The sequence below is a fragment of the Numida meleagris genome, chromosome 3, assembly GCF_002078875.1.
Source record: "Numida meleagris isolate 19003 breed g44 Domestic line chromosome 3, NumMel1.0, whole genome shotgun sequence".
Classification (NCBI taxonomy): Eukaryota; Metazoa; Chordata; class Aves; order Galliformes; family Numididae; genus Numida; species Numida meleagris.
This window is the reverse complement of record NC_034411.1, coordinates 32,604,750-32,676,838: the sequence shown is the minus strand read 5'-3', so window position 1 is coordinate 32,676,838 and position 72,089 is coordinate 32,604,750. Positions and strand designations below refer to the sequence as shown.

Here is a 72,089-nt window from a genome sequence, read left to right as displayed (position 1 = left end):
CAGTTTGTGTAGTTGGGAAACAGGCAAACATCTACTGTGCAGTGTAGCAGTTATTTCAGGATAGCTTCTTCTCCAAATGAATGTCATGGGAAGGTTTTCCATGGTCAGTAACAGCTATTTTAAACAAAAGGTTTTGATCAAGCAAGGAATAAATAGAAAAACATTTGAGTCTTTCTACTGGGCAAAGCTCCCCTTCTTACTCTTTTTATTTTTTTTTTCAGTTCATCATGAAGCAAGGCATAAAATCCTATGCAAACACACCTTATACAAAGAGACAACTGAAGACAAGCATACAGAACATCCTGATAGCATTGTTTGCTGGTCGTTTGCATTCATTCTGTTTTTTTATGTTTTATTCTTTTTTTAAGCCAACATAACGTAGCTAACTCTCATCATTGTTCTATCATAAAGCCCTCCCACATCTGGAAAACCCTTGTATTCAGCACATCCTCTGCCAATGATGCAAAAGCAAGCATCTGCTATGTGCCTTTTTAACAGTAACATGTAAAGGTTATGAAGTATCAGAGAATGATATGCAGTTATTGTTCTTTTGATTTTCATAGAATCATAAAATTATTTTAGCTGCAAGGGACCATTAAAGGTCATTTAGTCCAACTCCCCTGCCATGAACAGAGACTTCTACAGCTAGATCAAATTGCTCCTGTTTTGTTATGGTACACAGGCAGATGGAGAGTTTTTTTCTGAAAAGTCTTAAAAGAACTCTAAGCAAATTTATAAGAGAAACTTGACAGAGAAGAGCTGTTTGTCCAGTACCGTGGAGGAGAATCCAACAATGCCAAGTTCAAGAGCCCCAGTTCTGGAGCAGAAAAGGACAGAATTCCCAAGCACATTTTTGACAATAGTTTCATATTTTAGGACCATGTTAAGAGTATTAAAATAGTGAAAATCTACAAGAGTTTGTTTCCAGTGGGCCTGAACAGGGAGCCTGCCCGCTCGCTCCTTCCTGGGGGAGAGATGATGCACCTTTTCCAGGGCAGAGATGAGCCCTTGTGCTCCAGGGCTAGCTTCACCCTGGCAAAAATCAGCAAATTAGCTCTTTGCAGGATGCAGCAAACAGCACTGACTTTTTGGTTCTCACTAATGATCAGCAGCTTCATTAGCAACTGGATCCTTCCTCAGGTGGAATACTCTTTTTGCATGTGCGCACACATTTGCTTGCAATCAAAAATTGCATCCTTTGTAAAGACAGACATTTGCTGGGGAAAATGTTTGTTTTCCTTGTTCAAATTCTCCTACAGTTTCTTAATTATGGAAAAACATCAAAAGTGTGCTCAAGGGGATCATCTTTCTACATGAGGCTTTTTTGCTTTTTTCTAATTTGATTATATTTTTCCCTTTTTGTAACATTTGGCACTGAGAAAACAGAGTTATTCATGTATTAGCACAAATAAGGCCTATCGAGGGTTCTTTTCACCAGCTATTAATAGTGAGCAACAATGACAACGTGCAAAGCATATGAGCAATGCTGAAGAGGTTCACCCTACTAAGTATCTACCTACGCTTGACAGCATGCTTCAGAAACAAGAATTTTCTCTGGGGAATCAAGCCCCCAGAAAAAAAGGCTGTGAAGGCTGGAGGAAGGGCTGAATCACCAGAGTGAATAACTCAAGCCATGCAGTCATAAACAATATGAGGAATGGACACAGTGGACAGTACTGCCCCCTGTCACAGACAATACCATGTCCCCAGGACCATGTGCCATTTGCACTGCATGACTATGGATCCAGGATTGGTTTGAGTTGGACAGAAGTATAGCAGAACTGAATGTACATCTAATGTCCTCTACTTTTGACATGAGAAACTCTAACTGATGGGTGATCCTTCACAAATAAAACTACTGAATAAAATATGCAAAGGTAAGTGTTCCTTTTCTTCCCGTTTTTCTTACTTTCTCCCCACTGGGTAGTATGTCAATAGGACCGAGGTTTTCTTGAAGATTTTCAATCCCTTACAGTTACATTTTGAGGACCTATTAACAGAGACCAGGTTAAAGCATCTTACATATTCCCTCTTCAGCCACAGCTAAGAGACTGGGACAAAATGTGAAACTGGAGCTATAAAGATTATATACAGAAATCAGGCAGGCAAGGAGCACCACCTATATAACCAGCCAGGCAGTGTATGTTATATGTTCTCTTATCCTGGTTGCTTTTTTTGAGACAATATTCAGAGAAAATAGCTTTGTTGCAAATGATGTGTGGATCCATTATGTACTGTGTCTAATTTCAATATTCTCAGATAAAAAAATCTCTCATCTTTTCCACTCATTTACGGTCCAAATTCTCCTGAGTCAGCCTGTGAGATATGTTGACATTTCTAGTGGCAAGCTGACACTAGAATACCGAGTACTCTATAAAATGGTAAACAACATATTGTGTTTTGTTTTGTTTTAAAAAAAAAATATGTACTTCAGTCCACTGTCAGTCTATCACCTTTCATAACTTCGATCTATTTTGTGTATCAGTCAAGTTGGTGGATATGTGCACTGAATAATTTAACTCTGCAAGAACACGTTGAAATTTTGCTCATAGGAGTAGGCATTTTTAACACATTGTTTCCTTGCCTTCTATCTAACTTCACAAAATATCATAATTTCCCTCAGGTATAAGAATCCTTGTTTTGGAACAGGCATTGTTATTGTTTACTGTTGAACAACAGTTCCTAAAGCATGACTCTTTACAGTCAATGCCCCAAATCAAAACAGCACATCAAATTTTAGTCCTGATTTGCACCTGTGGAAGTCTGTATACTACTTTAAAGAAGAGTGACAAGAAAATATTGCTGCATCAGAGGGAAAAAAACTGACTTCCTATGAAATAATGATTGTTATACAATATCAAAAGCCTTATGTGCAGAGCTTATCTGGAAAAAAAATGAATATTAAAAGCATTTTTAAACTTAATCAAACAAACAAGAGAGTAAGGCCGGTACTGCTCTCCCTTTTGTCTTATACTCTTATACTGGTTCATCCCTGTACTTCTCTCTCTGATGTTGGTCACCAGCAAGGAGATCAGAATACAGCATATACATGCTGGCACATAGTTTCTGAGAACTGGTGGAAGCCATATCTCCCAAAGGACATGTGAAATGTGCACATCTTTGCCTTCACTGTGTCCAGATGACTTTGCCAAAATGCAGCAGAACCATCCAGTTTGCTGAAATACGGTGTATTTCTGCCACATCTCATGTCTTGAAGGTAAATTATAATGTTCCCTCACAAACCTGTTTGTTCCATTGTTTGGGAATCCAGCCAAGGCGAAGTAACTATCTTTTTCTTCTTTCTGTTCAGAGTCTAAAAATTTGATTCACACATTGGCTCATCCATTTTCTGGGTCATTTCCATTTTTACTAGTCTATTTCCATTTATTTTTCTGGCAATGGGCACTACTGGTTGTCGATTAAGTTCTGGCTAATTGTATTGATTAAACATTCCAGGTCCTTAAAGGACCTTATCCACCTTCTTTTTGGTAATGTGTTACGAGTTGATAAGCATCAGAAGTCAACATTTATCAAGTGGGAATACCAGTTAGTGAACGTTTCACAATACTTTTCTACTCTTGAATTTGTAAAAATAAAAAAAAGTCTGAATCCTTTCAATCATCAGTGTATCAATCATGAAAGCCCTTTTTTGGCACTAAAATCCCATCTTCCTTGAGCAGCAATAGAAGGAGATTAATAATGAAAGTAATTGTGATAATCACATGATTCTCCCCAGCCTCGTATTTCAAAGAGCTCAGCTTCATGTAAGTAACACCCTACTGTGTTCTCCATGGATTGACCCTACAATAACACTCATATTGCTCCATTATTGCCAGCTCCAGTCTAGTCAAAAATTCTGTCTCAGATGATGTTAATATGCCAGACCATGAAGCAGCATGTCCTGGGAAGAAATACATGTCTTGTTCAGCTATTCTAGCTTTGAGGAAACAGCAAAATTCTGCCAGAAGAACAGGTAGATAACTGAGAGCAGTTTACATTACACGTGGTTAAAACAGCCTGCAGTACTTTTCAAATAGAAATGTATAAGCTCAGATAAGAAGTACTTTGATAAAAGGCATTTTTTTTTCCCAGATCTTAAGCAACTAGTATCACGAGCACACAACCATTAACAATCCTTTCTGTTTATAAGTCCTAAATGTAGTAGCTGAAACAGATTTCTCCCGAGGTAACAAAAGAAGGTGTGATGTACATGAAAAACAGTATGGCACAGCAGGTCTGGACCTTGTGGCAAAGTTCTGTATAACATAGCAGGGTGATCTTCAATTTTTTTAAAGTTGTATTTCAAATCGGTTGTGCTGAGTATGACACCACTATATATATTTACTGGGAAGGGAGGGTGGTAATTTCATAATATAATATAATTCTATGTAATTCTATACGGGAGGTATATTTGGTCAGTTTATTCTGAGGATGCTACTAACCATAAGAAAAACTGCAATTTTAAAAGTGATTTAATAAGTACTTATGATGGGAGAGCTATTAACAGAGGAAAAATTAGGAGAGAATACCGGGAAAAAACTTTCAGATTATGAGTTGTATTAGTCTGTGGAATAGGGATGCAGTGGAAATTGCATTGTCTGAAATTTTTAAAACTAGTCTCCACAAAATACAAGTGAACCTGTAATTGGCAATGATCTTCTAATGATCAGAAGACAAACTTCTCCTTCTATAATATTTATACTCATTTACTATTTTGTGTATTATTCTCACCACCTTGTTCAGAGTCTGTCCTGTCCATGTGTACTCAAGCAGCTGCAAAGTTCAAGAATGGTATCTCTCAGCTGCAGCTTCATATTAAGCACTTCCACTGTTAAATTCACAACAGGCAATGGCTTAAATGGCAAAATCCTATAGCTGGACTCAAAACATCATATCTACTACACTTGAGAAAAGAAAGGTGTCTAGAATACGTACTCCCTCACTAAATTTAATTCACATGGAAAAAAAAAAATGCCTTGTACACATTTTTTGGTAGTAAGGGTGAAATAAGCACATAATGTGTAGCAAGAACACATGCAGTATATACTGCTATACCCATAATGAATAAGGTAGTACAAAAATGTGGGACAACATATTTGCTTGTTTGTTTTCCAGTAGTACAAAAACTAAAAGTGGTACAAAACTGGTTCTTAAATTCAGACAAAAAAAAAAAAAAACAAAAAGGAAAACAAAAAAGGAGTAACAGTATTAAACATCAAGGCGGTCCTGGAAAATAGAACAAAAATCAGGTGGCAGAGGTAGTTAGTTTTCACTGTTTGACTTGTAACTAACCTAAAATGCAGTACATTAGACAATGATTTATGATAGTGATTTATTCAGTGCTTTCAAGAATATGGGCGATGCAAAAATTAACTGCACCTTTTAGATTTACAACGTACTTTAAGGAAAAAGTAAGGTCATGTACTTATGGACAGACTCCTGTTAAGACAGAAGAACTTTCTATAGTTTTGCTGCTGTAAGACTTATGAATGAATATAATATCAAGGTATTTTAACATTACCTAAATTAACCTTCAAAAACAACACAGAAATCTAATAGCTTGACTATCACATACTCTGGTAACTAACCCAAAGAGCTTGCGGTGGTACAGATGCTTTCATATAGTGATGCCATCAGTTGGATCTCTTGAATGGATTTTGCTGTCAGTCTGAACAAAATTATGGAATAACTACTTTGTAATGAGCTGGCTATTCACCCATTTAGTGAATTGTAATTCTTCCTGTATGAATTGGCAGTAGAAAACCAAGCATGATGTTCACTTACTGCAATGGGAGAAAATTGGCCATCTCACAACCTGTTTGGCTTCCAAACTAGACTGCCTAAACTTTCCCAGAGCGCCTAGGCAGTGCACTTGAATAAAATTAAGCTACTGCTAAACATACAGCAGTTGAAAAAAGTCAAAACAAAAATCTCTCTCTATGAATTATATAAAATTTAAAAATGGAAAACAGGCATATGTCCTCTGCTTTTTAATGCCAATTTCTGTAAGTCCTACACTCATACATTAGTTGAGGTAATTGAGCTCAATCCTCTCCTGCACCTGAGAGAGAAAGGGGATGCTGGGTAATTGGCTGCATTTTTGAGCCAGACATACCCTAGCCAGAGTTAGAATTATGTCCAAGCAGCTTCACCTTCCTCTGATGGCTTGCAAGCTGTAATGGACCTTGCACCAATGCAGGGCGCTCAGATTCCTCTTTGCAGAATGGAATGAGGACATGGAACCTGTGAGCTTGCCCTTTAGCAGAAATGACTCTCTAAAGGAGATCCCTCCTCTTAATTTTGGCCTCTCTGTTCCTGCAAGTGGCTATCTCAGCCTGTGTTACTGCAACTGCTGTACTCCTGCATGCTGTTCACTGCACTTGAGCATGGCTGAAAAAAATCACTTTGTTCTGCCTCTGTGCTCCACCCACCAGCTATCTCCTGGGGTAGGTATGTTCATAGCAGCATGCTTTGGTTAATACATTGCATTTAATCCACAGAATTACTTTGGGGACAAGATGGGGGTACTCACAATACCTCCTCCCTTCCTGTAGCCTGCAATACACACAGGCTTTGAAGGAGGGGTTACGACACTAGGTGACTGAGTCCTTGCTGAAAGACCATTCTCTGAAGGAAAATAGCCTGTTCCTTGCTCCTGCAAAAACCAAATATGCTGGCCTGCAAGGCATGCAATAAAGCCTACCACCTTGCTCAGGGTGTTCCTGTAGTGTTTCTTGGATGAGATAAGATAGAGGAGTTAATTTCTCATTCCAGAGCACTGGTATGGTCTGTGTATGGGAATTAGTCTGGTGATATTAATTTTTGTGTTATTAATCCAAACTGTTTGTGTTAGGACAATTTTGATTAACATTTTTGTTGATACCTGCTGAGGAGCTATGACAATACCCTATTTAGCGGGGTGACATTCTGTTTGTATCCCACATCGGAATGAGCAGCTAAAACTTAGCATTAAACATTATAACTTCTGTGGAAACCTCAAGGAATTGAAAAAAATCAATATGCCTCAGTTCTCACCAGAAAAATTATCATGCAAAGGGAGCACCTGGTGTGTTTGCTTGAATGACACTGAACACATACCAAACATTGCTTGGGTGAGGAACTGTGATCTATCAGAAATCTCTGTACACAGAGGGGAGTGAATTATACCCCATTCCCTAGTCTTTCTGACCTCTTCATTACTTTACGTACCAAATAAGAAATTGTTACTCCAGTGATTTGTATGTGAATTTGCAGGCTCACGTTGCAGCAGCTGAAGCACAGAGCAGTTTCATAGGGATTCAAACTGTTAATAGCTAAAATCCTGGCAAACATTAAAGCTGCCTTAGGACTAAGCCTTGTTCTTGCTGAAGTTAATGCAGCCAGTTCTCACCCTTACTGCCAGGGTATGCAGGAAGGGCAGCTGGGATGAGTATCATATAGAAGTTTGCTTGAGAGCTGAGACACCTGTGGAGCCCATTTGGCTCTGGTCCTGTGTATGTAAGGAAAGGAAAGCAGGAGTGGGCTGTGTTGTTCTGATCTTCCTATTCCTTCCTCCCACAACCATGAGATGAGCAGTTTTTTTTCCCCACATTTGAGGCAAAAAAGTTGAACTTTTTGAAGGTCCTTCTCTTCCAGAAGGAAAATTCCGCACCTCACCTACTCTAAAATATGGTCTGAGCCTGCTTTTCCACCACAATCAAGCTTGGCTATACCTGCCATTCTCACCACGTTTCCATCTGGGGGACTTGGTTTGATTTAAATGCCCTCAGAGAAACTTCTTTAATAGAAAGCAATGCTTTATTAATCAAAGAGCATAGATATTAGAACTTCAGTTAAAACTTTACAAAATCATTTAAAAGGCTTCACATGCACATCACCTTTCCTACATTTGTTCTTTCACTTCCAGCTTAGGTTGGTTCACTTTATCTATCCCTTAACGAATGCCAGAATAAACAAGGGTTATTTCATTCCTACAAATAGTGTCTACTCCGTCTTTCTGCTTTCTCCTTTGAATCTCATGCACTCTTCACCATCCCTAGTAGGCCGTTTCTTTTATGTTCCTATCTAAAGTCCCTGGAGGCTGTAAACCTCCACATGAACATCAACAAACTGGTTTTTACAGCTCTTTCCAGAGAGGAGGTGAAGACAGTCTTCAAGTAGTGTTCCTTGGATTTACCTCCAAGCTAATTTCTGCTTTGGGAAAGAATACTTACAAGCTTGTGGAGCTCTCTGTAGTTATGTATGCAGCATTCATGGATGTAACGGGCAAGTACCCTAAGATAGAAGACTGCCAGGAGCAGGAAATATCTGTGTTGCTTACACCAGATGCCAATGGCATGATGGCAGAAAGCCAGAACAGCTGCAGCTGCTTTCCAAGGAGGAACTGGATGCTCAACACAGCAGCCTCTGTCCCCTTCAGAAGTTGCTGTCTTCATCACATTCACATCTCTGGAAATAAATTCAGCAGTTCTGCCTTCAGCTCCTTCCCCACTCCAGCACAAGAGCAGTCCAGCCACAGCCAGCCCCCATCTACTCATCACAAGGGTAGAAATATTTAATTCTATCTCCCTTGGATAATCCACACACAGAAGTCCACATTGGTCAGGGCTGCATCAAGAAGTTTGTAACTGACTCTCCCACATAAGCATGGATGATTGTCTCCTCACCTGTTAGCCCTCAAGACCCACCATAGCATCAAGCCTGAACACACAAGTTATTTTTCATGCACTAATCTCCTAGGAGGAATCCTTAACAAGCAGTGCGACTTCTTTGTTTTTAAAGTAACAAATGCAAAACTCACTTTTGCCAGACTTGTAGCCAAATGCCTAGATAGGAGCATGCATTTAAAAAAAGATAAAGAAAAAAATGAACCAAAAAACCTTACACATCAGGGAATCACTGCTTCTGTTTGCTTGAGTGTGTGTATTTGAAGAGAATTTATACACTCAAATTACTTAAAAATTTTCTACAGAAGCCTTGTCAAGGGCATGTGAAATAGAAACACTGGTCTGACGGTGCCCAAGAATGACTGGCATCAGGCCTAACTCATTATTTTATCAAGGATCTGGCAGTCAATCAATAGGAAGTTATCTGTGCTGTATTGACATAAATCATAATTGGTTTCCCATGAATGCCATGCCAAATCCTCAGCAGAATGAGTTACTGTATGCTTTATGCCAGTTTTCTTTCTTATCAGTGCAGCTCAAATCCTTCTTTGAATGCAGTTAAACAGTAGTATCCCCAGCACAGCAATCTCTTGGGAACGCAAGAATTGCCATACCTAAACCAGCATTCTGCTTCTAACCACAGATAACAGCTGATGTCTCCAACATCAGGATGAAAATGCATCTGTTCAGTTATGCATTGTGATTATAAGAAAGCAGATTTAAAGATGCTATTCTTCTGTAAGTAGGAAATGTGGCTACACCTCTTTTTCACACTCTGCAGTTTGTATTAAAAATCTGCATACATATACAACCTACCTATTGATATAGCATCGCATTCTTGTACTAAATACATTGGCAAGGAAGTGATTTCTTATTGTTTTCTCTTCAAACCTAATGAAGCACTGCAAAGCAGCCTTTTTATTTGTTCTTTGCATCTCAGCTGGCAGATTCATCCACAGGTTCAAGAGTTGCTGAAGGTCATGATATCAACCTGGCCTTTCAAATGTTGCTACTCACACTCTCTTCCTCACAGATGATCAAGTATCTGAGGAGACACGGCACAAAAAGTAAGTCAGCTTTGCTTTGAAGGCCAGTCACCTTGCTCACAATCAGCTGAGAGATGGGGATTGCTCCAAAGCCTTGCTAATGCAAGGAGTGCCAGCAGAATTTTAAAAATTTCACTGCTTCTGTGATGCTCAGTGCTGATGGGGATTACACCAGCCTTTCATTCCCCAGAGCGTTGCTTCTCCCATTGGAAAGACTGAAAAAGCTGCACAGCCCTGCTGATTCTCTGTATTGGAATAGAGAGAAATAGGAAATAGGAAAGGAGAGAAAAAGAAAGAAAAATTCATAAGAAAGGAAAATGATGGATATGGGAGGCTTTCATATTCACAACTTCTCCATGCACAGGAAATGGTTGTACATCATGCTACAGTCAGCAACCCAAACTCAGTAATGCAAACTGGTTTCTGACTTTCTGCACCTGCAGCAGACCTTGCCTGACAGAGCCACTGCTGAATGCCTAAACTGAGCTGCTGATGCCAGATTAAAAGAAAAGCGGCTCCACTGAGTTCACTGAAATTAAGGTAAACTCAGACTAATGCAATAGTAACACTGCAGTAAATCTCTCCTCCTGTTTTCTTCTTTCCTGGCTTTTGTTTTTATATTTAGTACATTTTCTCATGCTTCAAGCACTATCCTGCTCTGAAACTCTTCATGGATTAATAACTCCTGAACTAGACAAACTGACATTTAGGAACTTCATGTCTTTTTCTCTTTTTTTTTTTGTCTTTTCTCAACAAGCTGTTCTAAGTGGAATAACACATTCCAGGATGTACTACCATCAGCCAAAATAAGCATACTTTGTATCTCTTCAGGCATGAGGCATACATTTTAGATGCACTTACATTAATTCACTAACCAGCCCAGACCCAAGACTTGAGATGTCCTGCAATTTCTTGGCACTTGAGCGATGGACTTAAAGCAACATCATAAGCTAACATTTTGTTGATTAAAAATAAGCCAAGTAAAGCACATACAGATGTTAGTGCCTGATTTAAATGATTATTCACACAGTCTCATAGGTTAAATGAAAATATATACATTTCTGCAGCATAGTAATTGACTAGATACACTGAGATAACAGGACCTTTTTCCCATTTAGTAATGTTGCATTTAATAAAGGCCTGTATAGTACACCTAGAGCAAACTATTGGATGGCTTTTTAAATACCTTTCCCAGATAGTACATTCTGACTATTCTTAGCTTTAGAAAAAGTTTTTTTAAAAAGAAAAACAACTTTTTTTTTTTAGATTTCAATCATTAAAATCAGATTTGAGCCATATAATTCCATGCTGTTGTCATAATAACACAGAGTGGTCTCAAAGAAGCAAGTGTTTCAATCCAACTTCATGCACTTCATGCAATACACCTAGAGAACTGAGAATATTTATAGCTTCGAAGTATGATAAGAATCACTTATGCTAAAATGAGAGAACAGGATCAAGAAAGAGAACAGAAAAAAGGAAAAGAAATACAAGAAAGAAATGGACGTCATACTGCAAAATGTAGGACACTCTCGTCCAGGACTACATGAACCCAAATCCCCAAAGAGAAAGCATTAAACTGCCTTACATTGGTATGAAATGAATCCAACCTAGCAGATAGCAAAGTTGTCAAGAAAAAAAACACTAAGAACAAGGTGGGAGTTTGAAGCACTGCGAAGAAAAGTGATAAAAGGAATAAAATGATTATACATTATAGAAAAATAAGCCTAGAGAAAACAGCTCAGTGAGCAGGTGAATGAGTGATCTGTTGTGATGATATGAACTCAAAAAAACAGTTATTAATAGCTATATCTCTCTTACAGATATGATATTAGAGAGGTCTTCATTCCAAGATATTGAAATATTCCCAGCAAATACCTGAAATAATAATAATACAAGATGAACTGTAAGCAGCAGTGGAAAATGATGAAATACAAAAACATACTTTCAGCATCAATGACAAAGCCTTCATTTTATACAGAAAGATTAGTATAATTTTCTTTTGTTTTTAATAGCTACATAGACAGACACATCCTAAGAATAATTTCATGCACAGCTGAATTGTCAGAAGGGTCTCAGAAGAATTTCTGAGAGGAAAAGGGATCTGCCTCACAGAAAGAAAAACGGCATCTTGAGACACAAGCTTGATAGCTGGGAACAAGTGAGAAAAGTAAGTGTAAGCAATGCTAACTTGGATGAGGGACAAGAGTAACAGAACAGAGGAGAACATCATCATTGGAAGAACAAAAAGGAAGAGAACAGACCATATTTCTGAACATTTTAGTTGCCTGTGTACTAATGTAAAAAGCATGAGGAGCTATCTGGAAGAGCTGGAAGTCCTTAAACAAGATGAAAATTATGACTCAACTCTCTCATGAGAGATCTGGTGGGAATATTCACATGGTTGGAATATTTAAGAGCTTATTCAACCAGGGGAAAAGGGAAGAGGTGTTGGTGAGTGGCAGAATGTACAAAGATACAGACTTATATAAAAGCATCTAGATAATAATGAGGAAAAAAGAGCAAAGGTGTTATTCTGGTAAATGTCAGCCATCAAACAGGAGGATCAATTGCAAGACACTTCAGGAAGAAATTAGCAAAAGGCCCCTGAGGTACAGGGCTTCACAATAATAGGGAACTTGAATGCATCTCTTGGGAAGGGAACAGAGCAGAAGCCTCTCCATAAACTTCCAAAAGACAAAGTTTGACTATCTTTTGATGCAGAAAATTGTGAAAACAACCAGAAAGGAAGTAGGTCTGATTTTAGCCTAGCCCATAGGGAAGAACTATTTGAAAACATCAGTGTGGAAAGTAAAAATAGGAGAGAGATGAGGAAATACAAGTTTAAGATACTCCAGAAGGTAAAGTGTGAAAAAGCAAAGTAAAGACAATGGACTGCAAAAAAGGAATTCAAAGAACTGATAAATACGATCCCATGGGACACAGGTAAAATTATTTCAGAAGTGCCCACCACTAATGAGATAATAAAAGAAAACCTGCAGAATATTCCAATCTCTAGAGATTAAACAGGTGTACCAAAAGTTGAAGTTTAACTACTCAGCATTACTAAAATCAGAAAGATCATGGTATGAAATGAGATATGATTTCAAATAAGTACAAAGGGGAAACAAGAACATTCCTACAGTACATTAACAAGAAAAAATAAAAGGCAGAGGAGGCTACAAGGCTGGAGTGCTTCACATCTTCCTGTGCTTCAGTATTCAATATGAAGCCACATGGAATGAAAAGTGATCAGACTTCAGGAATAAGGCTATTAGCTGCTTAAGGAAAGTACAAACTAGAGAGAACTTTCATTATTTTCGCAACTGCTAGGCCTAGTGGAATTCACCTGCGATATTTACATTTTGTGAAACATATAATAGAATCATAGAATGGCTTAGGTAGGAAAGTACCTTAATGGCCAGCCTGTTCCACCTCCCTGCCACGCAACAGATCAGGCTGTCTAGGGCCATTCACCCAGAAATGGAGTATCCACAGTGTCTCTGGGCAGCCTGTGCCAGTGCCTCACTGCCCTCTGAGAATTTCTTCCTAACATCTGGCCTAAATCTCCCCTCCTTTGGTTTATAGCCAATCCCCCTCAACCTACCACTATCAGCCCGTGTAAAAAATTCACTATCCCTCCAGCTTATATGCTCCCTTCAAGTACTGGAAGGCCACAATGAGGTGATTGCCATAAGAAAACTTTCATGGACGATGGGTCTGGAAAATTGGAGGTCAAACATGAAGTTCCCTGTAGATGCCGGAAGGCCAACCTATTTGTAAAAATCAAGACTGCAAAGAATCAAGTAAGAGGTCAGGTGGATTTGTCAAGAACAAGTAAAATCAAACTCATCTAATTTTCCTCTTTCACAGGAAACAGTTTTTGTGGATGGAAAAAGACAAACATTTTCATTTTCAAAAGGCTCTTATTGTTGTTTCACAGGCCATAACAAGGAAGCTAGAGAAACTTGATCGAGGTGAAACTACCAAAACTTGGGAAGAAAAGCCAGTAAAAGAGCAGAGTTCATGGTCAAAGACGACAGTGCAGGACATATGCTTTTTATATTTTTTATGTTATAAAGCAAATTAGAAAACAGCGTTAGAATTCAAAATGACCTTGACAAACTGTAGAAATATACTGTAGGACAACTACAAAAATTTTAAAACTTAGATACAAATAATCAGCTGCCTAAATAGACAAAACTACTGACTTGGTAGCAAGTTTGCGGGAAAGGATCTGTCAATACGATAAATGATGAAAAGCTGAGCATTAGTCACAAATCCCATGTTGTTGCAAAAAAAGGTAAACATTGAATTGGGTTGTGTAGAGAAGCCCTGTTCATGTGACACATGAAATATTTCTTCCATTTCATTTCCTTGAATTATTTTTCTTTAGAATATATTCTTTAAGTAATACTAGCTTAGTACAATAAGAATGTATCCAAATCCTCTTTATAGAGAATAATGATATATCAATTGAATTATTTCTCTACTGAGTCTGAATTCATATTGGTAAAAATATAAAGATGTTATCAGAATCTGTGACATGGATATACATATTTTGGCATGCACAGATTTGGTATTTGAAAGAATTAACAAAACGCAGCATCAACCAATGGTAGGAAGTAGGCAACAAGATTAAAATCAGTTAAAAGTAAAGTGAAAGCAAGCATTCTCTATTGTCTTATTACATCCTATCATGTTGTTAACAAGCATATTAGTGCCTTTTACAAAGCAAATGATGACAAATTAATTGCAGCTTTCAGCTATATATATATAGTTGCATTTGACCATCATGCACTGCCACATTTTAAACCATAGTGGAATCTCATTTCCTGGCTTCCTTTCTTGAAGATGAAAGTAAAAAATAATTTGTAGAAATATAGAGAAAATTATTTGTCTCAGTACTATTAACTGTAAGCCACTTTTTTTTTTTAAACCTTCAGCCAACCTGAGATAGCCTCCAGTTCATCCAGCTACCAACTTGTAAAAATGATAAATAAATCACCCAGCTGCTTAGATGTGGTTTTCCCAGCCATGTTAGAATCTGTTCTGTTGGGTTTCAAGAACAGAAACAACCATAAAATTCTCCCTAGAAAACACAAGCCTGAATGGATTTTTCTGAAGGTTTCACATTTCCTGTTGGCAAGAAACCTTCAGAAGGAAGGACCTTATTCAAACATTCAACTCTGGAAGAGACCATTAGGGTCACAGAAGGATGATATTAGCACCATGTCTAGTGGTTTCTGGATATTTCTATATCACTTGGAGATCAGTTCCTCAATGCAAAGGTTAAAGCAATGAAGACAATAAAACAAGTGCTCAAAAACTTTTTTTGTTGGTTGGTTGCTTGTTTTAAAGACACTGATCAAAGGAAGAGAGAATGGAAGTCTCTTTGAAATGATACCTATATACAGGTACCAGAAATTAAGCAAGATCATGGGACAAAGTAACATGGACAGTTGGCCAACGTCACTATTTGCATGCAGTTGGCGTGGTAACACTTTGCTATCTTCTTTCCTATAGTTCCAAATACTATGCAGAATGGTGGTTCTGGGTTACTCCTGAGAACATTGAAATTACTACAATATCTGAAAATATTTGCAGATTTGTGTTAAATAAACTTACCCACAGTTCTTTATATAATGCGGAAAGAAAAAATGCATTATTTTTAAAGACTGCCAACTGTACAATATTATGTACACTATAGAGTTCCCTGAAGTTTTTAAACATTTAATGAAAAAAATTGGCAGGGAATATGCTGTAAACAATGTCCATTCAGACACTCAATGAATAATTCATAAGAAATTTGTCATAGAAAGGTAATTTTAAGGGGACTTCTTGAGGACCATATTATTCTCATACAAGTAATGAATTACTTGTTTGCAATACTTTAAATAAATGTGTGGATGAATGACAAGTTGAAATCAAATCATTGGAGTCAGTTTCCTTCAAAGTCATTTTTATGTTGAAATAATATATTCTGAAACTGATTAACATAACTTTTAACCTCCATATCAGTAGTCACTCAAGGTTTCTTTTTTTTTTTAATGTTGTTTTTAGGCTTGACCAAACTCCATTTTTAATATGCCTATTATCTAACTATTCAGTGACAGCAAGAAACCTTCATTTTCATTCAGCACCATGAAGAAAAGAAGGACAGTAGAGAAGCTGAGGCAATTAGAATAAAAAAATGCATCTTGGACATGTCACAAATGCAAGTAGGCTTTTACTGAGACTATTTCAACTTATTCAGATCTATCAAACAAAACTGAGTTTAGATATTTAAGTTGGAATGGGTTCTACATTTTCCTCCCTCCCTTCCAATTTCTTTAGCTCATCTGTTTCCTTGATATTCACTCTTCAGCAACATGTGCCATACCCCAGCAAACAAAGGAACAAAAGTGCTGCAGTGCCACATATTGAAATGCACTCTAATAGGTCCATATAGTCCGCTAGATGCACATAGGATTAAGGAGGCACAGATTTAGTGCTCATCACTGATTTATATGACTTTGGAAAAATCTTTTGACAAAACTGTTTCTTACTGAGATGAAAGAAATAAGAAGTTTCTCACCTAGAAAAGAAAATTGCAAGGTTTCATTAGTATTATTTATAACTACCATGAAAGTGATGAGATGAACAAAAACTCTAATATGCTTCTAAAAATATATATATTTGGTCTCAAAGACATCACTAGTCTTAACGACAATCCTACAGCTGTTCCACACCATCATGCTAAGTTAAGGCTATACATGCCATCTTGTGCTACAGAACATTCTGATTTCCTTTAAAACAATTTTAAATCTGTATGTACTACTATAGTAATGTTTAGATTTATAAGAACAATGTAGCTTTTCAACTTTTTTTTTTTTTTAAAGTGCTACCTTCTTAGCCCTATAATATAGTTTAATGGATGTGGGTTTTTTTGGTATTTATCACATGTAGTGTGATAGGTAGCTTCAAGCACAGATCAGTCACAACCTCTTCCTTAGAAGTTTTGCATCAAATGTCACAATTTTAAGGTTCAAGGGAGCAAAGCCATGGGTTATGAGTTATCACTAAAGTAATGTAATTTCACAGCCAGATTTATTTAGATATTTATATAGAGGAAGTACCACAGCTGTTTACTATTTGTAAGGGATTTGACTGATAGGAGAGCAATGCTTTAGACAAACAAATGAAAGACATAGATAGCTGGAAGCCACAAGGCAGCTGTTGGAAAGGTAACAAAGAGGATGAAGTAACCACAGAGAGAACAGGAAGTAGGAGGGCTGTGAGAGGCAAAAGCAGCTGAAGTTCCTGAAGGTGCAGAGGAACCATATCCTGAAGTTAGGAAGTAGGGGATCCTGAGAAAGGAGCCAAATGAAGGAGAGAATGCTGTGATGTGAATCCGATATTAAAAAAAAAACTTATTCCTGCATCTTAGCAAAGCAGCTTTTAACCAGGTCTGTCATTTATGTTAGTAACATGCCAAGAACTCTCTTTAAATAGAGCTAACGACACAACAGAGACCATGATCTTTCTGATCTTCCAAGTGTATAAAGCCTGCTATTTACGTAAAGTTTAATATAACTTCACTATAGGATATGGGTACAAGAGCCCAGATCAGTCACCTGCTAGGCTCTATGAGAGCTGCAGAAGTAATCTATGATTCTTCAGAAGTCCATCCAGGAAGAACTCTCATCGCATCTCCTAGCAGGTGCTAGAAGGAAATTACTGCTATTAAGTAGCCAATTAATGCCCAGTTCCAGATAGAGCAATCCATCCTCAGGATATGTACATTAACCTAATCTGGGACTGTCCACTAAAAGCATTGTTGCAAAGTCGCATTGTTCTAGAGTGTTATCTGCTACTGAGGGATCTGCTGAGGACAGTGGAGCCCAGTGCCAACATCTGACAACTGACATATGCTATGACCAAAAAAAACAGCACAACTCAAAAAAGTCCATGTTAGCTGATTTTGAGTCAAACTTTATTTTTTGCCCTGGTTTATTTAGGTCCAGTCTCACTTATCCTTACATGTGTGATATTGAAATTTCCTAAGTAACTCTCATTTAAGTTTGGCTGGTCTTCCCAGAAAAGGATGAACCAGAGTGAATCTGTCTCACTGCAAGCACTCTGACTACAGGAGGGAAGCTGTGTGTGCAGGCAGCCCTGAGGGACTGGGAGCCTGTGATGTGCCAAGGAAGCCAAGGGACAAGGTGAGGAAACCCCATTCCTGAGGACAGCTTCATGCCAGGCTGCATACTCTGTGCAGGCTGCCAAATGCTTCCCATCAGCTAAGGCAGGCGCCAACCTGTGTTCCTCCTGCAAGGAGCAGGCAGGTGAGAGCTTCGCACTGGGAAAATCTATCTACAGTGCATATTATTTTTCCTAAATGCCAGTTCCAGTTGATAAGGAACTGAACATCACTGGTCATGACTGGTGTTCTTGTTCTGTACCAGAGGTAAAGTAATTCCATTATTACCATTTTGTCTACTTTCTGCCTCCTATGCCATTTAGTAGGCACTCAGTCCAGCAAAAGCCCAAATGTTCTTGCTGAGGGCCACTGCCGCTGCTCTGGGATGAGGATATAGTATCAGTCAAAGGTCACTTTGTACACAAATAATTTGGAAAATCTCAATCTGCCCCTCAGAGCAAGCAAATAACATCTACATGAACTGAGTCAGCACCACTACACAGCCTCCAACTACAATACATTTTACCATCTTCCAGGCTAGAGGGGACCAAATGAGAAAACAAAACCAAATAATAGCACTTACTTTAAAAGTTACGCCTTTCTTCCAGAATGGACATACTACACCCATCAAAGCCCACAGGCAAACAGAAAAGTGATGTTATTTTATAAAGAAGTCAAGTCCTGTAAGCACGCTATACTATCCAGGTAATTTTTCTGCGTTTCTGGCATTCTTCTACAGGAAGGGAACTCTAACCTACCTTAGAGCACCCATAGCTGAATAAAATGTGTTTAAGCTAGACACCTTTAAAAGGTCATTAAATACCTACACATTTTTCCAGGTTTCCCAGGTAGAACAAAGTCATTTTGCAGAACGGCTGGTCCAGCCACTAGCAAAGGAAAATGTCTCACTGCATCTCCCTTGCTCCTGCTGCACTACTAGCAAATAAAACCTCTTTAAACATCTTGTGTTTGTTTAAGACCTGTAGCTTTGATAAAATCACCTCTCACTCATGGAAAGCACCTGCCAGAAATTATGACCCAGCCCATCAGAGGAAGCACTGGGTGACTAGTCGGGGCCCCATCTTTGTTCTTAAGCTCTGAGGCAAGCTAGGGCAACAGGAACCAGGAGCTGGCCATGCCAGTCACGTCCCTTTATCAAGATGCACACAGATTCCCTTTGCTTCCACCCATGTGTAATTTTTCAAGCCATGTTAGAGTAATTAATCTTTGAATGATGAGTATAGGCACAAGTGGCACAATCAGCATTGTAGGGGAACTGTTAGGTGAGGGCTTGAAATGATGATTGAGCCCCTGTGAAGGGGTGTGGTTGGCCTAGGGAGCACAGGCAAATTGTTTGTACGTGTGCTCCCCACATGACCAGAAGGGGTGGACCAAGCATGGAGCTACTCTGGGCTCATACAAGGGCCAGTCACTGTAGGGAAAGCATCACTTGGACTTAGGCTGCTTTCTGAGGAGTGTTGCATAGCCAGGCAGCCCCTTCACCAGCTGGATGAGTTCAGCTCTTCTTTCTGTATATGACTATTGGCTTCCCTGTGAATACTTTGCCTGGTATTGCCAAGAATCTATCAGAAGCGATTTTGCTTCTTTCTAAGCATGAACATAGCTCCTTGGCCTTTTTTTATCAGCCTTCCCCTATGTAGGGTTGCTGTTATGTTTCATACCTTCACTAGTATCAGATCTTCCTATGTCCTTATTTTCCACCTCTAGTCTGTCTTCCAGATCAAATTGGAGTACTGGTACCATCTTATACAACGTGCAAGAATTCTAGCTAACATCACAGAGTTCTGATCTCATTTGGAGATTCCAACACTACTGGTTTTCTTTTTTTCTTTTAGTTTGCTTTCTTTCTCTTCTGCTATATTTTCCTTTCCTGGCTCTTATGCCATGTTTCTTTCCTTTATCTCACATCTTCTTAGTTTAGATGTGTGCAAGATCCTGGAGCCGAAGCTGGGAACTTTTATTCATTTGATGTTAAATGAACAGGTAGAAATGGCTGACACTAGTTTCAAAGGCCAAGGGATTCACTTCTGTCTGGTTTCTTGTAGCACATGTGAAGCTCTTCTAGAAGGTATCAGGGATGGAAATATTTTTGATTAGCTCATCAACCACTGATATATTAGGGCATTCTTCCTGGGATTTCTGCAGCTAAATTCACTAATGGTAATTGTAGACAGGATTAGAAGAAAATAGTTTAAGTCAAGGCAGCAGTTCAGGCTCAGCACAAGAAATAGAAATCAAGGCTCCAAAAGATTCAGATGAGTGTGAATTTCTGTAGTTCCAGTATCTCAGCAGAGCTGTCTTCTGTACCAAGAGACCCAGCTACAGATCCTAAGAACTAAGGGTTGTCTCCACACCACAAGCCCTCTGTAATTTTTCCATGTGAGGCACAGTAGTCTGTGCCTTGGCAAGGTCTCTAATCTGTGCAGGAAAGGAACCAGCAAGACAGTTAACACTGTGTTTCAGTAACACATCTCCACCTATCTGCTTTGAATTCTTTCAGAATAACAAGATAAATGCTGAGATTATTACTAGTAATAATCTATAAATATTGGTGAAATGATAACATTTTCCACTTGGTGGCAGATATTGCTTTTAAAAACAAGCACGAAGCTCAAACAACACATTTAATGCTGTTTTCTCTTACTGAGAAAGAGCTCAGCAGCACCTGATGGGTAAGCCCTGTTAGATGCAGGGCTGAGCTGCAGAGCTTTGGGCAGGGGCACATCCCAGGAGTGTGCAGATGTAGCAATTAGAAAGATCAACATGATGGAAAAGGCATTACAAAACAGGTGGAAGGACCAGCATGATAGCAAGGTGCTACAAAGGAAGTATATCACTCACCCATATCAGAAGATGCGGGTTCACAGTGAAAAGCTTCTACCAAGGAGGAATCTCTAGAAATAAATACTTTCTTGGGGCAGTCAGCCCTTAAATGAGGCCTCAGAAGGGGTGGTTGAACAGTGAATTGCCTTCACCTGTGCTTCCAGGGCTGACTGGGTCTTTCCTCCAGGTGTTCAATCAGTGGTTCAGGCCGTGACTCAGCAGTGCCCATACAGGAGGGCAGCCATACATGGCCACATTTCCTCAGAACTTTCTAGCCCACTCAGCCCCATGAGTGTTCTCTGAGGGTGACAGACATGAAACCCCTGGCCCTTGGAGATGATCAGAGTGTGCGGTCTGCTTTGGGTGCTGAAAGGGTCATTTTATCCCATCCCTCATGCGGTGCTGCTCTATGGCAGACAGTTCAGTGATGGACATTAAATGCAAGGATGCTTCCTGGCTGAGAGCACCTGGGAAGCATTCTGGGGAAGCATTGCCTTACCCTTGCTCCCTCCTCTCCTCAGGCTGTTTGCTATTGGTCCCTCTTGGAGGCAGGGTGCTAGTCTGGCTGAACTGTTAGTTTCTCTTGGTACCACCAAGCTTCTTTGCAGTATTTTGTACTACTGGGGTTAGAATGGATCAACACTCTTGCTTCTCTGATCTCACCATTGTCAGAATGCAGAGGACAAATTTTACTCTAAAAGCAGCAATTAACATTCCAGAATGTATGAATCCATCTACCTACCAGTAAGACTACTGTACTTTCAGTCAGGTTGCTGACTAAAATGCAGTTCATTGTATCAGCTGGCATGCAGTTGAACAATTAAGTTCATGAATGCTAGAGGCATTCTGCCATGAAAAAAATTTCTTAATAAAAGTGTTGAGATTTTGACTCTTTTCCTTAAAATACAGCAATTTTTTCCAGTGAAAGTTAATATCTGTGCTCAAATCACGACCATCGTTTGTAGATCTGTGAATACATCTTGAATACTGCATAAACTGGAAAAAAATAAATAAAATCAGCCCATACAGTGATAATACCTCTCTCTTGAGCAAAGGGACATTGTTGAAAATTGCTTTGTCAGATACTGTCATAGACTGCCATGTTCTTTATGTTCCGAGACCCCTCCATTTTTACATCATTCTTTCATCTCTAATTTAACTGTGTATTTCAACAAAGAAGAGATCCTGAGGCCATGCCATGCACTTTCATAGCTGAGGTTTATTTTGAACAGTATTGAACAAGCACACGTTGCAAAGTATCTTCTCACAGCACAAAGCTACACTCAAAGTTCCCTTCTTTCCCCACTGAATGGGGAACAGAGTGCTTCCACCTAATTATTCTGACCTTTCCGCTATCTTGAATTGACTCAGACTATTCAAGAAGCAGAGAAAGAGGCTCTGTTTTTGCTTCAGTAATGTGTTGCTTGGTGGCAGAATAGACCTCTGACACTGTAGTGGCTCTCTCCAGCATTCCTTTCCTCTTGGGCCCCAGTTTGATGGAGGAAAAACAAAAGAAAACAAGAGAATATATAAACCATTCCTGTGCAGCTGTGCATCGATCTTAAGTGTGACTCTTTGTCGTTGAATTTAATGCCAATGAATCACATCCCAGAAAGGGTATGGGCTGCTTAGTGATGCTAATGAAACCTCCCTTCCTCTCTGTTTGGAGCACCTCTGTTTCAAGAAATGGCACCGGAAGAATGATGGCTTTGTCTCAGCCATAGAGTACTACATTACATAGATGAGTAATGGGTCCTGTGCATGGTCTAAGGAACTGCCAAGCTACTCTCCATTATTTGAAAAGTTGTGTCTGCCAGGTGAAGTCCTTGGTGACTGGAAAAAGGGAAACATTACTCTCATTTTTAAGAAAGGAAGACTTGGGGAGCTACAGGCCAGTGAGCCTCACATCTGTGTCTGGGAATATTGTGGAGCAAATCCTCCTAGAAGAGAAGCTAAGGGACATCTAGGACAGCCAGCATGAGTTTACCAAGGGCAGATTGTGACTGCCCAATCTGAGGGCCTTCTACAATGAAGTGATGGTATCAGTGGACAAAGGAAATGTAACTGATATCATCTACATGCAATTCTGCAAGACCTTTGAAATGGCTCCATACCAAATCCTTATCTCTAAATTGGAGAAATATGGATTTGAGGACTGGACTATTCGATGGATAAAGACTTGATCGGGTGGTTGTAGCCAGAGCGTTGTGGTCAATGGATATATGTCCAGGTGGAAGCTGGTCACGAGTGGCATCCCCCAGGGGTCAGTCTTGGGACCGGTGTTCTTCAGCATCTTTATCAATGACATAGATCTAGTGGGATCAAGTGTACCCTCAGAAAGTTTGCTGATGGCAGCAGCTGAGTGGTGTAGTTGATACAATAGAAGGAAGGGATGCCATCCAGAGGGACCTGGACAAGCTTGAAAAGTGGATTCACGTGGGCTAAGTTAGGTTCAACAAGGCCAAGTGCAAGGTGTTGCACTGAGTAGCAGCAATGTATACAGTCTGGGAGAAGAACTCATTGGGAGCAGCCTGATCTAGTGGGTGGCAACCCTGCCCATGGCCAGGTGGTTGGAACTAGATGATCTTTAAGGCCCCTTGTAACCTAAACCATTCTGATTTTTTTTTCTCCTGCCTCAAAACCAGAATTCCATTTATTTTCACTTTCCAAGTAGTCAACATGGTACTGCCCCAATGATATGTCAACTGCACCATGTCCACAGGCAGGGAGTGTGCTTTACTGTTTTGAAAAAGGCTTGCAGTTACTGAGGTACATTTTCTTTCTCATTACTTTGTCTCTTACCCACCCTGACCTTCTCGTGGGGGTTATTTTTCACTTTCTATTTAGTTTTCCATGTCCCCCTCTCTGTCACTAATATCAGTGACAAAGTGCAGGTATGGTTGTCTAAATTTCTATCGTTCTAACTCTGTTACTTTTTCCTTCACAAAGGAAAAATTTCAAAGGTAGTTATGACATTAATTGGACATGAAATTTCACTCAGAATACCACCCTTGCCCCATCCTCCCCCTCCCCACATACTGTTGATACGTCGCATCAGGTGTGACTAGGCTAATGGCTACATTACAGAGAAAAAAAAAACTGTTATGAGTAAAAAATGACAAGACTACAAATGTGGGCATTCACAAGTAATTAGCACAGTTTAGCCCACTTATCTGATTTTTTTTATTATTTATTCGCTGGCATTTTTGTACAACATTAGAAAATTCCCTCTTCAAACCAGGTGGACTACTGAATGCCCATGCCATCTGCTTAAATATCTAATTTGCAGTATGCCATCTATATGACCTTCAGTTTTCAAAGCATCTTATACTCCATCAATCTGTGCGCCTGGCACAATATCCTCTGTGTGTACCTGATAAGTAGTCAGCACATTTTAACCTCTCTCATGGTAAACAATGAATATTTTCTATGCTCATCACAGATTTCTTTCTTATTTCTTCCCATGTCTTCTTTTTAGAGGGCACCACAATGAATTCGTCAGATTCAGAGTCATTTTCATCTGACATTTTCCAAGAATCCATTTGCTCTCAGCACTCCATTTGTTATTATATTTTATCTGTTTTTTACCTGTCGTGAAGTCTGTGTTAGAAAATACCAATTTTGCATTTTTTAATGGGAAAAACTGCAATCCAGCAATGAAATTGAGACTACAAAAAGTATGCAGGACAAAATACTGTGGAGTGAAAGCATTACTCATGCAGGTGCTCACCACGTGGTATTCTTCATAAAAATAGTATCTGCTGCTGTCGTCACCAGAACTGTCGAAAGGAATGAACAAAGGCAAACAGCTTGCTACGTGCTCCAGATGGGGTTAAGTGAATGTCTTCCCCTTAAAGCATGTTCTGAAAAGTTTATATGTCATGTCCTCAAGCTGCCTGGCTGTGAGTGATTTTTCAAATGTATTCAGCATTTCCTTCCTTGCTCCCATCCAGTTAGATGCTGCTGATGCAGCAGTACCAAGAATGTGGCTTATGTTAGAAGGGAAAATGCTCACCCAGCACATGGTCAACATGTGTCACAGGGAAGAGACCAGTCCAAGCAGATAGCAAGAGAAGAAAAGATGTCTTGGAGCTCTGATCACTAGCAGAGAATGAAGGGCTGTATCTTTCAGATGAAACTTTCAGGGAAACGGGACTTTGTGGTGAATGAGACAGTCCCTCAGCACAGTGTGGGATGACCAGATGTAAGAGAGATTGCATTCAGCAGTAAAGAGGAGCAAAAATGGAGGTAAATGAAGTGGGGCAACTAAGAAATTTGCCCATGCCTTACTGCCCAACCTAGGACACTGAGAAAAGGAACTTACCCACCCTTTGGTTAAACACCAAAGCACGGCTCATAATTCCATTGATCCTGCTAGGTTTGGGCATGCAACAAGCCGGTTAGTGTGAAGGTGTCTAGAAGTGCTCTAGAAATGAATGTCAGTAGGTTGAATATGGCTGTGCTTCCCTTGGCCAGGGAAATGAGGACACCACTGAAGTCCATCTCTCTGCAGAACAATGCAACAGCTGATAACTGGCATTAGAGGACTTCCTCTGTCACTTCAGTTTACTAAGTTAAGTCTTGTTAGGTCTGCTAAGACCAAAATAAACATTTTCTAGTCTCAGTTAAATTCTGGAAAACAGGACTTGACACTGTAAGTGGAATTGGACAGGAATCTTGTGGTAAGAGGTTGCTTGACTAGAAAGTATGGATGTTTAAAAGCCGACACTTTGGTCCAAAGCACATTTCCAAGGTGAAAGAAGGGAAGAACTCTTGTAGGATAGATTGTCAATATGAGATCTCAAGCCTTGCTTTCTCTTAGACTTTGGTCTTCAGTCAGGTTACCTTGGTGAGAGCGTGAGTTAGTCTATTGATATAAAGGTTAGTTTGTCATCAACATTACATATGCTTCTGTTTATGCTCGATGAATGCGCAGCTGTTTATGTCAGGAGACAGATTTTTCATAAATTAAGATACAGGCTTTGATTGCAAGAAAAGGACAGAGCAAACATTTAAAACTTGTTGCCCTCCACACCCACTGGAGTTCTACTCATCTCTATCTAGAGGTCAAACTGTTTATTCTTTACCACAGAGTATTCAGTTGCATCCAGCTATAAAGAAGGAGGGACACTTGAAACCTGACCAGAGCTGAAGTGCAGCCCTCATGGTGCATGATGACCACACCGTTTGATGTCAGCCAGCTATTACCAGCTAGAAGCCATCTCTTTCACCATTTCCATGCTTTAACTGACATGACTTCCCACCTGCTATAAAAATCCTTCGCCTTCTCTTGAGTCTCACAGCTTCTAGCAACCTGCTGTCATCTACGAAACCAGGATCAAAGACAACAAAAGTGCCTGTCTAATCTTGAATGTAATCCTCCTTATGCGGGCTTGTGCTTGAGTTGTAGGCAGCAGTCCTCCAATCCCTCCTTTGAACTCAGGTCTTAAGGCATTCATGTCTCTCACACTGCTTCCCCCACAGCTCCATTTTGCAGCTGCCTACTTTCTGCTGCTTCGTAGTAGTAGTAGTATATAAAGACAAGAGCAGAGTCTGGATCATGAAAGGTCCCACAGCACACAATAAAGGTATCAGAAACGGGTCTGGCATTAGATCTGTCATAGTGGTTTTCAAAATGACAGTTCCTACTATTAAATGGCTACTGACCCCTTGGCAGCGACACAAGACAGGTGAGCAGTGACAAACTTCACCTATAAATTTCAACACACTGTCCTTATCTGGCACTTCACAGCCCCAGGTGATAAGATTGGTCTGAAAAAAGTGGAAGCTGGGAGGCCTGTAGTGCCAGGCCAGTAGGAAGCTGGAAGAAACAAATAAATGGATCTCTTTATTTTCCCTGAAATGTTTTTTTTCTGAGAGGATCTTTGAGCTCCCATTCGTGATGTGCGTACATGTGTTTGCTAGCAGCAAGGAAGTACACCCAGCTCAGGCCATGGATTGTCCTCCGTGTGCTTTCTCTCTCTAAGCCTGCCAAGGCTCTTCCTTCCTTGACAGGAGATTTAACTTCTCCCCTTTAATCTTCTTAAGCTTTTCTTGGGCTTGAATATTCCAAATATTATGTAGTTCTAATTATTCCAGTAAGACACTGCAAAATCTCAAGTGCTTTTATTCCCTTAAAAGCTGGCAAGGGATATGTAAGTTGTCTGTGCTTTTGTTTCACTTACTACACACTTTGTTTTGCTTTTCTCTCCCATTTGCCAGCACACAACCCAAATCTGCAAGTTTCCCTCTAAGCCACCCTGTGCCAAATTTTCCAGGAAGTAATCTGTAGTGCTGTGTCCCTTAAGGAGCTGTTATTCCCACAGCAAACATCTGCACTGAGAACAACAGCATAAGGAGAGATGATTAAAAGCTATGTAGCGCTTATGTTCTTTACATCTGCTTGGCTACGATCTATTTAATAAGCAAATTTCGAAGTTTCTTCTTGGATTCTTAATCAAATCTAGGGTCGCATTTGCTGCGTATAGGAGTTTAAAGAAGTGATTTACCATCTTTATGTAAGACTACACTGAATATAACAAACATGCTACTTAGCTATAGTGCATTTAGGGTAATTGCTCTAATTTTAAATAGCATTTTTCTGTTAAGCTTGTAAAGACAAACTACTGATTGACTTAAAAACGTGTATCTGCCAGGTAATTAAAGTTAGTTATAGTTCACTGTGGGGGAAAAAAAAAAAACAACACAAAAAAAAAACAGGCATGTATTAATCTTAATACATATTTCTGTTGACTAATTATGTAAAAGAATGTAAGTTTTTCTTCCCTGGAGTTGTGGGAAAGACTTCTATTTAAAAGAAGATCTCTGGAGAAAACAACTTTCATTTCAAAGGTTATTAGCATAAAGAAGCCTTTGTTTTAGTCTGAGTGGAGTCATTCTCCTAAGATGACACAAATATCCATAAAACACCATGATTTCATTTGGGCTTTAAAAAAACAAAAACAACTTTATTTTCCCTTGATGCAAAACAAGATTTGCTTCTTTTTTTTTTATGTATGTGTGTGCTCTATTGGGTAACACAATAATGGCTAGATTGTTTGACCCTGGCTATTGTAAGAGCATGCAGGGAAGAAGACTTAAAAGATTTCCCCTGGCCAAGTGGTGGCACGTGTGGGCACCAGAGCGCGGGCCCTCTCCTCCCACCTACTGCTGCCCCAGGTACAGAGGGCCACAGGGCTGGTTGCTAGGCAGGGCCGGAACCCCAGCAGGGCTGGATCACCAGAGAGGAGTGGACCACTAGGCAGGGCAGGCTCAGCCCCTCAGATTTCCTCCATGGGCCGTACTGCCATGTGGTCATGGCAAGGAAGGAGCGAAGAGGAAGCTGGACCCAACTATCCCATTCTCCTGACCAGTGGATAAACTCCATCTGGTGAATGCAGAAAATGAAGCTGCTGCTCCCTACATAGTGCAGGGAGTGTATTGTCCTGCGATCTACAGCTGAGGGGGAGGGAGGCTGTCCTTCCTCCAGCCAAGAACCACCAAAGGCCTTTGTTTATATCAGTGCAGCTGTGAGGTCCCCCAAATGCAGGCCAGCTGTTACAAGCCAAAATGATCTCCAAAATAGTGTGAACCAAGCTGTACTCCCGCATCTGTCTCTTCAACCCCATCCAATAAACTGTCCAGCAGTAACAAAATAGGGCGAGGCTGAAAGAGGCAGTGCGCACATTCATGTGGCCATAGGGGTTGGTCAGTATGTCCTGCAGGGACTCTATGGGGAAGGAGCTCTTCCAGTCCCTGGCAAGAGGAGCCCTCATTTCACAAAGGTCAAAGCAGCCAGATTTCAAAATCTTTGCATGGTTATTACCAAGGCCTAGACAGGAAAAATCATCAGTAAGGGTAAGGCCAAGACAACCTACTGAATTTATTTAAATTGTTTACAAACCCGGTCTGTTATACCAAAAAGGAAAAGCAATAGTTAGACAGTACTGTTAGTAGGCACTCTGTCTTCAGACTTAGAAATGTGATGATTAATTGGAGAAAAAACTTCAGAAAAGAGTGAGAATAGCCAAGTGCTCAACAGATCTCAGCATTATGTCCCACATTAGTAAATGACAGAAACAAGCAAGGAGTCTAATTAAGAAATGTTGCCAAGCTGGAAAAGACCAAAGTTTGCTCCTACCATTAATCTTAGCAAATAACTAGACCTAATGAAAATATGCTCCTCAGTACATATTGCCCCATAAGACTCAGTGCCTCCTACGTTCAGGGAGATTCTGCTTTTTGGAAAAAAAAAAAAAAGAAGAAAAAAAAGGACATCAAAAAATCTTTGACAGCAAAGAAAAAGTGTTTACAGCATTATTAGCAGATATGTGCAGGAAATTCTTCTCCAGCTATCATAACAGGAAGGTGTTCTCAAATTAAACTGCCAAGAAAGCTCAACAAGGAGAGCTAGGTTTGTTTTCTTTGTGGTCCATTGTAAAATTAGATATTCATACTTCCTTAGTCCACAGCCAATATCATGTTTGAGAAACATATAATGATGCAACTTGATTTGCATATGTAAGAAGGGGATTTTGCAGCAGTTTGATGAACAGTTTTAAATAGCAAGTGTTACTGATAAAGATAAATGGGAAGTGTGCTGCGTTTTTTGGAGACTGAGGTTTTCTTTGAGGAAAACTGAAAGAAAACTGTAGAAGGCCTTGTACTTCCTGCAGCTGCCCTGAAAGTGATATCTTACAGTATTCCTCTAAATAAATTAATTATCGAGGAGTCTTGTGCTTCTTAGTAAATTAGTCCTGGTAATCTGTATTAGAAGTCAAGCTAGTGGGGGCATCAGATCTATACTACTCTGCCATGATTTTTGTTCATAGATCAGGCAGGTCACAACCATCTGCTTTATTTGGTTTTGAAAATACTGGTAAATGAAATAAATCTATTTTCAGAATGTTGAATGTAGAGAAGTTTTATTTTTAAATTAGGAAACTATCTTCAGCAACTACAGAGTTTCTGTCAGATGTAAGAAAATAATTTTGATGAAGGATTTGCGAAGTATTAGAAAAGAATTCAAAGAATGTATTTATGTAAAGAATACACAAATAATAATTTTGTAATTACATTAAATTTCTTTGTTATTAGGAGGGACTTTTCCCTTCAAATATGTCTTTTTTTAACCACTCTACAGCGAATGCTGCAATTAGCAAGAAGAAAAATTAAAAAAAAAAAAAGCTGTAAGTAAGTATTCTAAATAGACAACTAGTTAAATATGAAAGTTATCTATGTAACTTTCATTTTCTGTTACATCCTAAGGACAACAATCGGGCAATGTTCAACTGATTTCTTCAGAAAGTTCCAAAGAGTTGCTGAAAGTTCCAAAGAGTTGCTCCCATCTACTTCTACATCTGCTTAATTAATGCAAGTGAATGTGTCAAATATCCTTCTTGGTAATGGATTAAGAAATTATCTATAAGCAGCCTTGGAAAGCTGCAGGCAGTTTCTCAGTATCAATATGCAGAACACCCTGCCCCACATCAAGACATGTCTGTGAAAGTTGAGTTAAAGTGAACAGGTTATAAAAATATGTAGAGGTTTAAAAATTCTTGTAGCAGACCAAGGCTGTATTACCATAATAGTTACATCTATCACATCTCCTGTCACATCATTCCTGGCCCTCCTGCTCCAGCTTTACCAATCTTGAATGCATATTTCTCCCTTTTTGCAAGTGTATCTATAAAGCTTCAGGCAAATTTCCCTCACTGATCCCTTTGCACACACTCCCTGAATCAAGCCAGAAAGATGTTTCTTATCTCCTTTATATTCCTCCTCATGACATATATATTCCATGATGCCTACCAGAAGCAAAACGCCTCATAATGGCTGGGATGAGCTATGAGCAGAGATTACTGAGGTGTCATTTTTGAAAATGACTTACTGAAAAATTTGATGCATATATTTGACCGCTACATGTGTGAATATATTGCCAGTGCCCACGTCATTTCCCTCATTTACTTTTTGTATCCTGTTTTTTTTTTTTTGGTTTTTTTTTTTGATGAAAAAACTCAAACAGCATAATACAGCTAAGAAGGGTGGAAATCAAAGAAAACATGGCCAATAGGCTTTGAGATGCAGAAGATGAGATAATTTCATCGAGCTAGAACAAATAAAATACTGTGATCCAGGGAATTCACTCCTTCACAGTTACAGAGGAATTGCATAGGACATTTTTTTCAGCAAAAGATTTAGCTACCACAGTTTTAACACGGCCAAAGGTTTTTGACAATTAAAATTTGCTTGTGCTGGACAGAAGGTAAGAGAAGCAAAATGGTATTGATGAAGCAATTCATGTTAGCACTTTTCATATTAGAAGTTTCCATGTTGGATGCTAAATTCACAAACGAGATAAGCAGTGCATCTCATTCTGTTATACTGTCACCTCTTTGGAATGTGAAGAGATAGTGTCAGGTGCTCAGACTTCTCTGATGCCCAAAACTTAGAGATGATTTTGCAAAGAAACCAACTGAGGCATGTAACATACCCTGTTCTGAAGAGACAGCTCAGGACCTGAAGACCTCGGCTCTTTATCTAGTACTCTTCTGAGATGCTTCATTGCCTCTTAGGAGCACTGGTCAGTAGTGGGGCAGTGTGCCTTCCCTTAGCATATTACGGGGCATTGCCACATAGAATCAGTTCAGTACATTCACACATTTCTAACAATCTGGTAGATGTGTGGACCTTCCTTGTTTTGCAAGAACAGAGGACAGACTGCAAGAACCGGTCCCAGCTCTAACCTGTCCTTAGTCCAAGACCTTGCGTAAGTCCTTGCCTTCCTGCTCTCCCCTCTCTTTATTTTCTGTTTGATTACCTTTCTTTCTCTCTAATCTAAGGACATTTCAGATTTAAAAGATCAAAAGGTTGAGCTTTGACTCATTGGTATGTGGAATCACCATACCAGATAATCTAAAGTTAATTCAACTCCAAATCTAATTTTTAGGTATTGTGTTATCTTTGACTATTTTGGATTGCACTCCTTAATCTGATACATGTACTGCTGCATTTCATAGTTTTCGTCCTTCTCTAATCTCTCGCTGCAAGACTCCTCTTGATCACTGGTGATGCCTCCCAGTCTTGTGTTGTCAGCAACTCTCACTAGCTTACTTTTTGCATCAGGATCATTAATGAAAATCAGTCCCAAAAATGGAACAGCCTATTCTCCATATAGCTGTTCTTGCAGCACAACTATGCTCTTCATGTAACTCACTGTATTTGCTGCAGCCCTCATCTTCTCCATTTGAGGTATTAGTTTCCCATCTGTGATATATCTGATGCTTTACTGTTAGTTAGAGAGATTCAATTTAATCTAGAGCTTTTAACTTTTCTAGAAGATCAGTGGTCTTATCAATATTTAAATATTTGGTTATGCTGGTGTGATTTGCTTTTAGAAATGCTTAGTTGAATTCTGTCCTCTGTACCATGCACCGTGTTCTTCAGTGTTTCTTCCAAAATTCTCTCAAAGGGCTCCTTAACTTTTATTTATGGAAGGCCACTTAGTGAGTCATTAGCCTGAAATGCTAGCCATTCATTTGTAAATATTGCAGTAATTTTATGTTCCAAAGACGTGGCAAAATGTGCCTTAAATGAACAAAACTAATATATGGAAAATTCAGCTCTGTTAGTTTTTTAGTTTCTATTGAGCAAGACTTATAAGCTGACTTTTACGGGAGAAGTTCAGTTCTTGTCTTTGTTTTCCAGTGTTGCTCTTCCACAAAGGAACCACAGGGTTATTTTCTAGGACTGCCTCGTAAAAAACCCTTTGCTTTCACCTGTGGCATCTACTCAGTCTCTGTACCCCATCCTCTCAGCCTTGGCTGCACTATCAATCATTTGGCTCTTGCTCTTCACTATATTCAGAAACCAGTGCCTCCAGTGAGAGCTCTCAAGCACCTGCAGAGCTGGGGTGCATATCAGTTCTGTATCTCCTTCTTACCTCACCTGGACCCAGGACCAGAGTCCCTGCTACAAGTTAAACAAAAGTATAGAGCAGCCTCGTGGATGTCTTTTTCTTGATGGAAGACTCAGGGGAAGGGGCTGAGATTTCTGCTGCTTTGCTGGGGGCATCCCCATGCATGTGCAGGCATTTGTACTGCTCCCTCCACACCTACAGGAGTGCTGGCAGTCACTGAGGTCTCAACACTCCCAAATTAAATTGAAGATGACCAAATAAAATAATGATCTTTTGATCTGCATTTCACAGATGGCTCTGTGGGAGCCCAGCATGTACCCACTACACGAGCTGTGTAGTGCTTGAATATCATTTTCTCCTTTTCTTCAACATTGATATTCCTCACAACAGTTTGCTATTTCAGAGTTTTTTCTGGCTTCTGGAACAATCTTCCCATCTAGTTTCCAGTTCTCTTGTCATGCCTTCTGCTGCCACTCCTGACTCCCAGGAGCCATTTTACTTTTCTTTCTTGATTAAAAATGCTACTTTTGTACTTGAACTACATTCACTTAACCTGAACATCCATCCCATATTAAATGCATTCCACCCTACTCGTTTTCTCAAGCTCTTCACTTAAGGGCTAAATAATTTTTTAGAATACATTTATTTTAGAAGTCTTAATTCATCTTGATATTTGGCATTTTTTACTTTATCCTGTGATTTCTGATCTGCATGAGCAAACTTCTTTGCTGGTGTGTCCCTGCAATAATTCTTCATTTGCTATGTGCTTACTCCTACCAACATTCAGAGGTGGCTGTTGACTCAAATAGCTTTGGAAATCTTTCCTTACAATTTTCTCCCCTCTGCTTGTTTGGCAAATTCCTACTAGGTTTTGTAATTTTCATTAAGGGAGACTTCAAGCCTCCTCCACATTCAAATCTCTGAGTACTTCAGTCCAGTTGACTTTACTAACCACTTCCTTTAATTTCTCAAACTTTACCCTCCTGAAATGACTGTATTTATTTTAAACTTAATCAACTCATGCTCATACAATGCAAGGTAATTTTCTGTAATCAGTCCCTTTAGAAGTTCTTTACGCCTTCACAAAACATCGTTTGAAATAGGTAAGTGCAAATTCTCTTTGCCCTTTTGTGACTGTAAGAAGGAGAACATGAACAGTGTTTAAGGACTCTGAGCTCTTATCATCATAATGAAGCAATAAGATCTGTAAATGCAGTTTTCCTTCACAATAAGCCTTAAATTTTCTAAGTGCTTAATCTGACAAAGTTTTATTTGCAAGTGTACCGAAGTAACACATTCTGAAGGTAAAATCTTTGTTATATTGGAATAATCTGGGAGCTGGCTTTAGTAGCGTTAGTACTCTACTGAAGAGCTGTGGAACTAACATCAAGCATCGGAGCTCTCAGCTCACCTTAGAGCTAGCTGTCAGGAAAAACAGGTTGATAAAAAGAACCTCGGAGCACACTCCTATTTTTGTACCTTTGCACGTACTCCGTGTATTTTTGCAAAAGTTCTTGGTAACAGTTGGGAGTCCAGTGTGGTGAGAAAATGTTGACCTAAAAATGAAACATATATCTAGCAGTAATATCATGTCTTTAATTTAAACATAAAATACAGGCCCAAATCAAAGCACAGGTGTTATAGTCATGGGCACTGGGGTTCAGATGTTCACATGAGGAAATGAAGTTTTTGCTTTCAGCCTAGTCTGTTTCTGATTCATGATTCCTATAACTAAAGATGGATGGGAATTTTAATAAGAACTCATTTGAATTTTCCTTATTCATGTAAAAAGCACAGACTTCAGCTGCTCTAATTTTTAGTTTCATGATACTCAATATTCAAGAAGCATTCAGATGTCTAGCCTGCACAATGAATGTCATTGCAAGTCTTAAAACTTTAGTGCAACAGTTTTCTCTGCCTATTCCTACCAAACATTTTTTAACACGTCAGGAGTTTCTATAGCTCACCTAGAAGAGAGAAGCACTATACCATAAGAAGAAGACAAAAATATCCCCATAGCAGATAAGAGTAAAGCAATCTTCTGTTACAGAAGCCTGTGTCCTTGGGAGCTGGTGAAGAGAGATGTGAGGCAGGGGGCTACTGTAGAAGCTAGTGCAGGTACGACAGCTTCAAGACAGCTAAAATATGCATACAAATTCTTCAATATGCGTACAAATTCTTCAACCATGTGAGAAGGATGTTGTGGAAAGGCCCCAAGGAGACATCAGACCCCATCTCGGTTGTACCAAAGAGTGAACAGCAAGGCAAAGCGTCCCACAGCTACACAGCTACAGATAACCACTCAAGAGAGTCCCTCAGAGAGGCTGTCACCGCAAGCATCCACTTGTCTTCACACTGAGCACTGGAAACACTAGAAGTCAGTGGGTTCTCATTTTCCAGCAAGATGTTTTCTGCAATGCGAAATTGCTTTTAACAATGTTATTGTTAAGCATTTCAGATTCTGTGTATCATTACAAATCAAATTTAAAAATTGGACTCATGGTTTACTTAGGCTCTTGTGAAATCTTCCTCAAAACAAACCAGACACCGTGTGAGAATTATGTGACAAACATGTACAAATAAAGGTGACACACACAAGAATCCTAATTAGTCAGCCCTAGGAGCAATGTACTCACCAGTTTTATGTGAAGCACTCTCACAATGTTTTTATTTTATTTTTCTGATTCTTACAGAGACAGGCACAGGTTCCAAGCCATCAGAGGCAGCAGACCAGCACCAGGCTTGGCTGGTTTTTGGATTGCAGATGTTTCTCCTTACACACCCACTCTATTCTGTGAAGCCTCTTCTCCTCTGCCACCTATAATATGTCCAAGAGTAATTACATATAAGATGGGAAACGAGAAGGAGGAGCAAATCATTTTGAACTACATATTGTAATAAAGCATACAGCTATTTTCTTGTTCTCTACTATTTACTAGAGAATGGATATCAAGTTTCTGACTGACCCAAACCAACTGCAGCAGGCATGGTGAACAAATGAAGCTTTAAAAGCTGTTTAAATCCAGGTTCTTCATGATCCCTCTTGGCAAAGAATTAATCAGTTCAACATGCGAGGGGGTGGGTTGCTCATTGTTCAGTCGATGTCTGAATCCCATATAGACAAAATAGTCTGTTTGTTTTTCTTTCAAAGAACAAAAGTTTGTTGTTTCCTGCAGGATCACCATTCATAATTTTCCCCCAACAGGAAAAAAACCAACATATTTTTAGTTAAATTTTTATTCAGAACATGTATTTCTTGGGTGGTAAGCAATTACCATAGTACATAATATGCTTTGATCTTTCTAAAACCTGCCCTCAAAAATGTAGAAGCTTAAGTCAGGTACCAATGTTGTCAATAATTATGCTTTACAATTTCATGGTTGTCTTGTAAGAATTCCAGATAAGTCAAATGACAAGAATGACTAATTGCTATGGCAAAGTGTTACGGACATTAACAAATAATTTGTCATTGTAATGAATTACACCCTTGTATTACAGCTAATTCTTAACGCTTGCTTAACTTTCGGGGAAGTGGGCTGGTAGTTATTTGATTACTGATTGTAATTTTCTAATTACTGCTGGCAGCCAAATATTTTTCTTCGTTTTCCTAAATAACAGCTATTAAGCTAAAATGTGTCTGGGCAAGTCTCCTATATGCCTGCACAATTCTACAAATGGAGATCAACACAGCGTAAAACCAGGGGCTGGAAGTCTCTGTTCTTTTTCAAAGTGCAAATGTACATTTTTCTGAATGCATTTCTGGGTCTCTTTTCTCCTGTTCTGTCTATAGCATCCACTTGTTTGTTATGAGATTTCTTCTGGGAAGAAAACTTGGAAAGAATTCCTTCTAGTGGAAGACAGTCAAGGAGATTCCTAGTGACACTGTGCACATACCATTTATAGCCACTGCCTGTACTGCAAACCACGTAGGTATCGGGACCATCGCCACCAAGAGCTGCTGTTTGGAAAGCTGTGCAAAGCTAGATCAAAGGCAGCGGAGCTTACCCTGCAGGAGGAGAAACTGATGTTAAGGAGAAATTTGTGTTAAGGAGAATTTTGGAGAAGTAGGCCTTTTGCATACTCTTATTTGCATCAAAGATGATTTCAAAAGAGAATGCCAATCTCTTCCCATCATATATGTTGCTTAATAGACTAACATCCTAAATAACCTTCAGGTAAATGCCACACAGCACCACTCTTTCTATATTGATTTATAACAAATACCTTGCCTTACTATCAAAATACTCAACCTACTTTTCAGGCTTAATAAACCATCCGAACATTTCCAGTTACATTTACTCATGCATGTACACCACACTGCTTTGCCACATTAGCTTGCTATCCACACATTTCACTCTTGCTCTCAGCTATCCCTTTCAGTGTCTTTTCATAGACCACTATTTCACCTGAGACACGCAGCCCGTGACCCCAGGATGTATTCAATGCTCTCTCATTTGTAACACCATTTTCTCAGACCAGGGAAAGCCAGAGGAAGTTTCCATATGCTGCAGCCATGTGCCACCTGTACAAAATTTGTAATAAAATAACCTAACATCTCAGTGCTAGAGAAATGTGGCAAACTTTGAACAGCACCAGAAAGCAGAGAAGGAAAAAAGTGTGAATTAATCTTAGCCAGAGAGAAACTTAGAAACTTTATAAAAAACAGCCTGCTTTCTCTTCCTGTGCACCTACCTGGTAGCAGTAACCAGCTACCAGTGAGCTGGTATGTGTTTGTGAATACTCATACAGGTAGCTGATATCTCAAGGTATCTGTAACAGCTGTTTCCAAACTCAGTAATCCAGAGAATCCAGCATGGACCCTGGCAGTAAAAGATGACCATGACAGGGGAGGGAAAGGGCCACAGTTCACCTATATTTCCACATATCCCCTACTGTTTTTTCCCAAGAGGACCATCATCCCCAACTACCAGCTCCTCAAGCTATTCAGATATGCACACTGAAAATCATCTACAGCAGCTGCAATTAACCTTTGCTCTTTAGCAAACACTTGTAGAATAAAAGGCAGCTTTCAACAAGCTGATACTAAAATATATGTAGCAGTTGAAAACACGTTAATATTAATAGCTGTGTGGGGCTGTAATAGTACCAGGTGGGCTTCCTGAGGTGCCTCGTACATAGCTATGCTCAAGAACTGACACCCAGCTCGTTGCTGAAAGAGGTGGTTACCTTCTGATAAAAAACACATCAAAATCAAAATGAAGTATCAGTACACAACATTTTTAATGCTTACAGAACCAAGAAAGCCTTAAGAAAATACGCACAAAATAAATGCCTTATCTAACTTGCCTCAACAGTTTTCAAGAACTATATTCCCCAGTCACCAGAGCACATACAGGAAAAAGTCATAGTGAGTTGAGCTGCTTCTGCTGAAGGGAAATGACACAAGATTCAGAGCAGAAAACTGACCAGTTTTTGCAAGGCCTTGGGGAAGGCCTGGGTCTCTACATGCAGCTGAGGAACACGAGCATAGAGAACTGCCCTTCCCATTCTGATCAATCTCACACCCTGACAAGTCCCTTGTGATACTTTGGTTACATAGCACCTTGGTGAACTGCAGAGTTTCATTGGCATATCTGTCCATATTGTTCCAGCAGCTGACCCGCCAGTCACAAGGCTAAGACCTTTGTCTTAGCACTTTGCGCTAAAGGAGAGCCTCCAGTTAGGGCTCAACTCCAGCCTAGCAGGAGGACGAGTCTGTTTCAAGCAGGTCACCGTGGCAAGACCGGGGATTTCTTCAAGTTTTGAGTTCTGGATTTTGTTCCTGGTTACTATAGCTTGCTGTAGCCTGGGAATCTGTGAAGCATTCAGCGAAAGTTGGCCACCTTGTGAGAAAGGTGTGAAAGGGATTTTTGCAAGAAACATGCAGTGGAACTTCTGCTATTCATGACTTTTTTCTGTTAAGAGTCTTGAGGTTTTGTAATTAGTTAACTGATTTTCCCTTATCATCTTATCCCTCCACATTTCAATTATCTCAGTGGAACGGGTGAGAAGAAGGGGATACCCTGTGGAGCAAGTGAGTAAAATCAGACATGCATTCAACTTAAAAGAGTTTGTGAGAAATTTTAAGTATTTCTCTTTTTTTCTGGTGGAAAACATTTATTTAAAGTCATCCTATTTCCCTAGTTCTACAGGGAAATGGAGCTTGGTTATATCAGATTGGCCCAGAAATTTACACTCATCAAAGCTTACATTGAACTAATCTGTTCGTTGTTTCTCGTTTCCCTAATCTTTTCCCTAAAGGGGACCAGTAGGGAAAAGATTTTTTTAACTCTGCCAAGTAGATTTTCATACATTTTTCCCCAAATCTCTTCCTCATTTCCTAAAGGTTCAGTTGCTGACATGCTACAGGTATTTTAGTAAATCCTGCATGAGAAAACTTGCAAAATCTCACAGAAGACACTTTAGTACTGGCCTCAGTTAAACTTGCTCTTTTAAGACCAAGATCTCAAAACTTTAAGTAGGGAATAAAAATGAATGCATTCAGCTTCTATTAAATAATTACGGTAATAACAAGTACACATATCACTTTGAATTATCAGTTATCTCCATAGCATATAAGAATGAAACACAATTGACTACTTCAATTTAGTTAATAAACATTTAAGGAAGTGTTTTCAAAGTGAAGCATAACAATCATTGGCTAATATTACTAGTAGACCTAATATTACTAGAACTGTCCGGCAGAATTTAATAAAGGTATGTTTTTGGTATATTTTTTTCCTAAAAGAGAATCATGCAATATTTTAACTCAAAAATTTTGTCAGGACCTTTTCCACAAGGCTCCATTACAACCCAGCAAATGATGATGGCAAACATATTTCCAGATGACAGGTCAAGATTCTCTTAAAAGGTGCTTTGTCCTCAGGTCATACAGATATGTTCAGCACAGTAATTCATAATAAAAGCATCCTCAAAGGATGAGCAGGCAGAATGAGACAAAAGAGAGTAACACATTCAGAACCACTAATCCTGTTTCTCTTCCTCAATTCCTGGCTGGATGTCACACTGAGGCTTGGTAACAGTGCTGTGTATTTGCCATCTCACATCTTGATGTAAGAGCAACAGCATACTTTGGATAAAACAATAACTATTTTTGTAATTTCATAACTTAAAGCATGATTTAGTGGAATGAGCAGAACTGCACAAGTGAATTGTAACCTTCCTCTACTCTTCGCCCCTTCCTTGCCTTGATCAACTTGGTATGAATTCACTGCTCTGAGTGAGAATGTTGGGGTGGATTCATGGCTCTAAAACTTGGCCACTTTAATAATAAGAGAATCCTTTTCATCTGATACAAGCAAATCCCTAATTCCTTACTGCTTTCTGCCAGACTGGCTGTGACCTGGAGAAGATTATGCTATTTGGGCAGAGTGAGAGTGACAGTACATGGCTCTTGGAACTGCAACAACCCTAAAGGAAGAAAATATTCTCTTTTGTGGGTCTTACTTTGATATTCTTGATCAGGTTTGTTCTGCTGTCTTTCACTCTTAGCATGACAAGGAAAGAGAAGAACTGTTCATGTGATGGCTTGGAAGAAATCAGTTCAAAAAATTGAACAGGAAAAGGAAAATACATGAGAAAATGAGACCATACAGCTGTGCTACTAAAGGTAGTATAAAGGCAGCTGTTAGTATGACCTAAAGCCTCTGTGTAGTTGGGATATCATTCAGGAAATGATGTTTTTTGCCCACATCTTATTTATAAGAGAAGTCATAGCCTTTGGTCTTATCTAATCACCCTACTTTGGGGTTTGCAGTTTTCTCCCATCCTCCTGAGTTCCTCTAAGGGAAAGAAAGTGTTGTCACCATTGATGCTCAGCATAAATGATCTCCAGACTTTGGTGAATTCACCTTAAGAGCACACAGATTTACTTCTTTGAATTTCAGTGTTGTCAAAGCATAAACAGCAGCAGGTGTCATAGAAATAGGCTTTCTTTTCCTGGATGTCCAAAGGTAAATATGTATTTAGGATTTATTTGTTTTACAGTAACACTAAGAGGCTCCAGCTGAGATCAAAACACTGTTTTTTTTTTCTGTGTCTTTACACACAAAATGGAAGTCTGTGCCTCTGAGGGTTTACAGTCTATCTATGGGAATTCCTAACAAAATAATAATCATTGCCCCTTTTTTTTTTTTTTTGAGGGATAGCATTAAAACACTAAAAAACTACAGAAACACTCCTGGATGTATCAACAAGGAGCACACTGGTGTCCACTCGTGGACGTGTCAGGTCACCCTCCAACCCTCCCACCCAGCTCTCTTCTCCTCAAATAGCTTGGGCTGCATGCCCTAGAAAACAGTGCAAGAGGCCCCTTGAAATGATCAAACCGAGAATAAAGGCTGTTTTCTTCCTCGCTCCCAACTCTTAAGAGATTTCCTTGTCCTCTGAAACTTGATGTTTTAGGACTCCTGAGAACCTTTTATTACCACTCTTAGCTTTACTTTGGATGATCTCATCATTCATGTAAAATTCAATTCCTTCATGAGGAATATATACTAATGAAGGGGTCAAGTAAACTCAAAATTATTAACCCTCTTTAGTCTCCTTTGGGAAACTGCAAACATATATTTTTTACTCTTGGCCTGTTTTCCAGACCAATAACTTTTTGCATTTATTGAGCCTTCTGAGGATTCTCTTTCAGCTTTGTGAAAGTTTGCTGAAAGTTCCCTTCCCCTATGGAAATCCTGTCTTTTGCTTCAGTCACCTGCACATTACATTTATGTATGCTATTATCGATTGCCACTAAAGCCCTCAACATTTTTTAAAGTGCAAATAAAATTTTATCTTCTAGAGTGCTTATTTGTTGGAAGAGAAGGACACTTGTGCCACTTAATGCATCTTGCTCTCAGGAGGCAGCAAAGGTGATTGCTTCTGACTCTACCCAATAGAGATAAAAGGCATTAGCAAAAGTAAACATTTCCTCAGAACATCTCATCCATACACCTAGTAAGAACCATGTTTACTAAGACTCTTCCTTCCCACCTCTCTCTTAAACACAGGTACTAACTTAGCTAATATCCAACTGTACATTTCCTGAAGAAGTATACAGCTGGACTAGCAAACTCATGTGCCAGTTCTGCCAAAATTCTGGAAAAGCTCCTACCCCTCATCAACTACAGGAATTTATAGAATCATAGAATCATCAAGGTTGGAAAAGACCTCCAAGGTTATCTAGTCCAACTGCCAACCCATCCACACCATGCCTACTAACCATGTCCACAAGTACTACAACTGCACATTTCTTGAACACCTCCAGGGAGGGTGACTTCCCCACCTCCCTGGGCAGCTTGTTCCAATGCCTCACCACTCTTTCTGAGAAGAAATTTATGCTAATATCGAACCTGAACCTCCCCTGGTGAAACTTAAGGCCATTACCTCTTGTCCTATCACCAGTTACCTTTGAGAAGAGGCCATCCCCACCTCACTATAACCTCCTTTCAGGTTGCTGTAGAGAGTGATAAGGTCTCCTCTGAGCCTCCTCCAGACTGAACAATCTGAGTTATGAGTCAGCTTGACTTAGCAATTCTCATCTAAGTACTATGATGTTTTACTTACAACACACACATCTCTTCACCCATCACAACATTTTTCTGTTTCTTAGGGGCTCTCTGCCTGCCTGCCTAGGCTCAATATCATTACAGTAGTTATTTGTTTATACCTAGTATTTCTTTCTGAAAATCTTTCCATGTCACTTCTGGTACGAATTCCTAATGATACAAACAGCTCTGTGAGTCTCCTCTGCATTCAAGCTTATGTTCTTCAGTTCCAACTCACAAAAATGATCTTTCTTATTTCATCACTTATGCTTTTAATTTATTGTCTTAGTTGTCTTATTTGTTTCTCTAACCGCTTAACCCAAATAGGATTAGCTCATGTTCATGTGGTCCAAGGTTGTTTTCTATAATGTTATTTCTTCCACAACAGCTCTTGCTACTTATCTAAACCAAATCTTGAATATTACCTCTTGTTCTTTCAGTGATTATTTAGGGAAAAGCTGTTGGTTGTTACATCTACAAATATCTTAATGACTATATTTTTTTCACCATTCTATTGATTGGCTGTTAAAGTCAACCAAAATGACATCGAACATGTTCAGATTTGATTCTTGCATCTATGACTAACTTACAGAACTCTCCCAGTACAATTTTTCCTGCAAACCTTCACAAAATGCAAGCCAGTTTTGTTTTTATCCAGTCTTATCTCTTTTTTCCCAACAACACACAACAAAGTGCCTATATGATATTAATGACAAGTTTCCTCTTTCAAAGTAGGTAACTAGAGATTTCTTATAAAACAATACAGTGGTTTATAGAGTTTGTTTTTACTGTTCAGAGGCAGACAATGATATATTGGTTTTTCTCCTTAGACTAAAATCAGGTAAAAATATTTCTTCTCATACCCTCAAAAATAAACATTTTTGGGTGGAAGCCAAGAATAAAAAGTACGATCTGCATAGATGAATCACTCTTAATAATTTATTAGCCTAAGAAAAAATGGCTTATAGCTGAACCATTTGTGCATTTTTAACATTTCATGCTAAGGCTCCATAAGTTATCCATATACTGTATATAAGATTACCAAAGTAATAGATAATTGTAGAGAAATATATATATGTAATTCAATTTCTATCAGAGTTAATCCAGTGGAAGATCAAAATTTGGGAAATAAATATTTTCCAAATATAATTGAAATACTTTATATTTAGGTACTGTTTCACAGTAAATCTTCCCGTATAAATTTTATGTTCTAGCAGGAATTGTACTCAGGGGAAGAAGATAGGACATTTGTGTTTGCATTTATGTTAAACACGTGGCCATCAGTGATCACAGAGGGAATGTATTAATCTTGATTTTAATTACCAAGTTAAAACAAAGCAACCAGTATTTTGTTTGTAACTGTGCTACTTTGAAAGCTGCAGCTGGCTGATATCTTACTACTCTCCTCTATTGGAAGCTGAACATTTCCGCAGTAACACACAATTGAGCTTACTTTCCTTGAAAGTCATAAGCAATGCAAGTGTATAATCTAGGTCTTGGTATAATTGTGCTGTTTGTTTTAACCCCCAGAGAGTTCTGTTCAATTCCATCTCTCAGGTGCCTTTCTCTGAGCCCCTGAAAAGAAAAATAAATATGAATTTTTGTGTTCTAAATGCACTTATGTTATGGATTGTGTCGTTATAATTAACATTTCTATAAAAATGTTGTTTTTGGGTTTTTTTGTTTTTTTTTCCCCAAAGGCCTTCTTTTAATCACTATTTAACTGAGTGGCATCCAGCTGGGCTGTTGCAGTGAATGGTCCAAGGCCTTTCAGCACTCCCATTTAGGCCTGCCTTTCTGAGTGTTTTATAATGTAGCCGTTTTTATTCACATCAGACTAAATCTTTGCAAGTGGGTCCCCAGTTTGGGAGTAAATTATTTGCATAGAGCTGAGTTGATCTAGTTGTTTCTCTGTGAGAATGCTGCCAAAAATCACAGCTCTAGAGGCTGACTTCCACCTCTCAGGGGAGCTGTTGAGTAAAATGGGCATTAATTAAACCTTTGCTTGGGGCACCATGATCCCTCTCATTTCTATCCCACCTCTTTCTACAGGAACTTAAGTGAGAGCTGTTCTATTTGATATCGGTCTGTTTCAAGAATATCCATTTTATTCTGAACTAATGCATTGCTATTTTGTCAGGAAAAAGAGTGACCTCAAGGATCATCTATCTACGGATTCAAGAGTAGATTCACAACAGGTGCAGTTGAAGACTTGGGACACCTGGACGTGGCCTTGGAGAACACACAGAACTCACCTCCTCCCCACAGAGTGAACAGCCCATCCTCTGTGTATGAGATAGAAATCACCCCACGCTCACCACCCCTCTACCAGTCTGCAACAGGCTCCTGTGGCTGCTAAAAGCAGGCAGTGATCAGATGTGACATAAATCCAGCTGCCAGGCTTTGCCTGGATCACATCTGTTTGGTTTAATATCAATTTGTTGTGTCCAGATAGCCTAGATTGTATTTTTAAGATGGATGTGCTTTGATTTCAACAGTTCTTTAAGATAATTGGGAATTACACTGTCACCTCTTCAAAACATACTGATTGCATTTTAAATATACTGCGGCCTATTAAGAAAGAGAGTAAGTATCTAGGCTACTCATGTACTTCTTTTCACTGTTGTTTTTCACAACACAAACCACATACAGTGTTGGGATCAGGGATTTTTCTTTCTTATTTATGAGGCCCACTTTCATTCAAACTGAAACATGGATACTAACTATACTTCTGAGTACTAACAGAAACCTGAGGTCTTCCTTAATCCTATTAGTGCAGTCATCCTTTTATTAGCTGTGGTTCATCACAGAAATTACAGGGGCTCTCTAGTGTCCAGTTAGCCACGTCCACAACTTGAAGCAGCCCCAGTAGTGTACATCCAACACTAAATTGTGCTGAGCAGCTAAGCTGGTATGATGTTCTATATTTGATCAAGTTGTTCTTCTGCTACATTAATTGTAAGTGACTCTGACAGTTTTATTTTCCCAGTGTTAGCAGAAAGATAACATTTGTATATTCCCTATGTGTCCCGCTATGTCAAGCTGACTGCCTTCTGTGAGTTGGTATATAAAATCAATTATTTTTTTTTTTAATTTAATCAATGGCCTACAATTACTACTTCTACTTTAATGATTTTAACCTTTTACCTTTGGAAATGTTTATACTACATGGCACCATATCCTCAACTAAGTACAAGCAGTTGTGTGTCATTTGATGCCACTTTTGTCCGTAGTAGTATTTTTACTTACACATGGAAGCGGCATAAGGAAAATTATAGTATTGTTACTCCTATTTCCCTATTTTTTGCAAAATAGAAAAAAAAAAGACTTTTGATCAGCAGTACTCTTCACTGAGAAACTGATTTTTCCATGTTTACTCATCCCAAGTGAGTAAAAAATAGAAGCAAGTGTGGCAGAATTTATTCTCAAATGTTACACTATAGACTGCAGCTATCTACACTATCCCACACTGCAGCCAGATACAGTAACTACCAGTTAGGTCATCCTGTTCATAGCTGTGACAGCTTAAAATTAATCCTAACACTGCACACCATTTTTTGTTAAATTTAGTTTTAAACGACCAAAGCATTTAGGCTTTTACAGTTTGCTATGGAAAGCATTCTGCAAAAGAGTAGATCTCAATTTTAGAATATGTCTTCTGCAGGCTTTAATCTTCCTCCACTTTATTCACACTGTCCTAGCCAATAACTATTTCACAGCTATCCTCAGACATGGCCCTCACTTTGCCTGACCTATTTGCATGCTAGACGCATAAGAAGATGAGATATGCCAGGATGCAGAAACACACCCGACATTTGCTGCCAAGGCAACAAGAACAGGATGCGTTTTCTAACGGTTCAGATAAAGAAGGTGTGACGTTTCAGTCTTGCCAACACCCACCATTTCCCTCAGGAGAAGCCAACGTTGCCAGCAGATCTAGAAGTCATCTAGGATAAACACCGTGTTCTTGGCTTACCTTGAGTTTGTCTAACTAGGGTAAGTACAAAGCGTGACATTCAATGCTGCTATTTAGAAACCAGAGTCTGGGTGCTTCCCTCCACCCACTTCTATCAGCATGGGTACAGCTCTGTGCCTCCATCCTGCACTGTGACCTCAGGAGATATAATCTGATCCTTATACTACTTATCTCCTCCTTAACGCTTGTGCATGTCCAGGGCCACTTGCAATATTATTTGACCTCAGCTCTTTGATCAGATTTGTACATTTAGAGATGTTATCCTGAAAGGTGACAGTCTATATAACTATCTGCTACTCACCACCTCTGCACAAAGCTATTGGCATGCAAGCCTAGAAAAGGACAAGTGGATCTCTAGCTGTGAATAGATATGGGAAAAAAAAAAAAAAGATGGAGCAAATCCAGCTAAATAATGAGCTTATCTGTGCTCACATGTTCCCTAAATGAAGCAGACTGAAAAGTTTCACTCTACAGCAAACAAGCGTGTTTCGTGATGCTGGGCATGGAAAACTGCTTTTACCTTCCTGCAGGACTCCACGTCCCAGCAGAGAAATAGCTGGGAATGTTCTCAGGAACACGACAGCACAGGAAAGAATCTGTTAATTGTCTTTTGGAAGCCTTTTTGGTACACAGGAAGGGAGTGCCTTGTCCATTTAAAAAGAAATGTATGCACTTGGAACATAACACTTTCTGTGAGCATTCATGGGGGTCTGACATTGTGGAAGACGTTATGCAGCCAGTTCACAAGGTATCAGATACCAACGTCTGTTAGCATTTTGGATATCCTCACAGTTCATATGAAAAACGTAGGAAACCCACTCTGCACCTCCATAAATACACACAAAGTCCATGAGTATGCCGAGGTATGCACAGTGCAGGAGCTCAAGGCCTCCTGAGCCACAGCTGCCGCAGCAGGCAAGGAAAGAGGTTGCACACTGGTACTCTTACCCAGGATGGGAGACATAAGTGCAACAAAGTACTCTATCTAGCAGGTTTCTGTCATCCTAGAATCACAGAATGGCTTGGGTTGGAAGGCACCTTACCGATCACCCAGTTCCAACTCCTGCTGTGGGCAGGGCTGCCACCCACCAGCTCAGGCTAAGCTGGGCCCCATCCAACCTGGCCTTGAGTGCCTCCAGGAACGGTGAGTACACAGTACTCCAGGTGGGGCCTCACAAGGGCAGAGCAGAGGGGGACAATCACCCGCCTCACCTGAAGGGGAAATGCCAACCGCAGCAAGGCTGTTAAGGAGTGTTAGGCATTTCCCCTTCAGGTCAGTGAGCAGGAGCAGGGATGAGGCAGCCACTCTCTAATGACCACTCCTTCCCGGTGCTACGCTCATCACTGTAAGCAGCAGTTACGATCACAAATGCTTTCAAATTAGGCTTTAGAGCCTAACATCAGCCTCAAAATGATGCTAGAAAGGAAAATGGTGGAAAAGACTCAAGGTGTATTAGAGGACAGGCTGTACATTTTCACTGCAGATGATCACATCGCTACCAACAATTAGGATTAGATCATGGCACCCTCCCTAAACCCAGTGATAGCAATCAGGTACCGCACTCACCACAAATATTATGTACACGTTTACAGATGTCAGGCTAAATGCTATTTATTACTCTTAGGCAGACTCCTACTTCAATCAACACAATTAGAAAGTTTTTTCCTTCTCCCCAAGCCACATTTAGCTGCTTAAATACCAGCAGTTAATGTATCATCAAGGTAAAAGTTCGATTATCTTTTGCAGTTACTCGTGTCATACAGAAAATTTTAGCTGTTTTGGAAAAACAGATGTGATGCTATAGGAAACATTTCTAAAAAATGAAGTTTTACAATTTGTTTCCAAAATGTAAGTTATAGTTACATACAATAAAAGTTTTTCGTAATCCTCTGTCCCTGAGCAGTTTGCAAAAATATATACTTTGCTTAATTTTAATCACTGCAAGGTGGCTATTAGAAAAGTTTGTTTCTTTAAATGAATTTACAGTTCTAGGCAATATTTAAGAGCCTGTGAAATAGGAATTCTTGGTACTTCATATGTACTCTGTTTTGTTTTAAATCTGCAGAACTATCAAAACAGTATGCATAAATGTATTCAGGAAGATATTTGGATTTACTGGAAAAACAATTATGTATCTGCATATTCATGAATTTTATGTCCTCTGACATTTATTTTTCAGCTGCAATATTTTCATTTTACTTAATTGCTTCTGTGGAAGTTTCATTTACGGACAGCAAATAATAAATGTGAGTTCTTGGCTTTCATGCAAAGGAAATCCTGACATACATCTCATAGTACCTTGAACCTCAGGTCTTCAGAATTTATATATGCCCTGCTCCAAGTTTATATCATCTAAACAGCAAGTGGCTATACCACTCCACCCATTCAAAACTTTACTCCATTCCAAAAATACTCTGCAAATGAGTTTTTTTTCCTTTCTCCTCATGTTCAACAAAAGCATTCTAACATTGCAGCAAACAAAGCTTCTCTTGTGAACTCTTCTCACTTCCACAAAGCACTGAGCACATTATTAACTTTCAATACAGTTTCTAAATTCTAGATCAAAATATATCCCCGTATGACAGATATATATGATATATCACATATGTGAAAGTACACACATGTTGAAATGCTTTGCCAGAAATGAATGGCCATCTTGTGAGCTGAAAAATCATTGAATCATAGAATAGAATCATAGAATATTCTGAGTTGGAAGGGACCCATAAGAATCATTGAGTCCAACTTCTGGCTCCACATAGGACCACCCAAAAATCAGACCATAGGTAAGTATGCGCTTAATTGTTTGGATATTTTTTAACATCAGTAGAGTTTTGTTATATGTATCTTTTGTATTTTTTAACAAATCTCATTGACAAACCTGAAACAGCTTTTTAAAATGAGAGTTTTGATGATTTTATGAAGGGTTTCCATTCATTAAATACTTAGTACTAACATTCATTTGCAAAAACATGATTCTTTTTCATATTTTTGCATATTTAAATGAATTACTTTTATGAAGTACTTCATTTAATGTAGTAATGTCTTTGATTCAACTGAGCTAAATTAGGACCTTTCACTTTCTTGATTTTTTTATATAGAATGTGTAATTTAATTTCCTTGTCTTTTCTTGTGTTTTTTCATTCACTTAAGCTACTACCATTGTGCTTTTAATCATATATGCATGACATTTAGCCTTAAAATAAGGCAAATAATGACAATTCCCTCAGAACATCAAGGTTTTTTGGTTACTTAGAGCTAATAGTTCCACAGATGCTAAAAATTACTCTCTTTTATACACATAACAATTCATTATGCTCCTGATTCTATGCACAGTAATTACAATCTATGCTTTCTTTCCCAAATGAAAGACAATAGTTTTTGATCAGAAAATTGTGTGCCCCAGAAAACTCCAGATATATTATCGCACCAAGGCGGACGTTTCAGTACTAGGTAAGTAATACATTAAGAAGCTGTTGAGTAAAATCTATAGTTATAAAAAGAGTTACAATACAAAATTATAAAGACTCTTTCATGCCATACACTTCACAGTGATATTATGTGCTGCACCTCTTCATCATATTTTCTCAACTTTTGCTCACTAAGCTGAACATTTTATAATTGGTCTGATCATTTGTACAACAACAAATAAAATGAGGGGAGGACCTCAGCTGGGGATTTTGGGTGGCAATGCCATTACTATTATTACTAATTAGTCTTCCTGTAATCGTTACAATAGTACGAGACATGCTGTCTTTCTAGCTCATCTCGAAGTGTCTCTTCACAAGCCAGCAGAAAGCAAATGGGACAGCCAGACTATTCCCTTTCCTCCCTCCCTAAACACCACTTATTTAAAAAAAAAAATAAAAAATTAGAGTTTGAATGGAAACCAAATAATGAAATAACTGCCTAGTGTTCACATAAAACTCACAAAAAAAAAAAAAATGTCCTGGGAAATTTCTGTATTACCTCTTTTTCTTTTTTGTGAGAATATTCAGAATGCCTAAACACAAGTAAATGGCAGGCAAAAAACATGCGATAAGAATTTATAGGAAGGGGTGATGAAAAACCTCCCAAAGCCTTACTTCTTTTTTAATTTCATTTTTTATGCTGGAAATAAATTAAAAAACAGGATCTCATGGTACTAGCAGTGGTATAACGTTTATACAGGTGTGTTTTCAGAAAGTAAAGACATTATCCAAGCCAACTATCAAAATTTACTCAAATTCTCTTAGTTAACGTGAGCTTTGCCTGTCGTAAGAAATGCAGCCAGTCTCACATCACCTAAAATATTTGCTTCGCTCAAGGAGAATTTCCTGCAAACCAGAATTATTTTCAGCATAGCACATTTGAGTCATACAATGCAGATTATCTTGCATGAAGACTTTGTATCAATTGCTACAGTAATCAAAATTATTAGTACATTTTTGCTATCATCTGAATTCCTTCAAGTTAGAGTTTGTTTCTGGTATTGCTATGCCAACATAAATATGGAGATAGAACTAAAAGCGTATGCCAAAACTATAGTTTTATACTTGCATTTATGTATCATTTTTACTTTTGCACGATTATACGAGGGGATTTGTCCCCTCCTTTGCCTTTTAGTAGCATTTGTTTGATTTTTTTTGCTTGCCTTTCATGTTCTATCAGTTACATTACTCAGTCTGTGCCTTGAAGGCAGACACACAAAAAGTTGCTGGCCTCCTTCTGCACCGTGGAACACTTTCTCTTAGCAACAAAATCATCCTCACCATCTCCTACATCCTTGCATCCTCACATACATACCACGTTTTCCTTGCTCTCATTATGTGAAGCACTTTCCTGGATCCAAATTTTTAAATAGAAGGAACCTTCTGACCTTTTTCAGAAGCTTGCAGACACCAGGAGAGCCATAAATCACACAAATCTGGCAGTAAACCGGCCTGCACATCTACTCTTTTTGCTCCTTTTCTCGTGTTTTTGTATTTCATTGTGTCTCTTGGTGGTCATGGCTGTACATACTTACCTTATACCACAGTCTCTTGTGTGCTCTTGATAAAGAGCCCAGGATCCCACCCTGAAGATTTCACTGGCACATGTACAGAGAAGTTAAACAACAACAGATGAGCTGTAGGTAAGGGCTTCTGGAACTCACGGGGGCCACATGCTCCCAGACATGATTACCTTTAACATGGCAACAAGCCACACAAAAGAGATACTCCTGCAGTCTGGCTGATGGTTGGCAACAGCCCAGAGATAAAGCAGTCAGGTGCATAATCCTGCTCCAACAGCTTCAGCCTTGCCCTGGAATACCCCCAGAGACTGCACAGAGTGAATGATGAAGGCAACCAGAAGAAGGTGATGGATCTCTTGTGCTATTAAGAGCTGGTCTTGATGTTTTGGTTTCCAGTTGTGATTGATGAGGCTAAGGGAAGGGTCAGCAGGAGGGTCATTGTTTTCCTTCATTCTCTGAAGAGACACAAGATAAATTGCAAACAGGCTGCATTTTTTTTTTTTAACCTTACGGCAGTAGCTAATGATCCCAGTAAACAATACATCACCTAAAATTATTTGGTGCAACAGTATGCGCCTCTGTTAATTTACAAGATTGGCAAATGCAGGGCCGGCTGCTAGAAGAAAGTGAGGCACAGCTGCATCTATTCTGGCAAGTGCTGTTCTCACCACTCACAGCTGGCAGCAGCAGAGCTCCACAGGCAGCTGAATCTTTCCAAGGTGTTTGCAAATATTTTATTTCTAAGAAAAGCCTACTTTTCACAATTACCTGAATCAATCTCACTTTTTTCCATTGAATTCGTCATAAAGAACCCACTTATTATTTTAAACGCATTTCCAACATCTCCCCAAGCAAACAAGCACTGCCAAAACCTTCGCCTTCTCTCCCACAACCCAACCGATTGGTGCTGTGATGATAGAATCAATAGAGAAGGCACAGTGGTACATGGACATTATAAAGTTCACAATAAAGTGAAAGGATTAGACAGAAACATGACATAAAATAGCTGTCTGGCTTTTTAGATCCACAAATGTAGCAAACATATTTTTTGTTATGAGAATACACAGCAGCTCCCTATTTCCAGTAGCCAGTGCTGGCACATTAGCATTAAGCAAGTTAAATAAACACTAGACCAGAAAATTCACCATGTTAAGTTGTCATTTACTACAATAGAGATAAAACTAAACAGGATCTAAACTCAGGCAGTAAGATTGGTCATTAATTTTCTCTCTTGGGAAAAAGAACACAGGCGTTTTTAAGTGGAAATAGTAAAATATTAATCAAAACCTAAACGGCTCAGTAGTGTAACAGACATTTCTCACACACTCATTCTGAAAAAGGATTTTCTACACAAACCATTAGGGTTAATCTTGAGGTCAAAGGCAGCCAGCCTTGACCAGGTGGGTCACGCCATCCATCCTGCCCAGTATCCTGTATACAAACCTTCTGTAAATCCTTGGGAACCACAAGGAGGGGCAGCTTACACTCCCTGCACCACATCTATGTGTCTTCAGGACTTTTCCCCTCAGCATCTGCAGGCAGGAACAAGAAGTCACTGCCCAGCCATCCAGACCATCGGTCAACACTGCTGCAGCATCTCCACACACCCTGCTCACTGGAGTGGCAGATGCGACCCAATTCAGGAAATGGGCTCTCCAAGCAGATTACAATTGCTGGGACCAATGGGATGGCCATGAGAGTCAAGCCCACATACTTATTATTGAATTGTGTATGTTTTATGAAAAATATTTCCATTTAGAGTGACATACAGAGAGAGGAATTCTGTAACATGTAGTCAAATATAGGCAAGCTTTCTCTTTTACTGAGTACCTCAAACAGTTTCCATTCTTCCAGAATAACCTGTGACTATTTACTTAATCACCCCTTCTTTTCATGAAATCTGAACCTCTGATTGGGAAATTTCATCCTATACCTCAGATCGCAAATCGGGTTAAAGGAAACTACTGAATTCCAGATGTGCTGCATGCATTAAGAAAACATTCTTCTAAAATGTACGATATTTCCACGGAACAGAGAAGCCTGTCAAAACTGTTTGTCTAATAAATAATTAACTGAAAATAAAAAAGAATCATAGAATCGATGAATGGTTTGGGTTGGAAGAGACCTTCAAGACCATCTAGCTCCAAACTCCTTGCCATGAGGGGTTGCTCTAGACCACCAGAGCAGGTGGTCTAGTCTGGCCTTGAACACTTCCAGGGATGGGACATCCACAATTTCTCTGGGTAACATGTTCCAGTGCCTCACCACTCTCATAATGAAGATTTTTTTCCAAATATCTAATCTAAATCTACCTTCCTCTAGTTTAAAACCATTGCCCCTTGTCCTAACTTTCTCAGTCTCTGTTCACAGGAGATAATTATGCAAAAATCATTGGTACTTCATGAGCGTTCATGAGCAGGAAAAGGAGCCAACAATTATTTTGTGCAAACATATAGGTCCTCAGCTCTGTATTTGGGTGATCAACAAAGCTTTAAATGGAAAGATGAATTTCAGAAGAGATCCTCTAAAAGAAATTCCCATAGGGCACACACTTCATCTCAAAGCCTAGCAACAGCCCACTGCCTTCCTACCTTTTCAAAAGCTTCTTTTTTGGCAGATAATGTACTTCTAAAAAGAAACGGTGCAACTCCCTCAAACACATTGAGTCTGTGGCCAACTTAGCATGTAATCCTTAAAACAGATCTGGCTTTTTAACTCCCACAGTAGAGGAAGAAAAGACAGATGGATGCAGTAGGTAAGATTTAAGTTAGATTTGATTAAAGGAAGCTCTTAAGCCATCAAGATCCTTCCCTCTCCAAGGCAAAAATGAACTCTCTCCTCTCACGCAATAGTGTGCCCAACAGGAACTTCCTATGGAAGTTTAGTTGTTAGTGTTTTCACATGCCAGTATGAGAGTCTGTGATAGCACAGGTTGCTACAACAGTGTTATTTCTTCACTAGATGTAGCACTGTATTATTCATTTCCCAGTGCAGCACAGCATAGAGGCTCCTGAGAGAGCAGAGTGTATATACCTTATTGGTCTGTCACTGTGTGTAAGCAGTATCATAGATTTCTAAGGCCAGAAGGGAGCATTATGATCACCCAGTGGCTTCACATTTCTCTGTTTGTAGGTAAAGGAACGTTTGAGCAAAACTGGAAAAGGACAGTATTAGAGGAAACAGATATCCTTATTCCTCATAAAGACAGTATTGAGCAGAAATGTCAGGTTAGGATCTTGTTTTTCTAACTTAACAAGAGATGATTATCACCACTTCTGTCTCAGTCTACAACCTCCACTCAACTTCTAGCTGTTTTTCTCTGCTGAGGTAGTAAATACTCTGTTTATAACTGAACTGCACCTGAATTTCAGCAACAGATTTTCTGTTCCTGAAATCTATGAATATCACTATGAAATGTGCTTACTTCTTCATCCCCATTGGCTGGTAAATGTACAATCACAGAAAAACAGCCCTTCAATAGTTTGTGGAGCATTCATTTACTGAGTTTCTCCAAAGCATAGGCCATGCCCTAGCAACCAGAGCTACACAATAGCTACTGGACGGTCACCAGACTTCTTAGGAGCCTTGTTACTTAAGACTCCATTAACTAATTTATAACACAGACATCATTTGTGGGCATATGCAACCATAACATGAAAAAGGAATCTGTGCAAAGGCAACCACAGGACATGGTTTTCTCTGTGCACTGCCAAAGAACCAGTGAGGGAGCTGTAGCCCTTTTGACTCCCCTGTCCTCTTCATCTTGCCCAGAAATCTTTGTTTCCACAGGTGTAACAGGTGGTGAAAACCAGCTTCTCTCCAGGTAGCTGCAGGACTGTCAGGTCGGAGTGAGATAAAGGAAAAGAACATGGGAACTGCAGAAGTAGGATATACAACTTTCAACAAATACAACTCGAGAGTCTCTGCAACAGATGAGAGAAAAGGAGAAGTTCCCATACAATCTGGTCTTTAAGAGTGCATTTTCAGCTATTGTCAGAAAAACTTTAATTTGTGTATGTGTACATATACAGCTGTGCTACCCAGGTCACATTTAGAGCTTCTATAGACTCAGAGACAGGCAGGTTATTTTATTAACATTAGATTTAAAATATATCATGTTTGAACTATTGTACATGAAGTTACCACGTGTCCTAAACATCAGAGAAGGACCTAAGCCCTCCTTACCAGCCAAGACTGAAGGACCATTTCTTATGGACAAAGAAGAAGGTGGATTAAAAGGACTTGGATGTACATGAGCAAGGCTAAATGCAGGGAAACATCTAAATTAATAGGCATCAGATTTCAGCCTCTCTTGGGAAGGCCAGAAATGACTCTCACCTATAGGAAAGTAAAGTCTAATGAACATTAACAATATAATGATAAAACTTCAATTCACTTAAGTGAAAGTGCTTGACTATAAAAAGTAATTTATTACATGCTATAAAAAAGGCAATTACAGACAAAACATGCAAAAAAAAATTCTATTACATACAGGATGAAAATTGCTGTACTGCAACTAAGATAAACTCTCACTTTTCTATTTATCTAAGGAAGTTCTGTTGTGCTCTGCATAGTTATTGAGTAAGTAAAATGGAATTTACATCTCAGTGAACTGGAAGATAGAATGTTATCAGTATAAATACTTTATTTTTTCCTTGGTAATAAAATTATTTTTCCAAATTAAAAACCTGATCCAGCAAACTTTAGCTCCCATGTCCATGAGTAAATTTACTGATATTTAAATATTTCTAATCTCCATTTCCTCTCAAAGAATCCAAGAGCTAAGGAACAAGTCATTGGTCTGAACAGCAGACTTACTAAGTAGTCTGAACAAAATATTTTTTCATGTTTGACTGGTTATCAAAAATATTTATCTGAACTCTATATTATTCTTAGAGGTCATTGGACATCACAAATGATATGATGTCTGATTTCTCCCTCCTGAAAACCTTTTAACCTTTGGACTGTAAAATAGAAAACATTGAATTACATTCTGTCCCTCTGACCTTTAGATTAAGCCAAGACTGTCCTGCAGTTTCATCAATGAAGCAGTCACCACTAAATTGCTCTAAGCATCCCCCTTCTAAAAGGTTGCTAAGCACTGAAGCTACACAATGGTGCATATTTAAGGCAAATCTGAATAAATGATAATGGTTTCAAACACACATTCTTATTGCACATAGCAAACCTGATCTAATGCTCACTAGGATGGTGTTCTATTCAGATGGTGTTCAACTTCAGACATTTAAAGAGGTATCTACACCTCGGCCAAATCTTTGTCTTCACATTTAGTGGAAAAAAATAGGTCCTTAAGAGCGTGTCTTATCTGACCAGTTTCTGACTTCTACGTAAAGATGAAATAAACCAGACTACTGGATCTTCTGTTTCTTTCCATTGATCATAAAGTGGTCACAGTATGACTCAAACAACTGCTGTATGGACATCTAAAGTTACGTGAGAGGAACTGGAGCCTCTGGCTCCTGAAAGGATTTGAGCTTTTTACTTCCTACAATGCAGTACCAAGTTGGGAGTGTGAATTAGGACATGGGAATTTTTGGACTCCACAGTTGTAACTACACTGAGGAAAAACTTGGAATACCCTGGAGGAAGAATGAGATTGCAAGGCTCCCCCCACTTTCTTACTGTGAAACCCTGAGTTCCACAGTGTGAACCTCCTGGTTCACACAGATTTCCAGAGATGGATAGCAAGGTGAATGCTTACCTAAATTAATTAAAAGGCATTACATATAAGCTCCAAGTTGTTGTCCACAAAGTCAGGAAATATCAGTGGCCTGATTTTACACAGGAGAAAATAATCCAATGCACTCTCAGATGGGCTTCACCCATGAGATCCTCAGCCAGGAGCTACTGCAGCATTTGGAGAAATCTCAAGTGGTTGCAGAGTTGTGCCCTAACCCTGTGCTGAGGGACAGCACACTTTTCCCCACCTGTGGGCTGCCAGTTTTCAGTGTTTCCTCATGAGACAGTCTGGGGGATGAAGATCAATGCGCAACAAATAAGATGACTCTAGCAAGCGCAGGGCTGAGCAGCGTACAAGTACCAGCACTGACTATAGTGCGTGACCATTTCATGGACTTGCTCCAAAGACTATGAGAGTATAAAACTGATTCCAGTGTAAAATCTGCAGGGACAACTCTGTTCTGCATAACCAGCTTTCACCACCCCTGCATTTTCTACTTGAGGATGAAATTCTGGGTTGTCAGCAATGTATCTATAATGCAGTTCAGGCACTGGGCACTGAGAGAGATGGGTAAAAACAGACTGTTTGTTCCAAATCTACTTCTGTTGAAAGTAACTAAAAAAATACATTAAATTAATAGAAAACAGAGTTAATCCTCTTCTGTTTTGTTCTGTGAACTGCCAGGAGACACTAAATACAAATTTAATACTGTCACATGAGGCCCCCTTTCTCATACTAAATATTACAAAAGTTAATTTGGTTTTATTCCGATGATGTGATTTCTTATTTTAATTACTGAAAATTACTTATTATTAAAACTGAGAGGGAAAGATTCTAAGTCAGAAGTTATGCTTGGATAAAAACTCAGAGAAACCAAGATTTGGCTCAAAGTATACTTTCTGTAAATGAAAAGTAAGCTTGTTTTTTCACAGAAGTCTGTAACATTCTGAAAGTAACAAAACCAATTAAAAAGAAGGATATAAGACAAGCAGGAAAAGAAAGAGCTTGAATTTCCAGTGCTTTATTTTCAAGTGCTTGCATAAATACTTAATGCTTCCAGCTCTGCACTCTTAAGAATCCGTAAATAAGATAACTGGTTTCTTTATGAAAAAAGAACATGGGTCTAAAAGACTATATAATGAGATACAGCTTCCTCTGCAAAAAATCGCTAAAACCCTAATTGCTAACATAGTATCTGCCCTTAAGGAAGGCACATATTTAAATGCACTAATTATGATATGTTGACTGCATTATCTAAATACTGTTTTTTCCTTCAGAAGATGCTAATCAGGTGCTGTGGTAGATTTGTTTGAGAATGCAAGTCCCAAGATTTTACACTTTAATTTAAAACAAATTATGAAGAGCAAATTTCAGTCTCTTATTTTTTATTGTTTTCTTGTTATTATATTTCCCCCCGTGTACCTCAATCCATTCCAGAGATGAACTTTCCATTTTTCTAAGTCCTGTTTGGAGATTTTAGGCACAAAAGCCTATCTAAGTAAGCACACTGACAAACTTGATATTAATTAATTTTGTGATGGTAAGATTCTCAATTAATTACTCAAGTACACTAGTGAACAGGATTGAATTTAAACAGTGAGAATATGAATACATTTCCTTCTTATTCTTGGGAAAACCATCTCTTGACCTTAAGTGTCATACATGCGGCTACAGCACGAGGTGGTCAGCTCTGAGCTGTAAGGACTGATTTACGTGAAGGTTTCACTGCTGCAGGTAAACACTTGTTTCTGTAAAATGTGTTTGCTATCTGTCCCTGTTTTTCCATTGCAAAAAAAAAAAATATATATATATAGGAATGAGACAGAACATATTTGGGGTTTATTTTAGTCATTGCATTCAGACCGGTCTATCTGAGATTTCTGATCCAGAGCACAGGAACAGTCTGCCAGTCACAACTAGCACGTGGGGCCAGATCAGAAGGAAAGCTGGGTAGCTAAGTCACCAATGCATGACTTACAGGAATAAGACAGGGAACAAATGAATTAATTCAGCCTGTTGTATTTATCAGGATTTTGTTCTGCTTTGACTTTATTTCACATCAGTATTCCCCAACTTCTGCCTCAGACCTACTCTGAATTCTGCACCAAACTGCAGTATCAAGAGCAAGCAGGAATAACACACAAATCCACTGAATAGTAACGTTTATTTTTATGGATTGTGTAAATTATCTGAAAGGCACGCTTTAAGCTCATTCAATACCTTCTACAACTTTCCATTCATTTTCCACAAAACTTGGCCTTGTAAAGATTAATGTACCCCAGATCTCACAGAGAACACAGGATGAGTAGGGTAGCTGCAATATGGGGTTGAGCACTTACCTCACATAGGGACAACTTGACAGGCAGCCTGGGACTCATAACTCCATGCTTAAAGGTGGAAGACCCTGCCAATTGGAAAGGACAGTGGTAGATTTGCCACAGAAGAGAAGTTTGCTTTCATCTCTTCTCTGCTCCATTTTACTTCATTTTGTTCCCTTTTCTTCCTTCCAGAGGTGGAGCGGGTTGGTTCACTGATATGGCTAATTAGGTTTAACACATGGGTGAGGCAGGTGATGATAATTTTGCACCCTTTCCATTCATTCAGATCATGTCAGTGAAACAAGCTGGAACTCTTTTTCTCACTTTTTATTTTTTTAAGCAAAATGTGACCATGGGCTAACACGGACTCTATTGAGCTTCAATGCAAACAGAAGTAGAGCTTCTTCACCCAGCACCCCTCATATTCTGAGGTAGATTTTCAGTCTTGTTTAGTAAGGGAAAAAAGCATTGAAACTTTTCTTTGTTAGTCTCACTGAGCATGTATAGCTGAGGGAAAGGATGGAAGATTGCTGATGATTGTTCTTTAAATTTAGGGTGCTGAGTACTCAACAAAAGCACCACACAAATCAACCTGGCAACAGCCTGATATTTTGGGGTTGGTTTTGCTGCTGCTGCTGTTGTTTCTCCAGTTTTGTTTGTTGTTTTTTTTCCAAACCCTGAACTGAGAATTTCCTTCTGGAAATTAAAAACAAATTCCTGAGCTAATGTGATATTGAGTCACTGCAAAACAATAAGTGCTCTCTACTTCTAGGGCACATTTTGTGTTCAGAATAAACAGTAACTAAAATAAAAATACTTTTATGCTGTTCAGAAGAGGACTTTGTTAGGTAGCCAAGAATTTTCTCTCATTATTTCAGGCTGTCATTGAGCCTGACTTTCATAATAATAATATTTTTATTATTTTGCATTAATAGGAAACATGAGCCAACACTAGCCAGACATATCTAAGATGAGTGATTACAGCTCTCAGTATCGCACATGCAGTTCTCAGAAGCACAGACACCCTCATCTTGCTCAGCACGGAGCACCCCATTAGTAACATCAGAATAGAAGACCCACAGCCAGTCCATGATGGACGCCTGGCAGGAGGACATATCCCAAAGAAATGCTGGGGCTCTACAAAAGGAGCCTCAAGGGGAAGAAACACGTTTGGGAACACACCAAGGAGATGTCCCAGCTGCCAACAACCTTTGAGAGATTTTGGTCATTACTGTAGTGATTTCTTCATTTCTCATTGCCACATTTGTTATGTTCATCCAGACCCCAAAGTCTTCAGCTTGCACTAACCTAACGCCTTTCCATCTCTCATCACCTGCTAGGAAGTATTCATCTGCAGCTGGATCTTTACTTGCTCTGAAGGTTACCACCCTTCCACTTCAATTCCACCCTGTTTTGGTTAGGTCATTATTTCAGCACCTGTTTACAGTAATATAATTTATGCCATAGCTTCTTGTAACAAGTTGAGGGATCTGGCAGAACTTTCCTATTTGGTCTTCCTTTGGTCATTCATTCTATCTGATAAGAAGTTCATGACGCTTTCCTGTCTCAAATAGCTATTTTCTACATGCTTCAGAACAAAGCATTCCCTAAATTATTTCAGTGAGTCTCTTGGAACTAAGAGCAGAGTTCAGACTTTCTGCACTTTATTATACTTAAATGACGGATATACAGACTCAGTGACTATTTCCTTCTTTCAAGAACAAGCGTCGTTTTTTTTTGGTCTCTGATCTGAGAACACCATTCTGCATGCATCACGACTGGGTTCGTATTCCTTCCACCTACACCACTATGCCTACTGCCACCCGCTTCCTGCAGTCAACTCTATTAGATGCTATAGAAAGCAAGTCTTTATTTCTCTTGTTAAAGAAAAGATTCTTATGTATACTCTTCCCAGCTTTCAAACCATTTCTAAAAGATGTTCTAAACACAGCAAGCAGCAATCACCACTGTACCCACTAAACAATCATTTTAGTAGAAGAAAAATGGGACAAATTATGCTCTCATTGGAAAAAACAAGATAGCCCACCTGTTTGCAATTCCTTTTTCAAAGCATCCCTGCATGGAAGAGGATTACACACTATTAGCAAATTATTGCCTAACCATAGCCTCCATGTCCTCTCCAAGAAACAAGTTTGAGCTCTTTGAAAGCACTAATGATTATATGAATGCAAGCTCTCACCATTCCTATGAAGACAGCAATTGGTAGTTTCTCTCTGTGTAACACTATCTTGCCTTCAGAAAACAGGCTGAAGGTTGCATGTTTGGTCATGCTTCCACAAGGCAAGTCACTCTCCCTAAAACTGCTCCCAGCCACAACATGTACCAATTCTATCCATTTCACTTACTGAAATTAATCGATTATTTTTCTTAGAAGATATCAACAAAAAATTCTGATTTCCCCACTGAAAGAGGGAAATCCAACCTCAACTACATGAAATAATTATTAACTTTTGGTATGGTTAGCATATTGTAGTTGCTTGCCTTCCAGTCCTCTCTCAAGAGTAGATAGTTCATGTAGCAAGAACCAACAAATTTTTGGGATATTTATACAGTAAATATGAGATCCTGAGCTGACATAGATGTCCTGCTGCCTAGCCATAAAATGTGACTGCCCTGGCTACCACAGTGCTATACCAGTGAAAGAGTCTACCTCTTCATCTTGTGCTTTGAGGATAATTTGAGGCCAAAAGTAGACTTGGCTGAAAGGATGACTGTATTCAATGTAAAAGTGTCAAAGACCAGTCCCCTTCAGTCTAGGTTATCTGTAGAAAACAAATACTGGGTCTTCTGGCTGAGTGTGCTGTGCTCAGTACTGTACTCTCTACCCAAAATTGCATTACCAAACTAGATTTCCAGTTCCATCTGATTGGTTTTCTAGGATATATGCAAAGTTATAGATTTATCTGCAATTCAGTTTGAAGATACAAGAATTTTATTTATTGTTAAAGCTTCTATTAAACAACACCAAGCAAACAGAGAGAGGGATCTCTGTCCCAAGCACTTCAACAGAGCACAAACTATATTGACCAAACCAGTGGATCTGCAATACAATACTTTAGTTCTTGTTAACGCACTCTTTCTTGAACTTTGTATGCCCACGAGCACTCACACACAAAGCAAAGAACTCAGATTCTTGTAACTGTCCTTTCCTTGAAACAATTATAAATAAAAAATGCATTGTCTTCATTTTATTTCTTTGCTAACGTGTGGACACTCTAAGAAACCACCAGTGTTCACTGCTTGTTCCATATGGGTACTTTTGTATGAACTTTAAGGCAACCTCAGCATTAACAATAATCCCACACACAGATTAAGAATTATAATTTCTTTGTGTTATAAAGCCCAATCTTTTTAAATTGTTCAGAAGTCTTTGCCCATTAACTGGCTGAAAGAGTGCCATGATTAGGAAGAATCTGCCTTCCTTTATGACAGTAAGACTATTCTGTAACTGTCACCCTAGAGGAAATAAGCCATTTAAGTGTATAATGTTTTCTCAAATGAATACACTGACCAAAAACATAGTGTATATGACCTCTAATTTTTTTTTCTGTAGTCAGTTTGATAGTCAAAGACAGGACAGGTTCTAGGGTTTGAAAAATATTAGGTATAATAATAGGTAATAATAGGTAATAATCATAATAGGTAATAATAGGTATTTAAAAATATAGTTTTCAGCATTATATTTATGTTCTCTACTAAGTTATACTCAGATAACATCTTATTGCATTTATTTGATAAGAAAATCCCACTTCATCTCCTTCTTATCTTCACATTCTTTGTCAGGCTTTGTGGCTGGAGTGCACCTTCTTGATGAAGACTGCTTCACAGTGTGCACAGTGTGCATGTGCTCTGATTTCTGCTGCCTCCTCATGCATCACTCTGCGTGCGGAAACACTGACTAGAGGAGCATCCACTTATCAGGCATTGGCAGGAGCTGACACTGACAATGACAGAAAACCCAACAGCCCAGAAAGTTCCTAAATGCCAAAGTGCAAGAGAAGAAAGGAATCAAAAACAAAATAAACTTACAGGCAATAGAAGAGTAAATATTGCTTTTAATGATATACAGATACTTTAGTTCTACCAGCATGAAAATGTTACAGGAGTGCCACGTGTTGGTAAATATAGAAAGGAGTAACTGATAAATTGGCACTATTCAGTATTAAAAAACAGAGTTCCAAAGTTTTTCAAACTCATAAAATGAAATATTATGTATTGGAAAAAAGTGCCCTTATGTATTTCTTTGCATCACTGTCTAGTAGGACTTTTTCACGTGTGTGTAGTGACTCACAAATTGTTCTAATTCATATAAAAAATGTTATCTTGAAAATACCACTCTCAGCTATGCTTTAAAAGAATATGCAAATATACCTGTCTTCATTATGCTGAATTGTAAGGGGTGGCCCTCTACTCTGCCACTTGGCTAAAGTAAACTGAACAATGGCTTCTAAAAAGAATTAAATTAAATTCTTTGCTGAGAACAGAGGTGTTTTGTATTGGTAGAATGATACAGCTCTTCAGAACAGAGTGAAACTGAAGACTACTCCCATACCCATAATATTTCAGTTATCCTATTATTTAAAAAAAAATAGTTGGTGTTCCTTGGAGTTCTTGAAGTTCCTTAAAGGACAGTGAGTCACCACAAATCCACTGGGAATCACGTGGTGATCTCTGCTTTTCTCCCCATTGGTCTAATGAAACTATTTGTCTGCAGTGGCAGAATGTGCAGACTAGGGTGGAGAGCTGTGCAGTCCCCTCCAAGAGAGCACACTGAAGAGATTGTCCCCATAAACATGAGAGTCTGTACAGGCTGTTTCCCTGAGGGGAGGGGCAAGATGACTCCAGGATTTTTTCTGTCACATCAAGGTGGGAAGCAGCAAACCAGAGCTCACCAGAGAAATAACACAAGTGCTAATAGTATTTATTGTAACCACTTGTGTGCATGGTGACCCACTTCTATTACTTCTTTTGTTCTCACCACCCTCGTGTATAATTCCCTACTAAATCAAAGAAAGCCCATGACCACTTCTACATTTTTCTTTTAAAGTTGTCTATATTCACCTTCAACCCCTAACTCACCCAGCACCAAAACCACGGGTCAGTGCTTACTTGGGGTTGATCTTTGGGCACTCTGGAGGTCATCAAGGGGGTGTAATTCTGAGCACAAAGGATCCTGTGCACATTGTTGCCTTGAAAGTAGTAAGTAAGTGAAGTAGTTGCCTCCACCACCTCTTGCGTTTTCATGTCAATACATGGATATGCACAGCACTTTGCTGCAGCACCTGGTTAGCTTTGCTGTGACGTTCCAGTCTGTTCTGCTCAGCCAAGGGGCACCACACAGAGCAGCAAAGCACTACGGTAGGAGAAGGCAGCTGAGGTGGAAGCAGCTGAGAGCCTTGCAGTATAGGCACAGAAAGCACAAAGTGTGGAGTCAGCCCTTCAGCTGGCTCTGCGCTTGGCCATGGGATGTCCCCTGAATGCCGTGTGCAAACTTGCCTGCCTTTAGTCCTTATCCACATTGTGCAGCTCCTCCTTCTACCTGGGGCATTGCGGTTGCTCTTCACAGGGGTCCACTGCCAGAAGCGGAGGAACTCCAGGCCAAGATTTATCCATCTGCAAGCAGGGGTGAAGCAGCATATTTCACAGCCTTTTCATTTATTATTTTGTCTGTTAAGGTTTTGTATTAAATCCTTATATAGTGTCAGCCATGTACAACTCCACTGTAGCATCTGCTATTAAATCTTCATTGATATGTGGGGAGGGACAACTAAACTCTGAATGGATTTTAAAGCATTTCATTTACATGAAAGTAGTTTAGTGTTGTTCTAATTTATCCACCTCATATGCTGTCCTATATGTCTGACTGACAAGCTGAAGCGTTTCAGAAAATCATTTTTCAGCCAAGAAATCTTTTCCACCTTACAAAGTTTAATGCCTCTAAAATATGTGGTGAACATTAATGCAATCTACAGATAAACAAAAAATCTGAGTATTTCACTTTGCACTTGTCCATATTTGGTATTGGCATAACATAGAGTGAACAAGAACAAATAGTCAATTTGTTTTATACATAAACACTATTGGAAGATATAGCTGCATTGCCAACAATGCTCAGCTTATTATTCCAAATGGATTTTGTAAACTGCTCTCCTTAATATACTACCACAATTTTTATAAATTGCTCTATTAGCACAATTTATGAAAATTGTGTTGTGTGTATTGTTAGTAAATCGAGTCTGTTTTCCTTTTATTCCTATTCTTCTCTGCCAGTGCACAATCCAGCTGAAATGGAAGGGTTGGATTCTCCCTTCGTCTGTACCAGATAGTTTCTGGATTAATCCAGAACTCATTTTTAGGAAAGAGAATATGGATCCTCATCTTTCATGCTGTAAATGCCATGAAATAAAACAGATTCTTCAAAATGTTTCTGCAGCTGAGCTATGTGAGTTCACCCATTACTAACAGGATGCTCAACTATTTCTTCTTCTCTCTTACAGTGGTATTAAACTAGACCCAAATTCTGTTCCATTTAAAATAATGTGGTCAAATTATCCATACAATTATTGCCATTTGGCCAAAGTTTGAGCAACTTATCAGTGTTAGAAGAAAAGCAGGCTTTAGAAATTAGCAAGACGCATAAAAAAGCCAAAGAAAATTAACAAAAATGCTAGTAAAACATTTAGTGAGAACATTAAAAATTAGCTCACTCTGAGCTGATTTCCAAAGGACATGGGAGTGATTTCCTGTCACCTACACACCTGTTTGAACTTCCTTTCATTTTACCTTTTCATCTATCATGAACAATATGGGTCACATTTTTGAAGAAATGCCTTCCAGAGGATACAGCATAGCTTTGCAAACAACTTAATCCCAAAAATTTGAAAAATGCAACACTAGAAGCTGAGTGCCTTCAAAGAACAGAAGGAATCCCATAGGCTCTTCAATAAGTTTTGTGTAAAACCTTTAATATTTCCAGTATTATGACAATATCATGGAATCTCCTGAGAAAATTGCAAATTGCTTTAATGTTTGGAGGATCTGAGGAATAAGGATCATGTATAAATTAAAATAAAGGAACGAAAGAGAGTCAATGGTCTAGAAAGTGTAGGAGGTGATGTTGTCTCTACAGATTCCTAGGTATCTACAGACTTGACAGCAGGAGGAAATAAAGAAAATTTTTGCCCTCGACAGCATCCCTTCCCTCGTTAAGCAGCAATTCACAGAGAAGTGGCATAGGGAATTGATCTTGTCATAAAGGTTAATAGAGGTGCTGGAGATGAGAGTAGTAGGGGAGCAGAGGGTGACATGAGGAGAGGGCACAAGCATCAAGACAGAGCAAAGAAGGAACCAGCTGATGGGCAAGAGGGGAGACTGGTACAAAAGTAGAAGAATATATTATGCTGGGTAAAGTGTGGGAGAAATACATTCAGGTGCTGGGGAGAAGGGAGATACACTGGAGATAGGGTTAAGGACACGTAAGGCAGAAAAGTAAAGTAACTCACTGGTGTATTGCAGGGTGCAGTTTTGCAATCAAGACTAGAGGTTCTGGCAATTTTCTGCTATCCTGAGAGGCCAAACAGCCAAGCACTAAGACAGAAGACTTTGGTGTGAGAGTATTAGTTGTGCTGCAAGCTGGCTGCCATTCCACCCACCCACCCACCCAGCCGGTATTTTGTCCCTCCTTGCTCTCCAGAGACAAGGACTACTTTTTAAAATGTATTTCTCCATTGCTTAATATTGAACTTAAACTCAGCATTAGACTTATTTTAATGAATATAATAAGAAGTAAGTTGTTTCATCTGATGGAGAACACCAGTGAGACAACTGGGACCCTGCCTCAGATGGAGAAATTTTCTCTTATAACAGCAATTTGTAGATTCATTTGTTTCTATAATCTTAATAAAAGCTTAGCTAAAATGGGGAAATGCATTCTGATCAGAATCCACACATTTTTAAATAAAGGAAGAAAAAAAAGATCTGTAAAGCAAGAAATTACAAAGAATTGAAATCCAAGCTGACAGCTTGTTTGGGTCTGTTTAGTGTTTTGAAATAATTTTCAGCACTGAAACATTTAAAGTGTTTTTATAACATGATCAAACCATCCCAGAGGGATATATAAATGAGTAAGTTATAAGAAACCATGTGACAAAGGTCAATCAAGCCACAGGAGACTATTAGCATATCACGTCATTGTAAACTGAAGTCACACAGTAAAATATTTACTATTTTGAGTTTCTTTTAACAGTGGGTTGTTTTTCTTCCTCAAACTTAGGATAAGGTAAAAAAGTTCCAAGACAGTCTCTTAAGAACCTGGGGTTTGCATCTGTTTGTTTTTTCATTATTAATGTTTTCCATCCACTTCCTAACCAGTGTTTTGTGCTTGGGGCCAGGTTTGCTTCCATTTTGTTGCAGCCTCCTGCTATGTAGCCCCTAACAAGTGAAATAACAGCTTCATGCTTTTACATTCATCTTCCAATTTTAGCCAAGAGCATCAACCAGAACACCAGTGGGTCATCAGGTAGCTCTTTCTCTGTTCATTTTTTTTCTTCCTAGCTTTCTTTATTACCATTTTAGACAGCTATCTTATTTCAGCCAAGAGTGACATGAATAGCATCATCATGTCAGTGTAAATGAATCTATAACTGAATACAGGTCTCCACAAACCATCTATACTTTATACTTTCACGTACATGCAAGGACCTAATGATGAGCAAGCAATGAGGTGTTTGAAAGAGTAGGCAAGGATGCATTTAAAAGATGCATTTGCCCTAACTCAAATCACTGTTACATTTTCAGGGCATGTGACTTACCTGATGACATTTTTCTTCCACCCCCCCCAAATAAGTAGACCAGCGATCAATAAAGATATGACAGGCTTTTAACATGTGCAGCTGGAGAGACAAAATTAGAAGCTCTGAAGACTTGAAGAAAGGAAGCTTCTGTTGTAATACTCAGCTTGCACCTGCAGGCCTTTTTTATGTTCTTGTTCGAATAAAAATCAGCATAAAAATGAGAAAAGGACTCCTAATCACTGCTACTACTTCAGTTTAACTGCCATTGATGGAAAAACAGTTTAAAATATTTTCTCAGTCCTTAAATTCTTCAAATAAGTGGCTTGCATAGATTATTTTACAGACACCTACCAATGATAAAAAATTCTGGCATCTAGGAGAGACAGACACGGGCAAGTCTAAGAGAATGAAACAAGTTTGTACAGTATGGGAGAAACCCTGGCCCTTGCTTCCTCAGAAAGTGTCACAATTTAGCTGAAACACAGGTTCTTGGGAGCACAGCTCATTCCTTCTTCACCTACCTACCTACCTTGGAGGCACCTTTGAGCTTGGGCTTTGCCTGCCCCAGGATTTTTTACAGCTGAGGGTTTTAAGCTGCTGAAATATATCTGTATTTCAGATCCTTCTTTTAGTTAAGAGAATTTAAAATTTTATTAGGGGCCAATGCCAATTGATTCTCCCCTTCAGCATGTAGATTACAAAGGAGCACTGCTTTTGCAAATACTCCTTAATTTAAATAGCCCAAATTTGTACAGTATTTTCAACCAAAAATCCTGTTTTTCCCCCCTTTTTTGCCATTTCTGGGTTCTTCCCTTCATCTTTCTGTAGGTCTGTCCCATTGCTCCCAAAAAAGCATAGTAATATGACAGGAAATGTTCCTTTTTTAAAAAGGGCAGGGATCTGAGAAGGTAAAAAAAATAGGGTCAGTAAATATCCCAGAACAACAGAAAAAATAGTCAAGGGACAGGGTGAGGCAAGTAAAATCTTTTTTCCTTGTGATGTGGTTTATACACATCGTATTTTTGCTCATTTCCAGAGTGGTCTTTGTAACCTTATAACCTTGTAATGGAGACGTCATCTTTGCCTCTCTTAGCTTTTTATGCTCACCCTTAGTAATTCTACCCAAGTCCCATTTTCTGCACACATCCTTCTTGCTCTGGGTTCAGCAAGGAGGTTGTGATTCAGCTGGTGGGTCTCTCACTGCCCTTCCTCACACAGGGATGGTTTGCAGCTGTGTTCTTCACGCTGTTCCTGCAAACAACTGGTAACTCACCTCAATTTCTTTCCCCCAGATTTGCTTCCTGAGGGACCTTAGCAATCCGGCCTCCAACACAACTGAATCCAGCTTTCTGCCTGCCCATTGTCTCTGCTTTTCTATTCTTCCTCCTTCTTACACTCAAGAAGCTCCATCTTTTCCTCTCTTCCTCCTTCCTTTGGTTGCTTGCTTGCTGGCACTCGTAGCCCTTACTGCCTTGCTAGTAGGATTTAATCCAGTCCTCACTTCTGTTTCCTGTGTCTTTTTTAAAAAGTCGCTAAGTCATCTCAACTTTTTCCACCTAATCCTTTGCCCTCCTGTATTCCTGAATGGTTACATAGTTAAAAGCCTTCTTCCCCACTTCCATGGACGCATTCATTTGGGGGCATTCCTGCAGAAACTAATCATCCTGGTTTGGGGATCACTGGGGAGCCCCTGGCATGGCATTGCCCTTTCTGATTCCTTATTTCATCGATCCATTCTTCAACATGGCTCCAGTAACATTTACACTGGCAGAACCAAGGGGACCAAAAAGTGCATAATTCATCCAAGAAGAAAGAAAATGACTCTACCTCAAAGAAAAAGGCACAAAACAAATTACAGTTTAGATGACTGCAGGACTTTCAACTTTGTGCTTACATATCAGAAGCTTTTTCCAGAACAGAATGAATTAGAAGAAAACAGCAGTAAACCAATATAAAATATTTGCATAACATACTTAGCACTCTGCAAATCCTAATGAAAGAGGTTCCCCTTAGCCAAAACAGAGGGCAGAAGAAATTCTCTGTTTTAACATCAGCTCTTTCTGCTCCCTAGTCAGCCTGTCTCCCTATCTCCTGTATGCAAGGTTTCCTTATTTTTTATGCCTAGAAGATCTTGCTAGGAGTTCATTATCAAAGCAAATTCTTCTACAAAGAGTATTCTGGACATGCAAACACAGAACAGATACTAATAATAACTTGCATTCCCATTTCTTCTTCCTTAGGAGATGACCAGGAAAAGAAAACAATTATCCACTATAGTTCTGCAAACATATGATTGTATCCATGATCTGAGGACACCCATCTTGCTTAGGTATCTAGACTGGAGGTGATCGTTTCTGAAAAGGGGATGGTTCTGTATGTTGGGACAGGGAAAAGTAGTACTTTGGATAGTTTTGACTTACTACCATTTACGTAAGACTTCCAGATTTTGCAATAGTTATATGGGGTTATATATTCTGCATTACTGTGGCCCTCTAAATGGTGAATGAGCAGAATGACTTCTTGTTTGTTAGAAGACAAAGAAGTCAGACAAGGGGAAAGGTGGGAATAGTTTTGTCAATATGTGATGTCCACCTTCCTTTTAAATGATAAAGAACCAGCAAAGTATCTGTTCTCCCAGCTCCTTTGAAGCTCCTCTTTTGGTTTCACACAGCTTCTGCAGATGGTTAGAAGCCTCCACACATTTTTCCATCACCTGCTATTTTCAATTTATCACCTCCTTGCTCTCAGGCTGCAGAATCCTAAAAACCCTTAAAAAATAAAAAATAAAAAAAAAAAAAACGAGAGAGAGAAAGAAGTAGCCTATAGCAACTGATTTTCTCCACGAAAGGCAGGTAAAACCATTATTGCACTGGTGAGCATTTTGTCCTCTTCAGACCCTCAAGTAGAAGTCTATTTTGTCTAATTTCAAAAGTATTGTTCTTCATCTGTGAATTATTATAATGTTCTATGTCTGTACAGTGGCTCAGACCAAAAGTAAATTCGTGATCAAGCACAGCCCTAGAGTCAGGACTCCTTGCTGCCGAACAGATTTTCTGTATCTTTCTGTATCTTTCAATAACTCTGTACCTCCAGCTGTAAATTATACATAATAGTAACAGTCTGTGCTGCTTGCAAAGACTGTCTACAACCCAGAAATGTCCAGAACATGGATCAAGACAGTCCCTGTAAGTGTGGCCAAGAAAAGGAGTGCCAATCCAGCCTACAAGGCATACACCTGAGGTACAAATGAAACCAGCAAAAAGGATTCCTCAGTGGTCATAAAGGGATAAAAGCATTTCCTTCTATTTGTAGAGATTTTTCAGATAAGCAGCTGTGAAGTGCTTGATAAGAAAAATCCTTCCTTGATTTACATCTCCTGAAATAGATTTAATTAGTTGTGGAGTATCATAAAATGCCTAAGAAGTAGCCACTTGCCAATCTATTCATCTGGGAGCAATCTGAGGAACAGTTCTTCAGCCCTGCAGACACTCAAGATGAAAGAACAGACAGATCATTAGCCAACAATGAAATTAAAAGTAAGGACACAGTTAGTGGAAAAAGTAATTATCACCTCTATTAAATTTTATCCAATTTACTATCAAGTGTAGCTGGACAAGAGGACAAGAAATGATATTCAAACGCTTCCACGCAAGCTGCTGCATTCAGGTCAAGAAGAGATGAAAGGCAGAACTCTGCACTGTGGGCTAGGTGGGGCATTGGAGTGTCAAATCCCTTGCTTCCAGGATCACAGGACATTCACAAGAGAGCTGGAGAAATAAAGATAGCACTGATGAATAATTCAGAGACAGGACTTGAATTTGGAGCCTGTACTCAGACTTGAAATGAATAGCTGTTTAGCCAACTGAAGAGCTGTGGGATTTCTAAATAAATCCATATTGTTCACAATGTGCATGAAGTAGCCAACGGCAGTCTTTTCTACTCTGTGCATACCAAACTCTTGTAGGGCTTGCTTCTGCTTGGTGGCGTCCTGAGTGGCTATAAAAGTCCTCTCTGATCTCTGAACCTACTCACAGCTCCAGGCAGTGTCTGCCCAGCCCAGCATCTGAGGGACTTCTCT

The 72,089-nt window shown here is 39.1% G+C and overlaps 2 long non-coding RNA genes across 2 annotated transcripts; both read right to left on the bottom strand.

Annotated features, from left to right (window-relative positions):
• LOC110396625 lies at positions 18,894 to 20,790 on the bottom strand. Its single transcript, XR_002437115.1, has 2 exons — positions 20,757 to 20,790; positions 18,894 to 20,333 (listed from the first exon to the last, which is right to left on the bottom strand). It is a non-coding gene; the product is annotated as an uncharacterized LOC110396625 (long non-coding RNA).
• On the bottom strand, positions 35,300 to 59,394 carry LOC110396592. Its single transcript, XR_002437080.1, has 3 exons — positions 59,220 to 59,394; positions 36,550 to 36,661; positions 35,300 to 35,473 (listed from the first exon to the last, which is right to left on the bottom strand). It is a non-coding gene; the product is annotated as an uncharacterized LOC110396592 (long non-coding RNA).